The sequence below is a fragment of the Cryptomeria japonica genome, chromosome 1 (assembly GCF_030272615.1).
Source record: "Cryptomeria japonica chromosome 1, Sugi_1.0, whole genome shotgun sequence".
In the NCBI taxonomy this organism is placed as follows: Eukaryota; Viridiplantae; Streptophyta; class Pinopsida; order Cupressales; family Cupressaceae; genus Cryptomeria; species Cryptomeria japonica.
Window position 1 is genome coordinate 408,138,267 of NC_081405.1, and position 72,089 is coordinate 408,210,355.

The following is a 72,089-nucleotide window of genomic DNA, read 5'->3' on the forward strand; positions in this document are numbered from 1 at the left end:
CACTTAACCCTGGAGGAAATGGAAACGGGAGTAACCATGGAAGCCACAATGGAGGAACACCTGGAGGGTTAGTTTCAAGACCTTTGCATCCCGTTTTCCTACTGAAGGAAGTGCCTCAAGCTGAAATTGAGATACCAACAATGGATGAAATAAGGAATAGTTACATGGAGTATGCTTCTCTCCCTGCAGAGATCTGGAATACCCTCACCTTGGACCAGTTTATGAACCAAAAGAAGAAGAGAGGTGAAAGATTTGATAACCGCCCTTATGCTCCATGAGATTATCAGCAAGCCCTTGGAAAGGTTTCTCTAGCCCACTTTGACGGGAGTGATAAGTGTTCTGCTAGATCGTGGGTTTAGAAGTTGGACAACTATTTTTCCTTGAGACCAATGTCAGAAGAAGAAAAAACAGTAATTGAGGTTGTGCATGATGAATCTCTTAATGTTTCTTATGGAGCTACTGACAGTGTTGAATGCACTCATGTGCTTCTAGAGGAAGAGTAGATGGAAATTGAAGATGTTAAACAAGAGGAAAAAGATAGAAATTGAGATTACTTTTGGGATGTCTCCAATGAAGTTCATGTAACTTCATATGATGAGGAAACGGATACATCTAAGGATGCCTACATGGCAAATTTAGAAATGGACCAGGTTAACAGGTTGTTGAATGAAGATTCATGTTATGAAGCTGAAAATATTGCAGCTAATGAAGAAGTTCCTAATGGCCAAGAGGCTTTCCTATTTTGTGAGTTTAAAATATACCAAGATGATGACATTCAAGGGGCAGATTTAGAGGACCAATCAGAAATTGCATTTCAGAATAATGGTGTTGAGACTCATAGTTTGAAGAAGAGCTTGACCAAATTCTGAAAGTCTTTGGCTTGGAGCAGTGTCCTAAATTGGAATTTTCAGATTTAAGACAACATGATAGTTGGTCTAGGTTGGAAAAAGGAATTACTTTTCAAATTGTCGATAACCCTCTTTTTGTGATGAGTGTTGATGTGACCTTAGATAATCCACTCTTTCATTTGAATGATGAGATGGCTCTTAACCTTGATGACATGAATGAGATATGCAATCCAAGTGTGGTATGTAGTTATGAAGTAGAGTAGGTCGAGTTGTCTATTGGGCCATCCAAGTTTGTTGGTGTCTTACTCTCTATAGAGGACCATGATGGTGTGGATTGCCATGATTTGATGGTTGACCTTGGAAGCCTACAGTTTGACGAGGAGTATTGCATTGGTGATCAATCTACAAGCATCATTGAATGCATTTTCAGTGGGGGCCAAATGGGAATCTTAGGAGTGCAACAACAATATGACAGAGCCACTCTTGGGGTTGGTATCTATGCACCAAACCCTTTTCAAGGATTTTTGGTGACGAAAGATGATGGAAGAAGTATACTATGGAGTGTTATGAATTTGAAAGGTGATTTTAGTGCTGCTATTACCTCATATTCCTGTGACCAAATGAGCCCATTTGAGGTTTTGCAAATGGAATGGAAAGAGATTATGAGTAAAACTTGGTTTCCCACCAAGTTGGTGATTCTTGGGACATCACTTCTAGCACATGGTTTGAAAAGAAAATTGATTTTGGCTGAAGTTACTCAATATTGCAGCGATGGTTCTTTAATGCAAAGGTTATATATTGAAAAATCAGATTTTCTTAGTTGTAGATTTGAACAATTTTAGTCTGATCAGCTTATTGTCAGGATTAATTTTGGGCTTCAGATAGATAGGATCTCTGTTTGGGCTAACCCGTTTGGTTGAACATCCGAGCACCAAATTATTGTTATTGCTTACACTTAGCTTGTATTTGCATTTGGGACAACATATTTGATCTTAGAGACAGTTTCTATGACAGAGTGCAAGGAGTGGGGAAGAACATCATTGTGGCTGATGCTTTGTCAAGATGACCACATTTGAGTTCGTTGGTTGAGATTATTGCTAATTGGAAACAACAGATTATTGTAGAGTATGCCAAAAATCAGTTTGCTACTAGCCTAGTGGAGGGTACTTTGCATAATGGAAGGTATCCGATGGATGATGATTTGATACACTATAAAGGTAGAATCTTCCTAGTACCTGATTCCAAGTTCAAGAAGAAGATTCTTCAATCATTTCATGACATCCTCTTGGCTGGTCATCAAGGGTATTTCAAGACATATCGTCAGATCCAAGGAAGATTTTCTTGGAAAGGATTCAAGGATGAGGTCCTTCGTTACATTATAGAGTGTTTGATTTGCCAACAGAACAAAGATGCATACACTTTCCCAACTGGTTTGTTGCAGCCCTTACCTATTCCTGATCAAAAAGGGCCAAGCATTTCGATAGCTTTCATCACTGGGCTACCAAGGATGCAAGAGAAAGATTGCATATATGTTGTTGTGCACATATTGGCTAAGTTTGCACACTTCTTTGCCATTACCAGCTCATTTGCTGCAGCTCAGGTTGCTGATCTCTTCTTCAGAGAAGTGTTTAGATTGCATGGTTTGCCAAAAAACATTGTGAGTGATAGGAACAAGAAGTTCCTAAGCATCTTTTGGTAGGAGATCTTTGGATTGAGTGGCCTAGTATTCACTCCTAGCACTAGTCATAACCCTCTGACTGATAGACAAACTGAGGTTTTGAATAAGTGGTTAGAAGGTTATCTTAGAAAGTATGTGTCAGGGCAGCAGAAGGCTTGGGTGAGATGGCTTCATTTGGGAGAGTATTGTTACAACTCTTCCTATCGCATGTTGATTAGGATGTCTCCTTTCACAACCCTGTATGGATATGATGCACCTAGCTTTGCTAATTTGAATTTTGGAGATAGTAGAGCTCCTCAAGTGAGGGATATGTTGCAGCAAAGTCAAGACATTCTGAGATCTTTGAAGGACAACCTTCAGCTTGCATAGAATCAACAGAAGATGTATGCTGATTGGCAGCGAGTAGTGCGCTCTTTTGAGGTTGGAGATATGGTCTACTTGAGGCTTCAGCCTTACCAACAGTCCACTCTCAAGAAGAGTAGAGCAAAGAAGCTCAAGCCCCGTTTTTATGGACCATTCAGAGTCACTAGGATGGTTGGAGAAGTGCCTTATTAGTTGGAGTTACCTGAAAACAACAAGATACATAATGTTTTTCAGGAGTCACGCCTCAAGAGGGCACTTGGAAATAATGTGGTAGCTTCATCAGATCTACCTCCCTTGGATGAGGAGGGGCAGTTGGTGTTGATTCCAGAGGCCATTATTAATTCCACGAAACATTTGTTGAGAAGGACTCACAAGAAGTATTTGATTAAATGCTAGCTTGCCGGTTCGGGTTTGGGCATCGGTTCGGGTTCGAAGAATTGGTACGGCAAAATTTTGAAAAGGGGTTTGGGTTCGTTAGTACAAAAACATGTAAATTTTTTTTTTTTTTTATATATATATATATATTAATATTTGTGCAGCCTGTAAGCATGAATTAAGATTAGCATGTCACATAGCATCATATAAACAACAAAACAAACATAAACTTGTAATCATAGCATCATGATCATACCATAATAGCATCATCATATACATCAAGTTTAATATCAAAATGACAAAATATTCAAGTATCATTGTTTCAACTTTCAACAATATAAAGTTTAATCATCAAATGTATCAGCTAATTCATCCTCCTCCTCCTCCTCCTCATCATCATCATCATTGACATTGACATTAGATGAGCCAATGCCACTTGCACTTGCACTATAAGTTTGCTCGCCCTCCAAGTCATCAAGTGTCAATGCAAGAAGTTGAGAAGCGGGAGCATCCAAATCAGTATGCTCTGGCTCTATATCCCACATCTTCGTTTCCCCTTGTGTGTAGTCGTGTTGTTTGTGTGAAAGAAGACGTAGGTTGGAATGTACATATACTAAATTCCCCGCTCTTTTTGATAGCAACATATTGCTCTTTACTGAGTGGATGAAAGAGTATGTGCTCCAATTTCTTTCTGAAGCAGATGAACTAGAAACCTATGAAGACAAAGTAAACAATTAAAGTTATACATTAATAAAATTAAAATGCAAAATTACTAGCAACCTATGAAGACAAAGTAAACTATAAATAAACTTGTGATAATTTTAATTAATTAAACTTACTTGTGACAAAACTTTTACAGCGAGGGGTTGTAGGTGTTGGAAGCATGCACTATGGAAGTACCACCAGCTATGAGCATCCTTCTTGGATCTATGACAAAGTGCCTCAACACTTAGACCATTCCCATTTGCGAATTCCATGAACTCATTTGTAACAATATCTCGCAAATCATCATCAGGATATAGTCTAAGAAATGCTGCCTTGTACCCATCAAATACTTCTAGATCTCTCCATGGTGGAATCCTTCCTGGTTTATCAAGAAACTGATTGCTATAGTACTTTGGTGTCAATGCATAGGCAAGAAGATGCAAAGGAGTGGTCATCTTATTCCACCTTTCTACAATAGTTGCTTTCACTTCTTTGAAGAATTGCTCCTCGGGGTCATTCTCTTTTGCATTTATAGTGAACTTTATTTTTTCAAGCATTGAGTCAATGCCATCATAAATCTCACCAATGCAAGGCTATGCATGTCGGTATAGCGAATCATACTCATAATGGGCTCAGTGATACTTAGGAGATATGTAACAAGATCCCACCATTTCTCAGTCAATATTCTCTCCCTAATTTTTTCTGCCCTCTCACTGCTACTTTGCTTCCATACAGTCCAATTGTTGCTGATCACCATATTGCATAGTGCCACTCTAACTTTCACAAGTCGTCTTAAGACGATTGTGTTTGATGCAAAATGGGTCTCAACAACCTATAACACAAATTAATGCCAAAATGATTAAAAAATAAAACCAAACTTTAAAGAAGAATACACAATATAGCTTACACAATGATATTATGAACATTGAAATTAAAAAAATCAGAAAATGTAAAATTAAATTACTATTTCACTTACCTTCAATAGCTCCAAATTCGAAAAGGATCTAAAAATCCCTTGAGACATGTGGTTGTTTGTGATGAACATCTGGATGTCCTCAGCCTCTGCATACACATCTCTGATCCATTTTATTTTAGTCCCAATCTTTTGTAGCATAAGATTGAGTGAATGGACCGCACAAGGTGTCCAAAAGATGTGATCATAACGTTCCTCGACCAACAAACCAACAGCTCTACAATTTCTTGCATTGTCCGTTATGACTTGGACAACATTGCGGGGTCCCACTGACTCAATGGCGGAGATGAGAATTTCTGCAATAAATTGGCCATCTTTTACTTGGCCCTCACAATCCACAGCTTTCAAAAACATTGCCCCTTTAGGGGACACCGCTATGACATTGATCAAGGGCCGATTTTTAGCATCTTTCCACCCATCTGAAACAATTGTTACACCTGTCTCTGCCCATGAATCCCTTATGGGTTTCAATGCATCTTCAACCCTCTTCACCTCTTTGTCCAATAATGTTCCACGTACCTTCTCATAACTTGGGCCCTTATACCCTCTTGGAGCTTCATTAACACTTTTTATCATTTGCTTCCAATATGGGGAGTGAACTACATTGAAAGCCAACCCATTTGCACAAATGCACCTTTCTATATCTTTGTCAGCAATGTCTCTACTCTCATTTTGAAATGCGGTTTCTAAAGGCCCCTTTGTTCTTTTACGTGTCAAGGGTGGTTCATTTTCAGGTTCATTTGTGGAAAAGAAGGGGTGGTCTTGTACTATAACATCGGGATGAGATGGGGCTTGCATTCCCCTTGTTTTCTTTGCAGAGGTTTGAGTCAATCTACGGGCTTCTCTCTCTTTTGCCTCCTCATGCTCCTTAAAATATTTGATCACTGTCTCATTTGGTATAGGGTTACCATTTTTTCCAGGGCATTTTTTGATGCCTCTTCCTTTTATTCCACAAAAATGGCCTACTACCTGATAATATCAACTATTACGTTCAATACCACATCCTTGGCATCTCCAACGAAATCCCCCACCTCTTGGAAGTGGGTTTAAAATGTCAACATATTTCCATAAGGGAGAATTCGGATCATTTCTTTGTTTTGTAATTGTTTGTTCATTGCCAATGGAGGAAGAGGTAGATGCCATTCTAGTTCCTATGGAAAGAAATAACATAAACATATTCAAAAACAAAAACAAAATAATGAAAAACAATTAATGTTTCATGTTTGAAAATTTGGGAAACAAATATAGTTGGAAAAAAATGTTAAAAAATCTACCTTTTGTAGGCAATGGGAGCTTGCAAATGTATGGAAATGATGCTGCAGCATTTGTTGAAGCTTCAAAAATCAGTCTTCAACTGCTCCTATTTGATCTGGGAAGCCAAATTATGTTCACCCTTTCTTCAACCTGCTCTCATAAAACTTTTGTTTGCAACACAAATGAGGTGAAATGAGTGAATATAATGTTTTAGAAGTCACTTTTAGGGTATAAATTTCACTTTTTACATGGCGGATTTTAAAAAAAACTAAAATTTTGCATAAAAAAGTGCATTTTGGGCCGCCCAGCTGTCCGGGTTCGACCTGGGTCCACCCAAGTTCGACCTGGTTCGATCTTGGTCCACCCAGGTTTGAACCAGGTCGAACTCCCTCTGGGAAATTCGAACCTTGGTCGAACCAAGGTCGGACCGGACCCGAACCAGGGACCCGGACCGTACCGGACCCGAACCAGGGGTGTCTAGGGGCGAACCCGGTAAGCTAGATTAAATGGAAAAACCTACCAATTGAGGATGCAACTTGGGAGAATGAGCAGCTTTTGCAGCATCTAGCCTTGCTATTGCATGAGGACAAGCAATTTTGGGGAGGGCAGACTGTAATGCCCCCTTCTCAGTTCTAGATTGATGGATAGAGTCTTAGCCTATTTTGGAAACTCGTAGGCTAACCAAAGACTAAATTAGGGTTTCTATCTTCAGGAAGGTTTTCGGAGATGTGTTTGCAGGAGTTCTACAATTTGCTCTCTAGATTCTTTCTAGGTTTTTCGTGAGCTTCAGGATGGTATAACATGCATTCCAATCTAAGAAGATTTCTGAATTTACTATTTTTAGTAAATTGCATCGGGCTGACGACTGTTTGCTTTATAGGGGTTTTCTAGGTTTTGTGAGAGCTCCAGCGTGGTTTGACATGCAAATTCTTCGGAGATGATTTCCGGACTTACTATTTCTAGTAAGTCATGACTACTGCTTAGAATGTGATGAAAATGACTTTTGACACACTTACTATTTTTAGCAGTATGCTATTTATAGTAAGTACTATTTTTAGCAATGCTTTTTTTGGCAGTGGTTCTTTAGCTCAGCTTAGTGGCTATGTTTGACAGTGTAATTTTTGGCTGGATCCCGTGTTTGAACTCAGATGACTATTTTTTGCAATGCAGTTCAGTACCTTGGCCTCAACTGATTTTGGTAGCATTCCCTTTTCGGAAGCAATTTTTTTTTTTAATACTTTATTATCCCCAATGGCCTAGGTGTAATTTGTGTTGTGACTTCAAGGGGTCGCCATGGTGTTTTTAATTAAATTATAACTTAAGGCAAGTTGGACAATTTTCTAAGTAAGATTGCCTAAGTTATATTATTATTTATAAGTCATTGTTGAGCGCTCACTTTACACATTATTGGCAATTTTAATAAGGTGACTCTGCTATGATCTTGGACGACTTAGAGAAGGGAAATATTATTTTTATCCTAATTCTATTTGGTGAAATATTCCACCTTCATATTGAGACGCCAAAGTGCAATTTCATCAATATTATTTTATAAGCATTATATTTATCAAAGTGGCGATTAAGGGTGGATGTGACTTGGACGATTTGTTGAGGTATTGAAATGAAGTAAAATGAAATGCAAGTAAGAAAAAGATGAATTTGGGCGCCATGTGAATTTGAATTTGAGCCTTCAAAATCTATAAATAAGAGTGTTGAGCTCTCATTCGGGGTATGCTTGATGAATGATAATGTTATGCTGCCGGAATGGTGCCAAAATTGAGCTTCAAAGCTGAGAGCTTCCTAGCAACCATTAGTTTTGTGCTTGAAAGACAATACCTAGCTGATTATTTGTGACTATCTTTCATCCATAGAGATAGATTGTGTTGATAAAGAGATTGAGAGATTTTTCAGTTTTGGTGTGCTGGGTGTGTTTCCAGTTTGCTTTTTTTTTTTGGAGTGGTTGTAGGTGATTTTTAGTTATATCTTCCCGCTTGAGTGTCTGTTTGTTCTGGGTAATAGCTCATTGGAAGCCTCTTTGGTGGGTGATTGATCACCTGGAGGCTCGTGTCAAGTGGTTTGGTTTGCATTTTTCTTTGCTGATCGAACTTCCCTACAGGCCGTACATTTCCAGCCAACCATAGGGCAGTGTGGAGCATTTTTAGTGGTGATTTGATGGGTTTGTTGAGCTGGGGGTTTGATCGCCTATCCTCTAGCATTTATTTGCCGCCAATTTGGGGCTGTTTGGTGGAGTTTTGAGTGAGTTGTGTGCATTTCATTGTTGCTGGTTCGTTTTTGGTGTTGCTGTTAGTTTCTTTCTAGTTTTTGATTAAGTTTATATTTGGGTTGCAATTTCAGTGTTATCCATTGTAATCTCCAGTAGAACTTTCCTTTTATTAGAGTTGATAATTCTCTTGTTTTGACAGTAGTTGCAGATTTCATTATTGTAAGATTGTTTCAGTAGTATTGATCAATCATTTTGCTGCAATTTACTTGTATTTCGCACTGCATAAGTGGAAGAGGTTGGCCATGTTGCCTATCTCTGTTTGTAATGTTGTCCTCCTGCTGCATAAGCGGTTGAGATGATTGTAATGTTGTCCTCCCACTGAATAAGCAGTGGAGTTGATAGTAATTTTCATTTCTAGTTCTCTCTCTGCATGAGTGGTAGAGTGATTGTTGTTTTAGTTGTTTGGTTTGTTCCTTGCTCTTTTACCTCTAGGAAGTTTCAGAATTTCCATCACCCGCTGTATAAGCGGAAGGGGCTGGCTTGCCGCCCATGTTTGTAATAATTTTTCAGTATTTGCAACTAAGGATCCCCTCAACATTGTATGCTCTCACCTTCCCAGATTGGGCACTTGGTGATCAGAAAGTGGCAGGGTTGCAGTTTTCAGAATTATTGTATTTTCATTGCTAACCCTAACGGGTTCTTGTTGTTATGTAAACTACTAAATTTCAAAAAAAAATTGCGGGGATATTACAGGAAGATGCTCTATTTGTTTTATGTGCTTTGTTTTTGAACTTACTACTGTATCTTTCTTTCTCCTAGAATTTCCACTTCTTGGCTTCTCAATATCATGTGTCACTTCATCCTCTTTAGAAGAATAGGAATCCGAGTTTCTCATCAAATCATAGGTGAAGGGGATATTCTTCTCCCTCATCTTGTGAAATTGTTGATCCACCCACCACCTAGTGAATTTCATGACTGGTCTCATCAATGTATCCAAATCTAAAAGTATAGGTCCGAACCAAATTGTTGCAAGAAGTGGTTTATCTTTTTCTTCTTCATAGTGTGGTTGAGTGAAAATTTTATCATCTTCTAGCTGATTTGGTACGGGGAAAAGTTGAAGTGTTCTGATCATGCTAACTGGTATTCAATATCACATTCTTCTTCTTACTTCATTGTCATGTCCCCTCCTTGATCCTAAATGAAATAATTATTATTTTTAATTAATTACCAAAGAATGATTATTTGAAACCTATTTATTTATTAAATTAATATTTATTACTAATAAATATTAAAATAAAAATAAATTAATATTATATTATAAACATATTTTATATATTATAAACTATAAACATAATTTATATTTTCTTAATTGTAAACATAATTTATATATATTCAATAATAATACAATTAAAAATACAAAGGAGTAAACAATGACTAAAAGAATCATGTGATGAATAATTGTCATTGATGTCAAAGTAATTTGTGATGAACTTATTTAATGCTCCGAAGTATATTGCTTACATATATATCGTATTTTACAGTATAAGTATAGTTGTATAATGCTCAGAAGTATATATATATATATATATATCTATCGTATTTTACATATAAGTATATTATATACAGTATATATATACAGAAGTGAACCTACTGTTAAGTGAACCTACAATTGATGATCTATTTATCCTATATACAGTGTAATACTCAGAAAGTATACATCATAGTACACAAAGTATGATATACAAGAATCTTATATACATCATGATACGCAAAGGCAGTCCAAAGCCAGTCTACGCACAGTTTTCACTTCCGCCCAGAAATGTGTATTCAAAATAAAGCATGGGTTTATATGGCATTAAACATTCTAATACGACCATGAATCGACATTAATAATAGAATACTTTAGTAATTAATTCCATCCTATGAATCGTGGTCATAGAAACACGATTCTTCAATAAAGCAGATACGACGTTTTGAGGAGTCGTGATTCTTCACAAAAGGATACGTATACAAATATATATGGGGGATAGAAAAGGATTAGGAGGGGGGAAAACAAAAACACCCTTGTTCTCAGTGGTATGCACGAGGATGGCTTAATACGTATGCTTAACATATGAAGTCTAAAAATCTTTTGAATGCAGAATTTAATAGTAATGTATAATACTTAAATCCATAACAGTGGCAGACTAGATCTGCTTTACGTCAGATCTGTCTGCCCTTTACTACCCACTAAATATATTATTATTAATATCAATAAGGTATATTACAGTTCATTAAGCAAACATATCATTAATTGATTATATTATTTAAATAATTTATTTATTTATGTTTATATAATCAAGTCAGTATATATATATATATATATATATATATATATATATATGATGTAATATCAATAGGGTTGTAAACACATGCATTTATATATATACATAGTGTCTTAATCAAACAAATGATAATATTAGATTGTGATCAGTAAGAGTTCATAAAACAATAAAAAGAAGGAGAATATGTTTATCTTTGTTACTACTGCTAGTGTTTAAGAAGTTGGGAAAGGAGATGTTTCCATGTAGGGGACATTACAATTGGTTTGACACTTGCATTAAGAGTTATGATAGATGAACAATTTATTTGTTAATAGATAATTGATTGAGTAGTGGAATATCACTGTTTGGATTCATGTTAAGGTGGAGATGTCACCTAATATATTTAGCCTGAGTCATAAATATATTGAAATAGATTATTTATGGTTAAAACATGTCTAAACCTAGTAAGGGACATTACAAATGGTATCAGAGCTATGATCTTGCCATCCTGTAGGGTAAGATTGAATCAACGAATTATTCTAGTCAATAAACAGAGGCAAATACCATGACCGATAAGCAACGAGGGTTCCATCTCGTAAGATGAATTTAAAATATATTATTATCAGCCAAATAGATATTGAATGGGTATGACTTTAGAGTAATTCAAATTAGAATAGTGGATAACTAGGCATATCCATGTGGCATTTAAAATACTTAATATATATATATAATAATAATAATAATGACAAAAAATAAATAACAAATAAGCTGGCATTTAAATTGAGAATAAATTAATCATAAATTCCATATGGACCATTAGTGAGGAAATGGGGTAGAGCAATGAGGTCAGCAGATGTTAGGCCTCTTTCAGGTACATCACCCGCTATGGTGATTGTAGGTCTGCCATTAGTGAGGCCAAGGGGGAGTAAACCACTCTTGGACCTGATAGGCACTACGGGCGTCTCATTGCGTCTAAATCCTTTTGATCTCACTGAGGAAGTGAATACGGAGAAGGCTAATGCATACACAAATATTTATTGAAATTACAAGTCAGTATTGAATTGCATTATTAATGTGATTTTAAGATCACAAGGATTAGTCCCATAAAGAAACCATGGGTTAATTATTAAGTAATGATGAATGGATAAATTGCATACCCAAACCTAGTAAGATATAAGGGAATAGGGCCATGGGATGGCAGGAACTAGGCCTCTGTCAGGTAGGCAACCCACTGTGGATGACCGAAAATCTGCCACAAGTTGGGCCAAGGGGGAGTGTATTGCTCTTGGGCCTGATAAGCGCTACGGGCATCCTATTGCACCTACTTCTCCTTGGTCTCACTAGGGAATGAGTATGGAATTATCTCATTGATAACAGTATAATCTTAAAGAAATTGACTAATAATAGATGTATACTTCACATTCACCACTAGTGTGGGAGAGAGATAGAGCAATGAGGTCAGCAGAAACTAGGCCTCTGTCAGGTAGGCAACCCGCTGTGGATGACTGAAAGTCTGCCATCAGTTGGGCCAAGGGGGAGTGTGCCGCTCTTGGGCCTGATAAGCGCTACAGGCGTCTCATTGTGTCTAAATCTTTTCTCTTTCATTAATGGCGAATAGGGAGTTAAGCATAGTCCATTTAATTAATACTTGAGGCAAGTATCCAAACATTGTGCTATCTATCCTCTTTGTCGATATGGCTAATCAGACTCATTATAGTTACTCCATTTGAAATTCTTAAATACACTACCTGAGATCACAAACTAGATTGAGTGTTTATGTTTTTGCATCAAGCTGGTGTTGATTTGTGTTTCTACTCATAACAAGAAAGAAATTTCACAATGTGTGTATTCACATGTATACTCCGTGTTTGCATATATGTATGCTTCGTGTTTCCATGTGTATGCTCTGTGCCTTCCACGTGTATGCTTCGTGGTTCCCATGTATATGCTCTGTGTTGTTTAACTCATGTTGGTAGATGACTTAGTTGAGGAAAATAAACATTTGCTTGAGGACAAGCAAATTCGGGAAGGGCGGACTGTCATGCCCCCTCCTTGATCCTAAATGAAATAATAATTATTTTTAATTAATTACCAAAGAATGATTATTTGAAACCTATTTATTTATTAAATTAATATTTATTACTAATAAATATTCAAATAAAAATAAATTAATATTATATTATAAACATATTTTATATATTATAAACTATAAACATAATTTACATTTTCTTAATGTAAACATAATTTATATATATTCAATAATAATACAATTAAAAATACAAGGGAGTAAACAATGACTAAAAGAATCATGTGATGAATAATTGTCATTGATGTCAAAGTAATTTGTGATGAACTTATTTAATGCTCAGAAGTATACTGCTTACATATATATCGCATTTTACAGTATAAGTATAATTGTATAATTGTATATATATATATATATATATCGTATTTTACATATAAGTATATTATATACAGTATATATATATAGAAGTGAACCTACAGCTAAGTGAACCTACAATTGATGATCTATTTATCCTATATATAGTGTAATACTCAGAAAGTATACAATAGTACACAAAGTATGATATCTTATATACAGCATGATACGCAAAGGCAGTCCAAAGCTAGTCTACGCATAGTTTTCACTTCTGCCCAGAAATGTGTATTCGAAATAAAGCATGGGTTTATATGGCGTAAAACATTCTAATACGACCATGAATCGACATTAATAATAGAGTACTTTAGTAATTAATTCCATCCTATGAATCGTGGTCATAGAAACACGATTCTTCAATAAAGCAGATACGACGTTTTGAGGAGTCGTGATTCTTCACAAAAGGATACGCATACAAATGTATATGGGGGATGGAAAAGGATTAGGAGGGGGGAAAACAAAAACACCCTTGTTCTCAGTGGTATGCATGAGGATGGCTTAATATGTATGCTTAACATATGAAGTCTAAAAATCTTTTGAATGCAGAATTTAATAGTAATGTTAATATAGCCTGCTTAATTTCTTCTATAGTGGAAGACCAGAGTCAGATCTGTCTGCCCTTACACGCCACTAAATATAATTATTGGTTTTTAGGCATTGATCAAGGGGAGGAAACAAGAAGCATCTAGTAACATTATATATATATATATATATATATGATGTTGTATGTAGAATTTAATTGTAATATTAACATAGACTGTAGTTGGTATAATAATAATACTTAAATCCATAACAGTGGCAGACTAGATCTGCTTTACGTCAGATCTGTCTGCCCTTTACTACCCATTAAATATATTATTATTAATATCAATAAGGTATATTACAGGTCATTAAGCAAACGTATCAATAATTGATTATATTATTTAAATAATTAATTTATTTATGTTTATATAATCAAGTCAGTATATATATATATATATATATATATATGATGTAATATCAATAGGGTTGTAAACACATGCATTTATATATATACATAGTGTCTTAATCAGACAAATGATAATATTAGATTGTGATCAGTTTGAGTTCATAAAACAATAAAAGGAAGGAGAATATGTTTATCTTTGTTACTACTGCTAGTGTTTAAGACGCTGGGAAAGGAGATGTTTCCATGTAGGGGACATTACAATTGGTTTGACACTTGCATTAAGAGTTATGATAGATGAACAATTTATTTGTTAATAGATAATTGATTGAGTAGTGGAATATCACTGTTTGGATTCATGTTAAGGTGGAGATGTCACCAAATATATTTAGCTTGAGTCATAAGTATATTGAAATAGATTTTTTATGGTTAAAACATGTCTAAACCTAGTAAGGGACATTACATTCATATTCATTATCCGCATCGGCCCAAAAGTCCTCAAGATCAACCTTGTGTTTGTTTTTCCTTTCATTTACCATTCTAATATGGTGATGGCGATCAAAGTTAGACCTTGATCGGTAGAAGGAGAAAGGATACTGTTGCATCTCCACATTTGTCTTATCTGCTGGCTGTGCTAATGGACATGATTTTAACATCTTTCCAATGAAAAGGGGAAAGGAAACTCTTGCATTCTGCTTGGCTCTTTGGATTTTCCCAAATGTAGCCAGTTGCTTGATGACTTCCAGTAGTACCATTTTGTTTGTTGCATATCTTGGAAGATTGTATGGACATCTTGTGAATCCTTGGACTCTCAGGTATGTGAATCTAGGGAATTGAATATACCAAGACTCGAACTTGCTTATCAAATCCTTTGCTTCTTAAGTCAATCTTTGATGAGTGCATCCTTGAATTGTTCTGGTGATATACATAAGAAATGCATCATTAACTCTTTTGAAATGGGATTTTTCCTGCATATGCAATTGCGGATAGCAATCACATGCCTTGAATTGACCATCTTTGTTTCCCACAATTCCTTTGCAAATCAATTCCTTATATCTGTAAAACCATGCCAGTATGTAAATGACATAGGAACTCATGTAAAAAAACTTTATTTGTTCCAAGTTTCTTAGTTGCTCATCAATGTTGTTACTGATTATTCTTGCCCAATTTATTATTTTGACACCGATTTTGATTCCAACAATGAAGTGATACATCCAGGGCTCGAACAAAGAATCTTGAGGACTTCCCATTACATTGTTAAATAGTAGAATAAGGTCTCCATATTGCTCAATGAAATCAGTAAGGAAAAGTTGCTTAGGGGCTTTGGTGTAATGAGGTCTTGATTTAAGCAGCCATTGTTTGTTAATTACTTCAGTGCAAGAGATAGGATCAGTTTCAAAAATTGTGAAGGCTTCCTCCTTGGTTTTGTACATAGTAGAATGGTGATTCGAGATGCCAAATGTCTCTTTGATGGCCTCCTCTCCAAGGTAGGCCAAAACATTGCCTTCAGGGGCCACAATTTGTCTTTCCTGAGTGTTGTAATGCTTTGGACTATTAAATTTTATGATCAGATTAATAGCAATTAGGAAAATCAACACAATGAACAAAGAACACACCAAGATACCCTGGGAAAACCTTCCAACTTGAAGGTAAAAAAACCAGCAACAAAAGTCTCTGAATATGTTTATCAAATACAGATGTCTTTACAAATTGCTTCTCTGCTTGAAGCTATATGAATAGATCAATTCACCATATACGGCTGTATATGCAGTCCGAACTGCTCTCGGGTATCCAAACTGTCAAGGAATGATCTAAAACTCTTCAATCTGACTTGCATATGATGTGTAATCTGCTGATGAAATGATCTGGTCTGCTATAGGATGGATTCGCTATGCTGAAGGATGAATTCGCTCTGCTGAAGTGTGTTCGATCTGCATATTGTGTGTTATGATACGATGCCAATGAATGTAGATTCGATCTCCTTTAAATACACCGCAAGTGCCCCTTCACCAAGGGTCGGCACTCTCACAAGCAACACGTCTCAAGGCAAGTGGGGTGGGGGACTTCCAAGTCGGCCTCATAAGATAACCGATTATAATTAAAGCAAGACGGATATGCTAATCGACATATGTTAAATCCTTAATCACGCTTATCATAAATGTAAATAAATCGAACTTATAAATGTTTAAGGCTGATAGGACAATTAGACATTTATATTAGCTAGGTTGGCCTGAAGGAATCCGACCATAGCTATAATAACATTAACATGGACTCTCTACCATCAGCTCATAGCTCTGCATAGCTCGATGAAATCCAGCTACTTGAACAATTCCATTTTTCATCATTTTGCATGCAAGTGGTGAAGGAATGCAATCATCGAGCCCGTACATCCTTTTCTTGAAATCCTTGAGGTTCACATGGCTGAGGTCGGTATCACTAACTTTTTCCCACTTTGTTTGAATCTTGGAATCCAGCTTGGGTTCTTTGTTGTTGAACTTCATCTGCACTTTCCGAGAAATTCCTCCTTGAGTTGACATATACTACCTGAAAAATATGGAAAATTCCTAAGTTAGAACAAGGGAGTTTGATATTTATTTAAGGAATTTCGAAGGATAACTCTGATTTTTCTCATAAATTCTTAAAAGTAGACTGAAAATCAGACTTAATCAAGTCTAAAAAATGAAAATCTGAGTTAGTAAAACCTTGGGAATTATGAAATAAAGTCTGATTATGAATTTAGGAGTGAAAAATCAGACTTGAAAAAATTCTGGAAATTGTGAAATTAAGTCTGATTTATGAAATTTCTGACAAAAAGATTGAAAAAGCACAAAAAAGCAACATCGTTTTTATCTAAGTTCGAAGAATTTGAGGTGGAAATTCTATGTGCAAGTCTGAGAATCAGAATATTAGACTGAAAGAATGAATTTTGAAGTGCAAATGAGTCCAAAATTCTGAAAATCTGTCTTTAAAACCCTTATCAATAGGAGAATTTTGGATAAACTCCTCAAAGAATTGCTTCCAATTTGCTTTCAAATGCCTGAATTCTCCTTAGAAATTATTTTGCACCTGCAATTTCACTTTAAATCTGCCTAGAAAATTTTGAAAGAAATCCTTCCAAGAGCTTGAATTTCCAAGTATGAGAAGCAACTTGTGAATAATGAATTGCCAAAGCTTTGTTAATAGAGAGTTCGAACCTGTCCTACTTTGTTTTTTTTGTTTTAATGAGTTCTATTTGGAATGAATCAAGTCATGCTTTGGGCTTGAAATCGAACTTTCCCTTCTATTTTTTTTTGTTTTAATTCAATGACAATTTCTTTTCTTTGCTTTATTCTAGAAGCCTTCCCTTGAGCGAACTTTATAATTCGTTTTGCTTTATTCCTTCACTTAGCCAAATTTTTCAAAATTCTTCTTTCCATCACTTGGGCGAATTCTTTCTGATTTATCTTTTTTGTTTTAATTCTCTTTGATGCCACATTTGTTTTAATCCACCTCATTGTTCCTTCCAAAATTTGGGCGAATTCTTGATTTAATCACTTTGCCAAAGTTTTATAAACATCTTCTCTTTCACTTTGGTGACTTTTCTTCTTGTGTTTGACTTTTTCTTTATTCACCTTGTCGTCAACACTTAGGCAAATTTTTCTTTGCTTTCCACACTTGCTTTCATCTTTAGCCAAACTTCTCATTTATCCACCTAGGTGGACTTCATATGGGCTTAGGGAACTTTCTCACCAAGGGGGGCAGACTTTGCTAACACTTGAGGAACATTTCCTTCACCTTGGGTGGAGTTGATGTGTGGATAAGGAACTTCTTTATGTCCCAAGGCAGACTTCACACTAGGATAAGGAAAAATCCCACTTGATAGGGCGGGCTTGGTAGTAGGAAGGAATTTTACTTGCCTAGAGGGCGGACTTGGCACATCGTAAGGGACTTTCACATTTTCCAAGGGTGAACTTCATCTTGACTTAGGAATTCTTCCAATCTCCCTAGGCAAAATTCATCTTGGCTTTAGAATTTTTTCTCATCTCTCTATACTTAGCCAAAATTTTAACTTTTCCCTTTTCAAAGTGCCAACACTTAAACCATTTTTCTCACCCACTCCTATGGCCGACTTGGCATTAGGAAAGGGAAGTTTGTGCTGCTATCCTTGGGTGGACTTTGCATGTGGTTGAGGAACTTTTACCTAGCAAAGGGCAGACTTCATGCTAGAAAGGAAATTTCTTCACCAAGGGGGCAGACTTCATGCCATGATAGGGAACTTTTCTCACCTAGAGGGCAGACTTCACTTCCCCTTGGAAATTTTGATGCTTCCCAAGGCGGACTTTGTGTGTTGACAGGGAACTTTCCTCTTGCCTTGGGTGGACTTGGTGTCTAGCTAGGAATTGCTTTCATGGATAGGCTATCATAGTGATTTGAATAGGGAATTCCTCAATCCAAGCTCTAGACTTAGTCAATTTTTCTTGATGTTCAATTGGCTTTTTGGAAAACATCCTCTGGATTTGAAAGCTATTTCATGCTTGATTTGTTCAGGATGCATTCTCTTGACTTGATGACCACTCATGACCTCGAAAAAAAGCAAAAAGCAACTTTCTATTTTTAGAAGAAAAAAAGAAGACCAAAAAAGCAGGTTCCCAAATTGGCCCCCAAATGCCAAAAACAAAACTTTCTAAATTTAGGAAAAAACAAAAAGCAAAATTTCCTAAAATTAGGAAGTTGTTAGAATTGATCCTGGGAAATTGCGATTTTGCTCCTTCGACCTGTTTGAGCCCATATGGAGCATCAAAACACTCTTTTGACCATTCCTTCACTTCACTGATTTTGGGGACTCCTCCAAATTTAAAAAAACTTGAGTCATTTCCGAGACTAGAGATCGAAGACAAAACCCTAAGATGACAAAACCCTAACCTAAAAAGCAAAAACAAGGGTGTCCGCATTTGCAATGGGGTGATGTGTGATTACGTCACATTTGGCGACTCCACATGTGGAACGTTCCTGAATATTCCAAAAATAAAACCCATTCCAAGCTTGGAATCTTAGATTAATTTCAACTTACCTACCTGTTGGCTAAGAAGGGTACTCAAAAAAGGAAGAGGAATCCTAAACTATATCAAGACACTTCATCCTCCAATCACAAGTGTGTGCAAATACGTTCATTTCCATCTCATGAGAACATGGTGGCTCTTTGGTTCCACCGTGACAAGTTATGTGGTTTATCTTAACTTGAAAAGCATCCTGGATAGAGCCTCGCTACCGGCGATCATCCATAGCCCCAGTGAGGTTATCGCTGTAATTTCACAAGTATTGCTCCATTGCCAACCGGGCGTCCATAGCCCCGATGGAGTTACTTGCATGTAAAGCCAAATTTTAATATTTCTTTTCTTTTCAATTTCTCTTTGATTTCTTTCACTTTTTTTTTCCACATGTTTTTTTGATACTGCTTTTTTTTTTTTTTCTTTTTCACATATTTTCACACTTTGGCTCGCAAGCAATGAAGCTCACATGAGTTTGAGAATTATAGTGGCGCTGAAGTAAGATGTTAAATTTTAATTAGCCACGACTTCATCTAGAAAACCACAATGACTCGGAGAATTTTATTGTGTAAGATATAATGATCAAAGAATTCAGATATCAAGATACAATAGATGATTCCCTTCCTAGTCAAGTACTAATCTTAACTTTGAGAAAATTTAGAAATAATTAATCTAGGACTTGCAGGTTCTTCACAAATATTTATCAAAGCAATAACTTGGACATTGCTTAGTAGGGTATATGAGAGTGTGCGTGAAAGCAAAATCACTTTTCTCACAAATGGAGTCCCCTTTTTCAAAAATAAACTAAGGAACTAAACCTAAAGCAAACTAAACAAAACCAAAGCAAAACCAAACTAAAGAAAAGAAAACTAAAGCAAAGAAAACCTTGCAGAAAATAGACCTAACAAAACAAGACTGAAAACGAGAAAATAGACTAACTATGTACAGGTAAGTTCAAGGGAGAACTTACAGTTGAAAATAATGTTTCAAAAATTGCCCGTCTTCTCTTGTCAATGTTTTCAGCTTAAAGGCATTTTCCCCTAGTATGTCAGAAATTTGATAGGGACCTTTCCATAAGTTGTCGAATTTATCATGATCTCCTCTTCGGTCATGTGCTTTATCCCAATATAAGACCAAAACAGAAATTTTAAAGGTCTTTATTCTAGCTTGCGTGTCAAACCATTGTTTGACAACTCCCTGGTGTTTCACAAAGTTCTCAAAGCTTGGTCTCTCTTTTCTTCTAGCATTAGTATTTGTGTAAGGCATATCTAAACTCTCTCCTCAAGATTTAAATATTCTTGCATAAATTGCAGTGTTGGGATTCTTAGTTGGATTGGAAAGACGGGGTCTTGTCTGTAGACCAAGTGATATGGAGAGGTTCTTAAAGACTTTTTGGCTCGTGTTCTATCTGCCCAAAGAGAAAACTTAAGTTGGGAATGCCAATCTCTTGGGTTCTTGTCAAGCAATTTTTTGATGACACTAAGCAAGATTTTATTGGTTGACTTTGCTAAGCCATTGCCCTAGGAATAGTAGTTTGATGAAAATTTAAGTTGGGAATGCCAATCTCTCGGGTTCTTGTCAAGCAATCTTTTGATGACACTAAGCAAACTTTTATTGGTTGACTTTGCTAAGTCATTGCCCTAGGAATAGTAGTTTGATGAAAATTTAAAAGTTATCCCATAATCAAAAGCCCAGTTAGAAAATTTCAAAGAAGTAAACATAGAACCATTATCACAAACTAGAGCATTAGGACATCCAAACCTGGTGATAATGTTCTCTAAGAATTGGATTACCACATATGTAGTGGAGAGTTTTAGTGCTTGAGCTTCAAACCATCTTGTAAAATAATTAGTTGCGGTTAGAATATACTTTTGTTGCACAGAGGATGGTGGATTTATTGTACCAATGAAATCAAGTCCCCACATCGCGAATGGTCTCACTTCAGTAATAGTTTGGAGTGGCATAGCAGGATTCTTTTCTCGAACAACTACTTGGCAGGTATGGCAAGTCTTCACGTGCTCGTATGCGTCCTTGAAAATTGCGGGCCAATAATACCTTGCTCTCAAGATCTGGTGTGCTGTTACTAGACTCCCTTGATGACCGGTTCCAAACCTAGAATGGAAATGATCAATAATTTTCTTTGCTTCGTGCTCTTCTACACATCTGAGATAAATCCCCTCATGGTTTCTTTTGTATGAAATTGCTCCTTGAAGCATATACTTCTGACTCCTTGCTCTCAATGCTCATCTTTGTCCTGGATTTAGATGACTTGGGCATTTTTGATTGATTAGGAAGTAGACTATATCTTTGTACCATTCATCCGAGATTACTTCTTCTAACTCATAAGTTTGCTGCATTAATTCAGGCCCCATGGCGATTGCTTGTGTCAATGCTTGGCCTTGCACTAGTTTCATCGGCTGAATTTCAATGTCATATTCTTGTATGGTGGTGACCCGCTTTCCTCTCCTTTCTCCTAATTCACTTTGCATGAGGAGAGTTTTGACAACCACATCTGGCATTATGGCAAAGAGTTTGCTTCTGAGAATATAATGCCTAAATTTCTTTATTGCTTTTACTAAGGCATAGGCTTGTTTCTCAATGCTTGGACACTTCAGCTTTGCATTTTTAAGAGGAGAACTCATAAATGCTATAGGATGTTCATCCCTTTCTTCAGTGCGTTGAGTGAGTATTGCTGCACAGGAGTGTTCAGATGCGAAGGAATTTAGATAAAACGGCTTTGTATAGTTAGGACTAACTAATACAGGAGCGTTGATTAAATCTTGCTTGATTTCTTCAAATGCACTTTTGGAAGGAGGCATCCATTTAATCTTTGCACCTTTCTTCAACATTTCATTTCGGGGTCTAACTATCTCATCAAACCCTGTGATAAATTTTCTCACAAAATTAATTTTGCCAAAGAATGACCTTAATCCTTTTTGGCTGGTTGGTAGATTGATCTTTGAAATTGCCTCAATTCGATCAGAGTCTATCAAAATCCCTTTCTTTGTGATTATGTGGCCTAGCAATTTTCCTTCTATTACCCGAAAGATACATTTATTTGGATGGAGTGAGATCCGATATTTTCTATACCTGAGAAACACCTTTCATAAGTCTTCCATATGATCTCTTTCTTTAGAAAAGACGGTGAGATCATCCATATAGATAATGATACACTTTCCAACCAAGTCCCTAAAGGCGATATCCATGGCTCTTTGGAATGTGGCGCTGACATTAATCAAACCAAACAACATCCTCTTGTAAGCAAATGTACCCCACTTTGTTGTAAATGCAGTCTCCAGTCTGTCTTCCGGTTCAACTATCACCTGGTTGTAACCAGAATTTCCATCGAGGAAGGACATCATTTGCGACCCATTGACTATCCGCAAAACCTCATCAAGAGAAGGCAAAGGATAATTATCTTTCTCTAGGGCTTTGTTAAGGTTGCGAAAGTCTATGCACAATCTGTTTTCTCTATTCTTCTTTCTAACAGGCACGAGATTGGCGACCCACTTTGAGTGGCATATAGGAAAGATAATCCTTGCTAATAACAACTTTTTCACCTCTTGATGTATAAGCGGCTCCAATAAAGGGTTAATTGGCCTTTGACATTGCCTAAATGGTTTTCTATCTGGCTTGAGAGGAATGGTGTGAGTAATGATAGAAGTATCATATGTTTTCAAGTCCTCATATCCCCATGCTACAATATCTGGAAAATCCCTTAAAATTTTGACAATGTTAGCCTTTTCTTTTGGTGTACAAAATTTTCCAATGAAAACATTTTTAACTTGATTTTCTGTTCCTAAATTGACTACCTTGTGTTTACTTCCTTCAGAATTTTGATCTCTGACAACATGGATCTGATCTTGATAAAAATTCTCTCCAATTTTATCATACCTCTTAGAATTATATTAGTTTTCAAATTCAATATTCCATCTACGTCAAACTCAGCTTCTCCTTTGTCTTCCTCTTCATCAATGACTTGTGTTAGGAAGATTTCTGGATTCGTTAGAAACTCCAAGATATGCTTATCGTCTTCGAATACTTGGAAGTTTGTGATGTTGTCCGGAACTGATGGCATTGGAGTGAGCTCAACCATAAACCTTTTCATTCCTTCTATCGCAAGGGGTTCCGATGAGCTTGCTGCTTGCGCGAGGGCCATTTGCTACATTGTTTTGCGAATGAAAGACAAACTTGATGTTAAATGCATCAAAGCTTTCTAGCAGATCCCATACCTGGTTTGGTATCTTGCTAATCTTTTGTCATTACAGACATATTTCTTCCTTACCTGTTTCACAACTACTTCAAAGTTTCTAGTAACATGCGCGATCTTTTCTCCCTTTTGGATAGCGAGCAATAAGCCATGTATCAGTGCTTCATAGTCCGTCACATTGTTGGTGCAAGGGAACTATAATTTGAGCGCAACTAAATACACTTCTCTTGATGGACTAATTAACTCTTAGAAAGCTGTGAAACAAACAGATTTAATTCTTTTTGTCTTTGCAAAATTGGAATTAAAACAATAATAGATTTATTAAATTCTAAATGTAGATTCAACTATGTAAAAGATAATGTTAAAAAAAGTCAATAGATTTATAGTTTTACTTATCCGTGAATAAGCTGATTTTGTTTCAAGTGTTCAATCCTCTTCTGCTATGAAGACCAATGTGAAATTCATGACTCCCTATAGCCTGTAATTGTGTCAAAATCAAGTGAAATTACTTAGACTTGTTGTAGCCTGTAACATGTATAAATTGTTGGGGTCGGTTGCAAGTTTTATGTAGGAGAAATAGTGTGAAAATCACAGTTGAATTGTGTCAGTGAAAACATGTGTATTCTCTTGCGTTGCACCCACATCTTCTCCTTTCCGTATTTTGCTTGTGTTGGCAAGTTTTGGCGAGTTTACAACGAGTTCTCTATGATTATATGAGGAAAACTTAACAAGTATAACTGTTACCTATTTTTCGCTTATAGCTGAAAAATAGGTTAAGATATGCTAGTTTTTACAAAATGAAACAAGTGTGTACTACTTCTCTATTTTGGTGTTTCCAACTGCACTAAGGAATGAGCTAAAGATGGTATTTTTAAATACTTCTAGTCTGTAACAGCAAAAGAGAGAGACATCTCATCAAAAGGAGAAGTATTTTTATTAATATTCAAACATGCGTCCCACACAAAGAGCCGTGAGACTAGCTACATGCATCAGGTGCAGAAAAGAAATATACAGATATGTATACGTAAGTACAAAAAATGAAGAGGGCATGTTGAGAATGGAACCAGTCATTGCCTGAATGACTGGAATGGTTGGAGTAGACTCGATGTTGCCTTTGTCTTGCTGCTTCACCCTGGTCCGTATCTGCTTTCCTTCTGGTATCTGCAAAAGAGTTAAAATATGCAATGCGTTAGAACATTTTGTTCTAAGCAATGGCTGACTACATTCCTAACATGTGTACTAATGCACGCATATATATATATATATAATCCCTACATGCATCAGATGCATATAACTAGCATCACAGAGGGATCTCGAAAGGCAAATATCAGATCAAAGGAAAATCACCATACATATACATATTTTTGCTAACATGTTTGCTTCATGTGCAGGATTAGGAAAAAGGATAGCTTGCTTGTCATAAAATTCACAAAAATGAGTGGGGATGAATGAGGCTCCCACAAGGGTTGAGCCCAACTCATGTGAAACAATAGCAAGGTCTCATACAATTAAGTTATATCAGAGCTGGTGATAGAAAAAGAGTAACAAAACGCAAGTATGCGATCACATGATCAGCCAATAAGCATGATAAGACTGTCCTTTTTAAAGGACGTGGACAAGGTATTTATGCATGCTAATGAGATATGCAGTGCATACATAAAGCTGTCACTAAGTATAGAAAATGCAACATTCAGTTTTTCAGACTCAGTGGGCAGCGAATAGTAAGGAATACAATGCATTTTCAGAATCATAACGAAGACATTTTCTAACACAATGCAAGATACCATTAAACACAATTATGGAAGGGATGCGGTATTTATGCATGCTAATGAGATATGCAGTGCATACATAAAGCTGTACACCAAGTATAGAAAATGCAACATTCAGTTTTTCAGACTCAGTGGGTAGCGAATAGTAAGGAATACAATGCATTTTCAGAATCATAACGAAGACATTTTCTAACACAATGCAAGATACCATTAAACACAATTATGGAAGGGATGCATATAATCAAAGATACAATCACAGTGATCAATTCACAAAGGCATGCAATCATATTTCAGAAAATGATACAGACCAGAATCAAAGTCAGTATGGACAACAATCATTCACGCCACAGGTCACATGTTTTAGAAGATGTATGCAAGGATGTATTCGTGTCAGAGTAATCTCCATTATGCAGCAAATAGAGTAGAGTAGTGTAGCACAACATGATGATAATGATTTCACGCATAAGGAGTGTTGTCATGCCTTCAAAGGAATGAATATTTCAGTAAAACATAGTGGAGATTATACTGTCAGAAGTCTGGCAAATACTACAATGCGCAAGGTCAAATTTTCTTATAAACCACAAGTGCATAGTCACAGTCAATTTACAATCGTGAAAAGAATGATTTGCAATATAAGTAACAGAAAGGAACATCTCAGCCATCACATAACATTATGGCTATCATGAAAGCATGACAGGCATCACAAGGAAGTGTGCTTTTTTTATAACCTTATGTTAAAGACTTCAGGATGCAGAAGAACAGTAAATGATCAAGTTGCTGTTATATTCAAAGCAAAAGTAGCAGCAGCCATCAAAGTATCAAGCAGTAAGCTTTGTTTTTCCTATGCATCTATGCGTAAAAATGCGGAAATGAAGCGCATCACTTCCAGTTATGACAGTGAGCTGTTCATGTCACAAAAGGAAGTACATAATCTGCTAACAGCTAAGTGGATGTCACATGAAATCAATGAATTATTCAAAGTGCATCTCTATCTGATTATTTGCAACTACATATCTTCCATGACAGCAAGTGCACGGATCTTCAAACAACATTAATATGCTTTTTCCAAGGGGTATAAGAGAAGATGTATGCGAGGAGCATGAACAAGATGCGCAAATATTTACAAATGATCATTAAGAGGACATTTTATGCATTGAGCCTGAAAATTTTTATGATAAACTGGAAGAGGCATTATTGATCAGATATTTCAACAATTCCAAGACAGCTACATCCTTGCAAATGATATTCAGATTCAAGAGTATTTTGTAGAAATATGCAGCTACAGTTTTCAGAAAATACATATTTTATCGCACAGCATAATGGCAGATGATAGAAGGAGGTTTCAAAAAGTTAAGAGGTTTCCAACTTCATTTTCTAAGGTACAGATACAAGTTCGACTTTTCCAGAAGTTTTCTATGGTGCAGATTTTCCAGAAAAAAGAAAAAAATCGCATTTATTCTTATGAATGCCGCAGCTAATATAGATGCAAAGAATGCTCATAAACAAGTGCCTCATATGGTAACTCTAAAGAGGGATGTCATCATAGGTCGAATGGAGGTTCTGCGTTTCTGGCAGTTTGTCGAAGACAAGGTATCTGTGAGAATTGATTTTTGCAGATGAGAGTACAAGAGCTGTTGTGGTGGTGGGCTTTCCATTTCCAAGCAGGAAAGATATTCAAGTTAAATTGAAAAGCCATGCAATGATACAGTAAAATACAAATATTCCTTCCAGACTTAGTGAAAAATAGCGAACCTGTAAGCAGCTGAGATTAGAGGAAAAAAGCACCCAACTTCCAAAAGTTTGCATCGCAGCAACAGGAGGGAGTCTCAAATGCCAAAGGAATGCGAGAAATTCATAGATTTGGCACCCAATACGCACAGAAAGTCGTCAAATTGTACTTCGTTTTTGCAATTAATCGTTTTCCAGCAGAGCTCAAACCCTAGCTCATGGCGGCGCCCAGAGGTTTTCGGCAGCAGAGATAAAGTGTCGAATGCCAAGGAGGTGCGAAGAAATTCACAGTTTTAACTATCAGCGTCAACAAAATGTGCCCAGAATCAACAAATGCAAAGAAAGGAGATCAGGTTGCAAAAAGCCCCATAGGCCCAGCACTCAGAATTATGCCCAGCAACAGCAAATGACCAATTTTCGTCCTTTCATGCCCAGTTCAAACCCTAGCGGCGCCCAGCAGAGCTTCCAAGTGAAGTTTCTAAAAAATCGAATGCAAAATGAGGAGTGAAATGAGACGTTTAGGGTTTTCTTTCCCCTATATTGCCATTCGATATCTTGGCCTTGTTTCTTTTATTTTATTTTCTTCAAAGCCCCGTGAGTATTTGCTAGAGAGGTTGATTTTTATCCCTCGAAGATATTATGCAAGGCTATATTTATTAAGTGATTATATCTTATCACTTAATAAGTAATGTTAATATTTATTAATTGATACTATATAATCACTTAATAAATATAGAAAGATGGTAACTTTTTTTTTATATATAAATTAAATAATAAAATTATTTATTAAAATGTCATTTTATTAAAGCATTTTAATAAATATTTTTTTAATTTATTTTTATAATTGTTTTTAAATGTTGAGGAAATATAGGAAGAATGTCCAATAAAGTGATTTATAGCTTATCACTTTATCAAATATATTTCTTATCAAGAGTTTGATTTAAAGTGTAAAAATGAAATAATAGGAAATATTTAATAAAGTGATAAGTTATAAATCACTTTATGAGATATTTTCTTTTATTTTCATTTATTTAGAAAGTCAAAAGAGAGATATTTTTTGCATTTATGAAGGCTTGCAGGCCTGTCAGGGATATTTCAGAGTCATTTATGATGCATTTAAGGGCTTTTATGGTTGCAGAATGGGTAGCTTGACTTTTTGGCTCAAGTACTTTCCCTTTCAGACATGTTTGGGGCCAAAAAAGTGGGTTTTTTGAATCTGCTCGACCTAAGAAGAGGAGGTGGAGTCTTTTTGACTACCTTGGCAAAAACATATATACTAGAAGACTTCTTTTTTGTTAGGGTTCTTCTTCATTCATCTTTTTAGCAGACTGTAATTTTTGAGTTCTCTCTGTAGGAAGGAATGTTTTTGTAACACATTTTCAGGAATTATAAAGCTTGGTGATACCTTTTTGGCAGGGATAATAGCTTGCCTTACCTCTCTACTTCTCATCTTTTCTGTTGTTGTGTCTTTAGTGTTAGTCAGTTCTTTGTGGTTGGCTTTTTGCCCCCCTTAAAATTGCACTTTCTGTTGATGCCTTATACAGAAATACATATGTTCTTGCAGGTCATAAGCTGTGTTTTTTAGTAATTATCAGTCTTAGGTTGTGAAAGGAGTTTTTCCGCTTAGGACTGTGATTATCCAGCCTTCTTATGAAGTATTGATGCAAAGAGCATGGGTTGTTGGTTAGTGTAAAAGAGCTTTATTATCACTGTTATACTGTGTATCTTTTTGCTTAGTTGGATTTCAACATATCATCTGGTGCAATCACCTTAGATTTAGATTTCAGTTTTACATGTTCTCCTCCTTACTCTTTTCCCTGAAGAAACTGTTAGTTTAGGTGCAGAATTTGAAAAGAACCAGCTTACTCTGGAGGTTCACTCCAATTTTTAGGCAACCCGCAGGCCTAGGAGGGTTCCCATGTGTCACAAGCCTGCTGAGTTGATAGCTTAGCAAACAGGGGTGCAGGTTCAAGTGATAACAATAACCTTAGTGAGGACTCGCGAGTTAACCCACAAGTTACCTGTGCAGTTTAGAAACTCGTGAGTACTCACCAACTTGGCAAGTACTCACCAAGTTATCAAACCATGATCAAACGTATGCTTTTTCTCAATTCTTCATGCTTAAGAAATCTAGCACGTTAAATTTAAATACCTTGTTATTTGCACTTACGAAACAGTTTCATGGTTTGTTGAGTATGCGTTTTTGCAATGAGTGAGACAAATACACTTAGCCCACTCTTGTTTAATTTAATTTTTGTTTATTTTATTTTAAAGAGAAACATTATTAAAAATAAACACATTGCTCCTGCCTACTTGGATTACAAGAAGCCTTTCAAACTCAAATTAGATGGGGCAAATATGGATGACTAAATTCTAACAAAGACAATTAATCTTAGGTGCCTACACATGCAAAATATACGACAATAAAAATTAGTCATTTACATAGATTTGGTGGGAAGAAATTGAAGTAGGACAATTTTAACAATTGTAGCCTTTTTGTATTTACACTTGAGTGGAGACTTATGTTCTATGACTCAGACTTGGTGGGATATTTTGGAAGAAAATGGATTTTTTAAAGATAATCAATAGAAATTCTCTGCCTTTTATAACCATTTTTCACTTTTTCAAGATTACTTATTGTAATATTACACAAAGCATGCCTTGGAGGCAATTTTAGTTGATTGATCTTTAAGAATGCAATTTATAATTTTATTGATCCGCCTGAAAAATATTTTCAAATCCAAGAAGTATCTTATTATTCACTATTATATTGCATGCAATATCTTTAAGTGCCATATGATGGTTACAATCTTACAAGTAGTGGCTTGAGTGTTTTTTTGATTGCTTGAACTCTGGACTACAGTTTTTTTTTTGATTTTGGACATTTTGACACAAAATCAGAATATAGTTGATCAATAAATTAGATCATTATTCTGCATCCAAATCAAGACAACCCTAGAAAACCGATGCAAAACTGTGATGTGAAGTTGCTTTATGAGACTAAAGATTCATTTTTTGGCAATATTGACAGTTTGAACTTTATTAACCTGACAAGTAATAACCTTCAAAGAAAGTTGCACATGAACTTTTCCAAACTATTACACTAATGGGACTTGAAACATGATATGATACAACCTTTACACATTATATGTACTATGCTTGCTACTAGAATAAGCATCAACTAAACAAGACAGTTTGTGAAACAAGAGGTTTGATGGCAAAAATGATAACCTTGGGTGTGGAACCTTTACAAATATGGACTTTCAAAGTACTTAACTTGTTAGACCCTTTGTATTGTACGTCAAATTACAGAAAACTATGCTTTTAGGATAACGATTTCATCAATTGTTGTGTATTTGTAGTACGTTGAGAACTTGAGACTAACCTATCACTCAAACACAATGGTTTTTTTTATGTAATGTGATCTTATTAATCCAGGCTTTGTTGATGGGCTGTGATTAGAGTGTGTTGATGTAGAAGGCAACTCAAAAGAAATATTGTCTTTCCATTGAATTGCATATGGGAACAATACTCTCTCTTTCTTATACAGGCCTTAAAAATTTTGGAAGTAATTTTGATTCTTAACTTTTTTTCTATTACAGCTTTCATATAGTTTATCAATTTATGTTTTGAATTAATTTGTATTGTAGAGTTAGACACACCAAAATTGAAGTGCAGGAGCTTGGTTAGCCTATGTTTGGGAGTCCTTGGGCGTCATCTTGAGGATATAATAGAGGAACTAAGTGAAGTTTCTGAGATATTTCCACCTGAAATTAAGGTAAAGCCAATCTCCTTTTTGGACTTAATAGTCTAAAGTGACTAGATGCTTATCATTTTATGATTAAGAGGTGGTCTGTTCACATTATATTTTGAAGAATGTTCCTTGGCTTATTTTAATGGGCCGTGAATGTTAATATAATATGATATAATTTGCGTCAGCAATCAGGAATAAACAACAGTTATATGCACATCAACCTTACAGGTGTAGGTAGTGAATACACGTTGCATTTGTTATTATTGCATTAGTTGGTAAATGACATAATAAAATATTTGGCATTGTTCTTGCTGATGAAGCTAGTTGTTATGCAATGTACATGACTAAATTTTTTTGATTATTGTGTGAAGAGCTTTTGTATTGCTGCTGCAATGGACATACAGAATGGGCCTTTTCTTGTATGTTTTGTGAGGAAGATCTCTCATATTTCTTTCCATGTCAAATTTGAACTATACATTGCATGAGACCATCTTGAGAATAATGCCTTTTTCGAGTTTCTATGATTTTACCTTGCTTATGTGAATTGCAACAGTTGTGTTCAGTAAATATACTTGTTTTTACGATATCTAGGAATTGGATAGCTTCTTGTTGATACCTTCACTGCTGTGACAACTTGCCATTTATAAGTTATTTTGATGTTCATGCCTTTATATTTGGGCTGAAAGATTTCCTATTTTGTGGGAAATGCTTTTTTGATAAAGAGAAAAATATTTTCCATTATTATGAAGTGTTGTGCAAAATTATGGTAATCCTTTGAGTAAGAATAAGGGTGATATTGGAGGCTATTAATAGTAAAACTAAAATGTTAACAGTGTAATGAATCCTAATCTAAACTAGGAGAGTCAAATTCCATCTAAAGGGGAAGATGATTGTGTAATAGTGCTTGGCAAGTATATTTAGAAAATAAAGCATGGAAGGAGGACTTGCACCCACATTAAGCACATGTATGGGATCTTGGATTTGGGATTCAATGTATTGCAGACCTCTTCATTTTGTTTGGTGGAGTGGGTTCTTTTTCTTGTTTTTCTCTTTTGGGGTGCTATCGGACTGAAACATTATCACTATCAAGGCATTGAGATTGAGGAAGGGGCATCCACAACCACTAAGAAGAATCTAGAGGAGAGATGGTAGCAGTTGAATTAGCCACCTCTATTATTTATTAAATATGTGTGATTTGCCCAATGGATAGTGGCAAATTCTGTTGTTGCATGTGTGAGAATCACCACAAACAAGGTGATTTCCAATTATGTTTGAGAGGGCAGCTCCCTATATGATTGGGGGGTTTTGTATTTTTGTATATCTTTAACTTGAAAGCTGAAAGTACAAAAAAGAACAAGGGATGAAAAGGAAAGAAAAGGAGAAAATGTAATGTCCCCACAATTTTTTTTCAATTTATTTCTAGTTACAACACAACAAGAGCCCGTTAAGGTTAGGAAATCGAAATACAATAGTGCTGAAATTGTAACCCTTCCACTTTTTGATCACCAAGTGCCCAATATGGGAAGGTGAGAGCATACAGTGTCGAGGGGATCGTTAGCTTCAAATAACTGGAAATATTACAATGCTTGGGCGGCAAGCCAACCCCTTTCGCTTATACAACTGGTGACAAAAATACGGAAGAAATCACTTGGTGGTAAACCAGCCAAGGACAAGCCAAGAAACTGAAATAACAATCACTCAACCGCTTATCCAGTGGGAGGACTGGAAATGAAATTAACAATCAACTCTACCGCTTATGCAGCAGGAGGACAGTAATACAAAATAAAATATAGGCGGCAAGCCAGCCTCTTCCACTTGTTTAGTGGGGAATGAAGAGCAATTCCAAATATAACTTGCGGATAGTACTACTATTCAACATTACAATAATTATCATGTCTGCAACAAAGGTAAATCACTGAACACAGCTGCACATATTGCTCAATCAGCTCCACAAGGTACAAGGGACTCTCCACACAAGAAAATCACTCCAAACTCAGAAAACTCTAAATCTGATAAACTTCCAGCATGCTGAAAACACACAGACCAGCAACACCAAATCCCACTAAAACACTCACAACTCCCTCAAATCTTAACCGAATGACATGAGATTGAAAGCAAATGACTCCTAGGAGGTAAGTGATCAAGCCTAGAACAACAAACTACAACAAACTGACCCAAATACATTATGCACACATCCCAAAGCACTCAACCACATGGTATGACCAGTTAAGGGGGTGATTTGCAAAGATAAAATCTAAGACACCAAATTAATCTCTATAAACTCACAAAATGTATCACCTAAACCAAACAGAGAGATAGAGGAAATACCTAGAATGAGAAGAATAACACAGTGAAACTTACGAACAAAAACCTTCTTTAGCACACCACATGAACAACCTGGATACTAAACACTTCCAAAAATCAGAAAACAATACAGAAATCTGCTACATTTTCTTCAATCCACTCCTCTGAGATGAAGAGCAGGTTCTGGCTCGACTAGTTGATATATTGCAAGCAAGAAATCAAGCAATGGTTAGGAGGTAAGCGTTCCACGAAGCTTCACTTTGCATTTCGATAGCACTTCGTTATAATATTTGCTCAAAGATACCAAAACAAGAGCCTGACACTCTTATTTATAGCTTTTTTGTGTCTCTAAATTCAAATTCACATTCCCTCCAAATGGATGCCAAACCCAAATGCACATTCACTACATATTATTTTGAAATTTACATGTCATTTCTCCTTTTCCCCAAATCGAGCTTCACTAAGAGACAAATATACTTTATAGAAATATCAATAAAGCATAATGTGGCATCCAAAGGTGATAAAGTGCATTATATTATAAAATCAACTTATTCCTCCTTAGGCGTCCAATATGAATAAGTGAAATGTATTGCAAAATTAACTTATTTCTCCCTTAGGCGTCCATTATGCCTTAGCTAATATTTCACTTAATAAAACATTTTTCCTCAACAAGGAATCGCCCAACATAAGCACTTTTTTACACATTTTTAAAGATTAAAATCTTTAATAAAATATTTTTAAGATGGACTTCCTCAAAAAGCATAAATTACTTAAGTCATTTAATAAATAAATGACTAGGTCCATTTGATCATATAATCAAGCTGAAGAAGCTGAATCCAATTTGCTTGCCAAAAATAGAACTGAATCTCTAGATCATTATGCCAAGCTGGATTGCCATAAATAGTCTGTGCTGTGCTGCCTCAACCCAAAACCCTAAAAATAGTACTTACAAAAATTAATGTCTCCAATTTTCGATAGGGCACAAACTGGGAAGCAACTATCACTTACTAAAAATAGCATACTGCTAAAAATAGTAAGTGTATCCAAATGCAATTTAACCACATATTGAGCAGCTGTCACAACTTACTAAAAATAGTAAGTCTGAAAAAGTCTTCAGATTCGGTTGCATGTCACACCATCGCAAAGCTCTCTAAAAACCCAGAAGGAATCCAAAATCAGAACTGTAAAATTGCAACATGCAAACCACAAAAAATGCGAAAACATACTCCTAGAAAATAGAAAACCCTAATTCTGGCTCTAACTGACCAACGAGTCTCGAAATTGGCCAACAGTCCCCAAAACAGACTAGAGCAGAAAAGGGGACATTATAGAATAGAAGAAACAAGTCCATTTAATTAATTTCTTGTTGATGATATTGGTCTTTCTTTTAGCCAATAAGCAGCGTGTGTTGGTGTTATTCTGTAAATTTTTTGTTTAGACCCAAATACAGCATTTGTTTTAGCCATTAGAAAGTTGTGCGATTGCTAATCTTCCTTAAAGCTAAAAGGTTTGCTGCAAGCCTTGATTGTTGACAGTCTGGTGCTTGTATGAAGTGCAAAAACATAGTCATTCAGAAATCCACTTCTAATATAAAAGTCCTTGGAAATCTTATATAATGTGCAATGCTTGCATGAAATATTCTTTCCTAGGGGTTTAACGGATTTTGAGAGTTTATTTTGTTTGTGTGCTTTGAAGTTGACTTGAATCACGAAATTTATTATGCATGCATTGATAAAACTTGAAATGAAAGCCGCAATATTGAACTCACAAGGAATTATAATCTTTTCTAGCATGTTATTATTGAGATAAGAAAATCTGACAATTTTTCAATGTATATCTATTACTGCAAATAACCAGAGGTGTAGATGTTTCATATGCAACATGTACTTGCTTTATCAAGCCCAAACACTTCCTAACAGTGCTGGCCGTAGCCCATAGAATGAGTATTTCCAGATGACAATCAACACCCAGGTTCAGACCTGTGATATTTAAACACTTCCAACTCCTTTGTAAACTGAGGTAATGCTGCAATTTCAACAGTAGGAGGCACACCTTGTTGCATGACTGAAAAGCACTCTTCTGTAGCTGTTTGCCTTTAACACAGGTGGATTTTGGCTATGGAAATCATTCTGAAAAATATCTTGCCCTACGATTTCCTTTCATTGCTTCTAAATCACTGTATTAACTGAAGTATATCTCCTGGCGTTCTGTCCAGAAGAGGATTTTCTCCAGGGGTTTCGTCCAGAGAAAAGCTGCCTTGAAGCGACTTGCAGGAGAAGTAATCAATAATAAAAATAACCTAGATTGAATTCCTCAAAGAGCTCGATGCCTTATATGCTAGCTCCTCAATCCTCAAAAAGAAGTTCAATGCATCTAGACTCCATATTGCAGCAACTTGGGCAATATGATTAATGCTTGCATTAATTATTAAATTAGCCCCCCTAATGAATTCGCCTAGTAGAAATAACATTGACTTAAAAATGGCCCCATTATTATTCATAATGAATAATTGAATATATTTGCACCGAACTTTAGCTTTGTTGGTTGAAAATTTTGCACACTTTGGGAAATATACAAAATTGTGGCTTCAACCACAGTGTGTGAGTAAAACTCTCCTAATTAAGGGAAGGCTCCCCCTATCTATCTAATATTAAAACTAAAATATGATGGAACAACAATCTTTCTTCTTTTTTCAAGAAAGCCAATATCCTTTTCTCTTCACAGAAAAGTGATAGCAATTTAACATAAACCAACAGTAACAACTTTTTGAAATGAAATGAGAGAAAGGAAATGAAGTTTCTTGAAAGTTCAAAGACTTCCGTCACTCCCTTCAGGACGGAACAGCAATATCAAGTTCAAAGTCTTGACTATGTGAAGTCCTATCTACCCTTTTCCACTCTAATGATATCAAGAACAAATTATGACAGCAAAAAGTCTGAAATAACTTATTTCTTTCTACACAAGACAACAAGAACTAGTGTGAGCTCAAAGTTTCACAACTATTTTTTATTATAAAATCTACTTCTAATCTCTCTCAAAAACGAATGTAAGCACAAAGTCTTACAGTTTTTCTCAATAGAACTTTTATTTTAACTAAATTAATCTCCAATACTTGCAGCACAAAGTCTGCAAATCAAATTTGATTAAGCCCTTTAAGAAACACTTGCAAGAAAGGTAATGTTGAACATAAACTCAAGAATATAGCACAAAGTCTCAATACTTGAGTAATTTTCTTCTATTCCTTTCAATTCTTCAATTTACACATAAAAGCTCAAAGTCTTCTTTGCTGCAAATTTGGCAGAGTTTTTGCTTGCTTTCCAAAAGATAAAGATTACAATAGACCCCCTCAAGTATTTATAGGAGAGGAGTCTTGAGAAAAAGGTGGGAGAATCCTAACTAACTGGAGAAATTCTCTCAACCACCAAGACTTATTCAATAACTAACTATGACATTCAAAGTTACAAGTCCTATTCTAAATTGACTTGTTACTCGCCTACTTGTAATTACAAAAGTGCAAGTAATTACTTGACTTGAAATTTACAAAATGTTGTTACAAGTAAACTTGTCAAAAGAAAAACTACAACTAAGAGATTACAATTTTGAAAAATGAACTAAGTGTTGAAAAACACTTAAGTTGCAGCATGTGAAGACATCAATCCTTCAAACTTCTGGATGATCGTTCGTAGCTCAACAAGATTCGGCTCGTGGGTGTTCTTGGCAACAATCATGGTCTTCACAATGGTATCATGGCATTGAAGAAGCATAGAGTTGTTCTTCTCCAAAGTGGATTGGATTTCATGCAAGAAGATTTGATGTTTTATCAAAACTTGAATTGAGGCAGCTGAAAATTGTTCACTCCTCCACATTATAAATCTTCATCTGTAGATCTACGAGCACTTCTTCTTCTGGTATGAACTCCCCATTCTAACCCATGATATTGCAAGAGGCCTTCTCATAGTGAGAAACAACACCTTGGAATACTTCAACTCGCAATCTCATTGCATCATCAATCTCTTCAATGAGGGATTTGAGAACGAGGGCTTTGTTCTCTAGAAGCTCTTCAAATTCTATATACATGACCCTAAAGGAATAATGACATGCTTTTGAAGAACACTCAACTGTTGTCGAGGCATCTTGTGCCAAACCGTCAAGCTACCTTCAACCCTTTCCAAGTTCTGTTTGAAAGTCTTGGAGGTATGATTCAATTTTTCTTCAATGGTCTCCAACTTAACCATCATTTGGAATATGTCTTTTAGCATTTGCGCACACAGATCATGAATTTTAATAGAATATTAAAATTATGTTAATTTTAGTATTAATGCTCAATAGTGTATATTCTATTTTAGTCAGATCGTCTTCGATCTTCTCAGCAGTTTCTTATTAGAAACTTGCTATTCTTGTAAATATCCTTGTATTATTTATGAGCTTCTTGCTCATTCTGATATTCAATCAATTCTTTGAAATCCATTGCGTGTCTCGCATTGTTTTATGGTATCAGAGCAATAGGAGAAATTTTTTCGAAATTTTTTTAATCCTAATTTCCAATTAGTGGAAATTTTCGAAATTATTTTTTGAAAAAATTCATCAAAGTTTTTTTTTGCCTAGCTTCTAGGGTTGTATCGTCGCGTTTTTCCGCGACCTGTGTTCACGCGACCTGCAGGGTCGTCGCGTTTTTTTCCCGCGACCTGTGTTCTCAACTCGCAGGGTCGCGACCTGTGTTCGCAGGGTCGTCGCATTTTTTCGCGACCTGTGTTCGCGCGCCTGCAGGGTCGTCTGCAACCTCCTGCACTGTTCCGCGACCTGCACCCTTCCCTCGGCGTCGCGACCTCTACCCTCGGCGATCGCGGCTCTGTCTCCGGCGGTGTCCGCGGCTCTGTGCGTGCTCTGGGCTCGTTTCTGTGTTCCGCGTGAGGCCATCTCTACTGGTGGCGCGACCGTGTATTCCTCCCTGAGCCAAGTCTTCTCTGGCCTGCAGACTTTCTGTGAAATCCATGGCTCCCAAGACCTTCGAAATTTTTTTCGATTAAGGTGTTCACCTTCTGTTTTTCATTGAAAATAAATTTTTCTTGCAGAATCTTGCTGGGTTTTTCGAAACCTAATCTGGGTGGTTGTCCGTTTTTTCTGGGTGCCTCGATCTTCGTACCTCGATTTTCAAGCCCGCGGATTCAGATTCTGACAGTAGATTCCTTCTGGGTTTTTCGCACAAATTTGTGGGTTGTCTTTGGATTTTTTTGGGTCAGCCGGACATTTTTTTTGGGAAACGTGCAAATGGCTTCTCTCACCAATCTGATGTTAGAAGGCAGTCAACGCTTTAATGGTCACAATTACAACATCTGGAAACAGCGTATGTTGACCATTTTTGAATATAGGCGTCTTGACCAGCTTGTGTTGGGAAAAGAGCTCAGTCCTGGTACACCTGGTGCAGATCAAGATAAGTTTGATGAACGCAATCGGGAGGCAGTTATGCTTCTCAAACTCTCAGTGACCGATGATCAGTTACCGCAGATTCCTTCCGGCAAGACAGCTTCTGACATCTGGAAGCATCTGAAGGAATTGCATGAGACATCCGACAAGAGCCGAGCATTCTTTCTAAAGAATCAGCTGTTTTCCATTATGATGGACGAACGTATGTCCTTACAGGAACACCTCACGAGGATCAAGGACATTCGAGATCAACTCGAAGCTATTGGTCGGACTATGGAGGAAGAAGACATGGTAGTAATCACTCTGAAAAGTCTTCCAAAATCGTATGAACACTTCATTGAGACCCTCAATATTACTTCCACTAATGTTGATCTGAAGTTTTCAGAATTGTGCACCAAACTTCTACAGCAAGATCGCTGGAAACAACAGTTTGGTAGTGGTACTACATCAGCCTCCTCGGAAAATGCCTTCACAGCTCAATCCTTTCAGAAGGATAAAGGCAAATTTCAGTCCTCTCAGTCTTCTCAGCAGAAAGGCTCTTCTCAGACACAGGATGGAGCTAAGAAGAAGAATGTGCAGTGCAATTACTGTCACAAGTACGGCCATATGAAGAAAGATTGCCGTCAGAGGCTCGCTTCTGAACAAAAGAAGCAGGGAGGGTCACACCAGAAGGCGCATGTTGCTGAACATTCCGAGCAGAAGGAGTCTGCCTTTTATGCCTTTATGGCTAAGAGGTCTTCAGATCATGCCAGGTCTTCTGCTTGGTACATCGACTTTGGTGCATCACGTCACTTTTCTCATTGGCGTGACTGGTTTACAGACTTGTCCCCTTTCAGTGATTCCGTTGTATTTGGCGGAGGTGAGGAGTATACAGTTGTTGGCAGAGCCACTGTTCAGATAGAGTCTGGTGGCAGGACTCTCCTTTTTCTGAATGTGTACTATGTTCCTAGAATGGAACTTAATCTGCTCTCTGTCAGCCAGATTATGAGGAATTCTCCTCAACTAGATGTGGTGTTTAGTGCTCACAAGTGTTCCATCATTGATCGGGAGACTCGTCTTACTGTTGCTGTTGGTCTAGAGGATCATGGCCTATATAGGCTTCTTGACACTGGTGATTCTCCTGAAGTGGCTCTGGCAGCTCGTGTTTCTCCTCTTAGCACTTTGTGGCATCAGAGATATGGACATCTCAACATTCAGTATCTCTCTCAGCTATCTCGGGAGGGACTTGTTTCAGGGTTACCTGATATTCAGACTCAGCATCTTGGAGTCTGTGGCGCCTGTCAAGCTGGCAAACAACATCGGACTTCATTCACACATGGAAAGTCTTGGCGCGCATCTAAGGTACTTCAATTACTTCATGCTGATATTTGTGGTCCTATGAATACATCTTCTGTTACTGGTTGCAAATACTTTTTGCTTATTGTAGATGATTTTAGTAGAAAGATGTGGGTGTACTTTCTTAAACATAAATAAGATGTATTTAGTATCTTTCAGAAGTTTAAGTCCTTTGTTGAAAAAGAGTCTGGACATAGTATTATTACTCTTAGGACAGATAACGGGGGGGAATTTTGTTCTTCTGCATTCTCCAACTTCTGTGATACCCATGGCATCAAAAGCCAGTTGACTACACCCTACACTCCTTAGCAAAACAGTGTTGTTGAGCGTCGCAATCGTACGGCTGTTGAGATGGCTCGCTCTATGTTACAACACAGGAGTGTTCCGAACAAGTATTGGGCTGAAGCAGTGTTTACTGCTGTCTACCTTCTTAACCGTTCTCCTACTCAGGCTGTTAAGGGGAAGACTCCAGAAGAGGTTTGGTCTGGTCGGAAGCCTCAGATCAGCCACCTGAAGGTTTTTGACTCTGTTGCCTATGTTTGGATTCCAGATGCTAAGCGCTCCAAGTTGGATTCCAAAAGTCAGAAACTCATGATGACAGGATACAGTGATCACCATAAGGCCTACAGACTGATAGATATAGACACTGAACGTCTTATCTTCAGTCGTGATGTTGTATTTGATGAAGACAGAGGATTCTTTCAGTCCCCTTCTTCTGAGCAGAGTTCTGAGGATCAGCCTCACAGTGTTCTTATTCCATTAGGTTCGCCTGATGGGAGGGATGATGCAGAATCTATTTTCGATGATGCACTACCTGAGTTCCCTCCGGAGAATAATCCTCCTCTTGCTGCTCCTGTTCCTGATCCTGAGCCTCTTCCAGCTCCTCCAGATGTTCGCACTTCTACTCTCCGGCCTAAATGGTGGGCCAAGACCATTGGTGATCTCAGGGATACTGATCTCATTGAGGGTAGAACCTCCCGTAATAAGAGCAAACAGCAGCATACAGTCAATTTTGCTCTCATGGCTAACATACACAGTGTTTTTGAGCCTCAAACATATTCAGAGGCTAAAGGTATACCTGAGTGGGAACAGGCTATGGAAGCTGAGTTCCAAAGTCTTCAGAAGAATCATACTTGGGCCCTTTCTGATCTTCCTTCAGGGAAGAAGCCCATTAGCGGCAAATGGGTGTACAAAGTAAAATACAAAGCTGATGGAACCCTAGACAAGTATAAGGCTCGTCTTGTTGCTCGTGGGTTCTCACAGAAAGAAGGCATTGACTACGAGGAGACTTTTGCTCCTACAGCCAAAATGAGTACCATACGGCTCGTTCTTGCCTTGGCAGCCCAGTTTAGTTGGAAAGTCCATCAGATGGACGTCAAGAGTGCTTTTTTGAATGGTGACTTACAGGAAGAAGTCTACATGACGCAACCCCCAGGATTCAAGGTTGCTGGTCAAGAACAGAAGGTCTATAGACTAGTCAAAGCACTCTATGGTCTGAAACAAGCTCCTCGGGCTTGGTACATGAAAATTGATAAGTACCTGACAGATCATGGTTTTCAGCGGAGTCCATCTGATGCAAACTTGTATATCAAGCATTCTAGTAATGATATTCTGTTTGTAGTTGTCTATGTGGATGACTTAATCATTACTGGCAGTTCAGCACATTTGATCACTGGGATCAAACAGGATTTGTGCCGCACCTTTGATATGACAGATTTGGGACTTCTACATTACTGCTTAGGAGTTGAAGTCTGGCAGACTGAGCACAGTATCTTTCTCTCTCAGTCCAAGTATGCCAGAAGTCTTGTGGACAGGTTCAGAATGCAGGATTGCAAACCTGCCTCTACTCCTATGGAACCCGGGCTCAAACTTTCAGCTCAGTCATCCTCACCAGTTGTGGATGAATCTCTGTTCAGGCAACTAGTGGGCAGCCTCATCTATCTTACTGCCACTAGACTTGACATCAGTTTTGCAGTGAGCTACATTTCACGCTTCATGACAGCTCCCAAGGCTGATCATTGGATAGCAGCGAAGCGTGTGTTGCGTTATGTGAGTGGCACTCCTGATTATGGACTTCTGTACACTTGGAGTTCTGATCCTATACTCAGTGGTTACACAGATTCTGACTGGGTAGGTTCGGTTGATGACCGTAAGTCTACAACAGGGTATGTGTTTAGTTTGGGATCTGGTGCTGTCACATGGACTAGTAAGAAGCAGCAGGCAGTGGCTCTCTCCTCGACAGAAGCAGAGTATCGGGGAACAGTTAAGGCATCTTGTGAGGCGGTTTGGCTTCGAGGAATGCTTGCGGATATGCATGTCTCCCAGGCAGGTCCTACTCCCTTGTTCTGTGATAATCAGGGAGTGCTCAAACTCGCCAAGAATCCAGTCTTCCATGAAAGAACCAAGCATGTGGAAATGCATTGTCACTATATTCGACAGCTGGTTGAAGACGGATCCATCCAGTTGCTGTATGTTCCTACCTCGGAGCAGCCAGCAGACATCTTCACCAAGCCCCTTGGTCCTGATAAATTTGTAAAATTCAGGGGGTCTATAGGTGTAGTTAATAGATTGAGCATTAAGGGAGGGTAATAGAATATTAAAATTATGTTAATTTTAGTATTAATGCTCAATAGTGTATATTCTATTTTAGTCAGATCGTCTTCGATCTTCTCAGCAGTTTCTTATTAGAAACTTGCTATTCTTGTAAATATCCTTGTATTATTTATGAGCGTCTTGCTCATTCTGATATTCAATCAATTCTTTGAAATCCATTGCGTGTCTCGCATTGTTTTAAAGTTGATCCACCCAAGAGTCCAACGCTTGTACCTTCTGAGCAGCTCTTTCAACTCCCTGAATTGATTCTTGTGATCCAGAAGAACTTGAAGGATTACTCCCTTCACCAACAGGTTTTGTGATTTTATGAACAGCTGCAACAAGTTGCCTATTCTCCTCTTCTAGCTTGTCTTTCTTCGCTTGAAGTTCATCATACTGCTGTACTAGTGAAGCTACGGATTGCTGGACATCATGCTTGACCACTTCATGTGTTTGTTTACCCAATTCTATCCTTGTGACCCTGTAATCAATAGCTTGCATTTCCATGTGTGGCTTATCTACAAGGGGCTCAACAATTTCTGCCACTTTCATCTTGTTGCTATCAATTGTTATCCTTGAGATTGTCTTGGCTCTCTTAGCAACCTTGGGCCTAGATTGCTTGAGCTACTGATAATCAAAGACATCAGGAGAAATTTCCTGCTTCTTCCTCTTAGGAGTGAAAGAACTAAGCCATGGAGGTAAAATGACTAGTTCTCCTCCAGTAGCTACTGAAGGCAAAGGAGAAGCAGTTTCTGTTTGAACAACTGTGGTCACACTGGGAGAAGTATCTGTCTGGATGGCAACCATGGTTTGCTCGGCAACCAAAGGGCATGAAGATTGTCTCATAAACTCTTCAAAGCCGAAAGTAGAGGTATCAATCTTTGACAAATGAATGCATGCAGGAGTATCCTTGAAGATTTTCAGCAAACTCTCTTGTTGATGATCAAGAGGTGGCTCAAGTGCTGAAATGGGAATGACATTTTGAGGAGACTCATCCACTACTGTGTCAGGAGGAGATAGAGGCAGCTCCATGGAAACTGAGGAGGGAATCTCATGAGGTGACTCCGAAGCAAGTGACTTAGGAGCATCATCTGATTGTTGTCCTTCCTCCGGATCATCAGGATCAATCACATGAATGGGAATTTGGGACTTTTCTTTCCCACGAACTGTCACCTCCTCAGGAGGAAGCACCATTGCCCGACTAACCTGCAATTTGATCCTTGTGCCTGAAGATGAAACACCTTCCTTGTTGTCAATTTGAATCTCAGACTTATGTGCAAGAGGCCCCATAGAGTCATCTTCTTTTCCAACTTTGATCTTGATGAGCTTAACACCGTTACCTTTGAGCCAAGTATTGGTGTTAGCTAAGATGGGCTGAAATCTTTCAAGAATGGAAGTGCATTCTTTGTGTGACCACTAGATTAAAGGAAGTGTGGCTTCATCAACCGTCCATGAGACGTACTTTGGATCAAGCACATTTCCATCATCAATCATCCCTTGCGGAATATCCACCAGGTCCAAATCAATAACCTGCTCAAGGGTGAGCCTGCAGTAGTCCATCTTGAGAACCTCCTTTTCTGTACGGAGATCCACCCAGATATCCTCAATGCGATGCAAATGTATGAAAGACTTTTTGATCTTTTCCTTCATACCTCGGTAGTCAAAATCTGCCCTTGACTTAAACCTTTTGAGTTTAATCTCCTGCATCTCGGTCTCCATAGCTTTGGTTTTGGTGGATGTGATAAGGGAGTACCGACCAATCTTCAATGGTTTGGTTGTAGAAATCCCCATCCCAACCTTATGTTTGACAGATTGATGTGCATGAATAGCCATGATCTCTCTTTCCAATTCTATAAAAATAATCTTATCAGTCGAGTATCTAGGAAGCATGTATGGCTGCCCACTGTAGCACCCGACTCTTATATGAGTGAAAGTCGGGAATTGAAGGAACAAGCAACCATACTCATTCACTCTTTTCCATGCTTCATTTGACACCCTTCTGTTCTTTAGAGTCTTGTCAAACTGACACATGAAGTAACCAAAGAATGCTTATTGAACCCTCCTGAAATGTAATTTGCTGGGTCTCAAGGGTAGCTAATCATAGCATTTCCACACAGGTATAAGCGAGCGATCACCCTTGGTAGAAAGACCAGGGAAATGTCTTAGTGATGCTGCCAAATATATTAAGTATGAGTTCATGTAGAATGTCATGGTAGTAGGGACTGCTACAAGTTGTTCACACAAAGCGTCACTGATAATCTCTCCCCATGATATATGATGGGATTGCCTTATGAACATGATAAATTTATACATCCAGGGCTCAAAAACATTAGAGTGCTCAAGACCCATCATCCTGCTGAGGAGAGTAATGGTGTCTCCAATTTCCCACTTGAAGTCACAATGGTACAACTTAGCCCACCTTGTGAAAGTGGCTCGTGGCTCATGAATCCATCTGTTAATGTGGCGTTTGTAGTCCTTTTCCCTCTTGACATAGTACTCAACTGCACTATCCTTTGAAATCTCCATATACACAGGTGCTGATGGTATTTTGAAGACTTTCTCAATAGTATCTGTATCAAGACGGATTATTGCCTCACCATCATCATTTCTAATGGTTCTCGTCTCCTTGTCGAAGTGGTGAGCGCAAGCGAGAACAAATTTAGGTTCTAAGGCAGCCACTGGAAAAGAAGATGCATGATGAATGTGGCTGTCCAACAACTGCTGCATATTGCTATCCTGCGGATCCTCCACCCCTTTAATGAATTCTTACATGTCTTAATGCCCTATTTCCGTATCCTTGATATGATCCCAAGGAGAGGAAACTTGTGAAGGGGAAACTTCATTTTGGTACTTGTCATATTTATACTTCATCTTCTTTGGAATGGAAGATGATGGTAAATTTGACATTGAAGAACAACTTGGTATGTTGCGATGAAGACTTAAAAGTGTTAAAGCAACATCAAGATCAGCTGCAACTAACATTTTTTCTTCTTCAAATGGGAAGAACTCTAACCCTTGCACTTCACAACTTTGTGAGAGAAAGATGGGAAATAAATGGGAATTTTTGAAACTTGACTTTGACCAATTTCGGATCTTGGGGAATGTTTTACAAGTATACAAGTGGGGAAGGACAAACATGCAATCGGATTTTTGAAACCCGAATGCAAGTATACTAGTAAAACGGAAAATGGAGAAATGAGTGAAAAATGAGATTTTGACATGTGGAAAATGGTGTGAATGGAATGTACGGATAAAGGCAATGAGTATGAACCAAAATGGAAGGATTTTGGGAAGATCACTTTCAAGAAAATGGGAAGAACTTTTCAACATGTAATCCGGTTTTAAAAACCCGATTTTGAAAGAATGGGTATTTTCCAACTTAGAAATTTGGAATTTCACCAAAAAATGGTTAAAATGTTCTAACCACAGGGGAAGATCAATTATTTTCATCAAATCTCTCTCACAAAACCGTTTTAGGCAAGAACTATCAAAATAAACATGATTAAGCAAGGAAATAAAAACAACAAGACAAGAAATAAAAACAAAATGAAAAGAAATCATACCTTGCTTCAATCCAAATGCTCTTCCAAGGAAATGCAACAATCCTTGTGATGAAGACTTAAAACCTTCAAATAAGCAACAAATCGAACTCCCAAAACCTTAGCCACGTTTTTCAAAAACGTCTTATGCAGCAAAAATGCCTAACAAAATGGCATAAGAAGAGGTCAAAACCTCATCAAACCCCAATGCCTAGGCAAGAGAGGGCAAAACGACTTAGGAGATGAAAGATTCATGGCATTTTGGAGGAGCAAATCGCGGCATTTGAAGAACATGTGTTGCTGTTATAACGCCTTCAAACCATCAAATAAATCCACCAAATGGCATGGAAAGAGTTTCAAGATGCATGAAAATAGCTAAGAATTCAAAATGCCTTCTTCCTCCTAGAAGATCTCCACAAAAATTGATTGAAACTTTCAACGAATTTGCTCAAAAGCTGGTCGGGTTCTTGAGGGAGAACAACAAGTTCGAATTTTGCCAATAACATGAAAATCAGGTTTCTTTCTTCATATTACAAGTTTAAAAATGACTTTATCTCCATTCTAGAGCAAATCGGGTTTTAGGAACACATTTACAAGTTTAAAATGTTCTTTTTCATGCACAAGGCAAAATCGGGTTTTTGAGAGAGATTTACAAGTCACAATAACTTGTAAGGGGAAAATAAGATCCCCTTAACAAGTTTTAATAACTTAACTTTTAAAAAGAACTTGTAATGGGGAAATAAAATTCCCTTTACAAGTGACTTGAAAATAAAATATGTAATAGAGGAATAAAATCCCTATCACAAGTAAAATCACTTAAATAGGAACTTTATAAAAGAATTACAAGTGACTTTTAAATTTATAATTTTATTAAAATTAACTTGTAACTTATCCAAAAAGTTCCTATTATGACATAAAAAGCCAAAAAGCATCAAGGGGGAAATTAAAAGTAAGTTACAAGTTCCAATTTCATAAAGTGCACTTGTAATTAACTTAAAATTTCCCTACAAAAGGCTAAAACAAAGGAAAACATTAAAACTTGCAACTTAAGGAAAATTTCCCATCTGCAGTCAGGGAGAAAAAACCCGAAATTGAAGGAAAAACATAGCAAACGAAACCAGAATGCGATGAAATTTGAAACGTGGTTTGCGGATGGACTGAGGATTAGTCCAGTCTAAGGGTGAGGCGAAATTATGCCTCGGGAAGCGTGCCATAGAATAAAATTTTCATTTTTTTGACAAAATTTTTATGTAAAGGTCCATCATTTTTGAAAACAAAAATGAGGACAATAAGCTTTTTTTCCTTTTATTAAACTAAACACTTAATCCCCTTTATTAACTTAATGATTTACCCTATGGGGAGGATATATAATAGGCTAGCATTACTATTTATTTATTTAATTGACTTTCTATGCGAGAAGGGACATTACATTGCAAATTTTATTTATAGTCTTTGGATTTAGGTCTTAGAGAGCTTACCCCTATAATTAAAAAATTGGTTCTATGGTATGTGCTGTTCCGTGTTGTGTTGTTTTGAAAAGGACAAATTAAAACATTAACAACGGTCAGCTGAGATCTCGTAGAAATACAGATTTTACCAGATCTGACTATGTAGCAGATACAAAAGTTTATTATTCAAACCCTTGAATCACAAAGAATGGAAGAGGGAGAAGACGACACATGTAGTTGAAGTTATTTTAATGATTATAAAGTCATTTATTAAGCCTTTATGGGGGTGCGAACTATATTAAATGATTAATTGAGATGAAATGAAATAATAAAAGTGTATTTCATTTCCTCCAAGTTGTGGGTTTTTGAGAAGGTTATAAAAGGGCTCTTGAGAGCTCATTAATTCATTCCTGTTTTGCAAGTATATGAAAGAGGAGTTGGGAAGGGTTCGCTGGTTGTGCTGAGAGCAATGGCTTTTTGAGGACTCAATCCCTCAAGAGGAACGGTATTTGCAGGTGTGAAAGATCACCCAAGAATACCCGGTTGATAACTCCATTTCAGGGGTTGTGCTTGCGCTTCATAGGAATTTAGTCTGATAAGTTTTGATCAGTCATACAAGAGGAAAATAGAGGGCAATTGCAAGAGGACGAATTGCAGATTAGTGGTGTTGAGTATTCAGCTTGCTGGCCATACCTATTCAAGGGCTGGTCGATTCATCTCAAGGACCCAGTGTAGGGTTTCTAGGTTAAAATCAGAGCAGATTTGGATCAGAATTCGCAGCAGAACCAAGGGCAACAAAATTGCAGATTTTGGTTTAAACCCTAGGCTGTGGAGATTTTCTGTCAGTGCTGAATCGCTGATTATTCGCTGAAGTTAAAATAATTTTGAACAGTGCTATTCCTTGCTGATCCATTGTACTAGACAGAGCACACAAACTGGGTATGTAACCATTCCAGATTTAAGCAAGTATTTAATTCTGATTTGTGGGGTGATTATTTATGAAAAAGTTTAGAATTTGTAATATTAATATTTTCATGATTATTTCCTATATTTCCATTACATGCAAAAAAAACAAACAAACCAGAAATTGTAAAAACAAAAAAATCAGAAATTAAATGTCAGACCAGGGTGGGATATTTTAATGTCATTGATGTTCTTGGAGAAGGATTCAAGAGGACTTGGATTTGCAACAAGGGTTTGGGGAATAAATTCGTGAACAATAGAGGATTTTGAAAGGAAGATTTGGTCCTTAAGGAAGGACCTAAGGGATGAAGGAAAAAGATTGGAATCTAATGGTGAATGAATAGGGGAAATCACAAGAGAAGCATCAATAATGGGGATTCACAAGTTTTAAGTATGGGGAATGGGTGTAAGAGGTCTGAAAATGGATGCTTGTAGAGGAAAAATGTAGTATGAGAAGAGTAGAAAAAATGAGAACTGCCAATTTTTTATGTGTGGATTAATTCAAATTGATTATTTGAGAGAGTAGTAGGGCAACCCTAGGTTAGGGCTTTTGGGACTCGAAAGTTGGAATCAATTGGAGATGATTTGGACTTCTGTGTCTTGGTGTGTTTGGTCCTCTCTAGTGCATTGATGCATTTTTATTTCAATATTGAATTTTGATATGATTGTTTCAGAGTTGATTCTAGGCGTGTAATTAGCTCCAGGGGTAGCATAAAACATAAACTGACAATTTTACTCCAACAAAAATGCAAAATGAGTCATAAAACATGTATATGGGATGGGCACTAAAATGAGTGTAGAAATGTAAGGTGGATCTTGGATAGGAGGTAATTCTTGACCTTATAGTAACCTCATAAGCATCATTCTCTTTTCTTAAGTATTTATAATGATTTAGGCCTACCCCCTTCCACCAAATTGCTTTCTAATAGAGTATCTTCCAGCTAGACAAGGGAGGACTAATGCTCTTGTTTAGGCGATGAATGGTTATCTTTACATTGGAGTTGTTGCTTAGGTAAGAAGAAGACTAATTGGGAGATCTAGTCTGTTTGTTGATATTGACTAGAGGGTTCAAACTACCTCTTGGAGAAACTTTAATAAAAAAGAGAGTAGTTTATTCCATTACATTTTTTTTTCTCTTTGATGTTTGTTTTTAGAAAGTATTTGTATTGCAATAGATATGTTTAACCTTGGAGAGATGATACTATTTAATTAAGTTTAGCTCTATGAGCCAACAAAAGAAAAACTATTGTACCGAGGACGTAGAATAATCTGAGTCCAAAATAATGTACTTAAGCATCTTGGACACATTTGTTTTTCGCTAGGTAAAGATCAAACGTTGATATAGGAAACACTTTTCATTTGTAGGTTAGGTTGTTAAGTAGAGAAAACACTGAGGGTTTTTGAAGAATACTTCTATGACTCACATCTAAGGTAGATGTTGCAAGATAGCTCAATTTTTTTCTATTTGTGCTAGAGCCAAACCTGTCAGCTAGAAGCAAGGAAATGTATGCTTTTTTCACTTTGGGGGTATCATATCTTAGGAACCAATTCAGGGAACTTACTTTCAGGTTTTCCTACTACCAAGAGTGGCCATGAATGTGTTTGGGTGGTAGTGGATAGTTTTTACATGATGGTTATTCTTGTGCCTTGCTAGGAATTAATTTTACCACCGGACAAACTGTTGGAAATTAGTGTTCACATTAGTATTTAGATTAGATATAAAGTTGTATTATTGTTGGACTATTATGTTGTTAGTATGGTTTGTTGTACGAGAGATTATAGGGAAGTGAGTTGTTAGAACAATTTGTATAATTAGGGAGAGGTTTCCTATAATGTAGGAAGTAAAAATCCTGTATATATGTATGTAATTTGTATTGAACGTATGAAGAAGCACTATTATTTGTGTGTAAAATCTTCTCATCAGATCTCTGCCCATATTTCTTAATACAAACAAATTGTTCTTTCAGTATTCTTAGGTTCACATTGGTTTGAAAGCAATTGTAACATGTATCAGTGACACAAGAATATTGAACACCTAATGCAAAATTCTACGAGAATATTGAACACCCGATGCAAAATTCTTTGGTCCATAAAGATACAAGGCTCACTAATCAACAAATTTTCATCCTTATGGCAACAAACAAACAAAAGTGGCAAACGCATTGATTATGCATCTTTTAAGGACGTAGAATTCATAGTGCCACCACACATGATGCTCATTTAACACGGCTAGAACAAAGCTCTCCACAACTTTATATGTTACTATTCTTTTTTGCGTTTTCAGAATTTGAAACCTACTTGTCAAGCTTATCTAGTGTCATCAACAACCAATGTAGTAATCCCACACTGAACTTTTTTATTTATTAATATAGAAAATGCAAACACAAGTCCCCACAATCTTTGATCATCAAGTTCCCAGTGTTGGCAAGGTGAGAGCATACAATGTTTGTGTAATGTCCCCTATTAGGTTTAGGACTGTTTTAACCATAGTTAATTCATCTCAACATACTTATGACTTAAACTAAATTGATTAGGAGACAAAAACTATCTTAACATGAGTCCAATCAATGATAATAGAGAAACATAAACTTCTTTCTGACATTAACTTAAGGATTCTATCTGATTTCTGTTCTAATATCTATTATTAATATACATATATCTTTATATATATTTATATACGTTATTTATTCTCAGATATTATCATTATATATTACTGCAGATGCAGTTCTTATAAAACATTATAATAATTATAATTATATTATTATTATTATCTGAATGTATCTCATTATTAAATTCTGCATAAGAATGTTATCGGGCTTCATATATTAAGCATACATATTAAGCACATCCCAATGCATACCACCAAGAACACAGATGTTACTGCCTGTAACTCAATAACAGTTCTGTTCTAATCTGATCAATGGTCCATTCGATGGTTGTAGATTTTAATTTTGATTCTTTATATAATTATATTAGATTATGTACTCTACATTCTCTGTGCAACTGATTATATGCCCACGGTGATTGTTCTTTTAGAGCCATCCAAACTGGATGCAGGGATCCGATATAAACTCCTTCCCCTCATGGAATAGTTTTCGAACTCCCTTTGTATCTTGCAATACTGAAGAGATTGCACCTCTTGAGTATTGAAGAGACATATCCTTTACAGATCGTGCCTCTTTAAGGCATACCAAATTGGTATTGTCTCTCTAATTAATGATTATACTAATCACTTTGGATTTGCTTATAACTGACTTATCCGATTACTTGTCTAATTGCTGTTATCAATTGATTATCTCTAGATATGCTTGATAATAATTATGGGATGATTAACTATTAGATGATGTATATGAGACTGCGGTACCTTAATGAAGGCCAGTATTAACATCAAATATTACAGAGGTAAATATGTCTTCAATTATCCCAAAAGCGTCTAATAGATAAGTAATGGTACAAGCAAGGAAGTAGACTGAACCAATCATGACATCAGATCCCATACTATCGCTGAGGAGACCTATGAAGATTGCTCACTTACACAGGCTTAAAGGAATCAATTAATGGCATGAAAGAAGTGTCAATCGATTTTTTTAAAAGATATTAAGACGTCATCTCAAATGTTACCGATTTAGCAAGTAATGGTTGAATTGATAAGAATCATTAAGATAATTAACATCGTATACTATATAATGAACTAACCTCCCACGTGTTGTGATCTAATGTAAATTATGTCTATAATTTATATAATTTTTATAATATAATGTCAATTTATTTTTATTTGAATATTTCCAGAATATTATTAGTAATTAATTTTAATAAATATTAAATAATAATTTTAATAAATAAATGTTTAATAATTTTTAAACAATTATTCGTTGATTATATTAATTAATAATTGTTTCATTTATAGTATATATAATGATTAAGGAGGGGACATGACATTTTGAACAACACACTCTATTTAGATGAATGCATTGTTGAAATGTAAAGATGACAAGATGAGCAAAGCTTGTAGGTTACAAAGCCAATCCAAATATTAATTAACACCTCTTTGTTGTCGGGTAATTAAGCAATAAGACATTTAATGTAATTAGAGTTAATGACGGCAGTTAACCCGTCGGTTGTCGACAGTTGACACCGGGTAACTGACCGGTCACCTTTATATATTAGCGAGTCCTTGGTCATGGAGACATAGTTAGTATGGTCATTGTCATTGTACTGACATTATTATGAATCAATGAAGATCTGAGTTTCTTTATATTCTGTCATGTTGTATCCTGTCATGTCTATTATTTCTGCAATGCATTGAATTACACTTTATTGGCAAAACATTTGGCGCCGTTGTCGGGGAACGAACTCGGGTCACCCGCGTGACAGGCGGGAATACTCACCACTATACTACAACGACAGAATATAAAGAAACTCAGATCTCCATTGATTCATAATAATGTCAGTACAATGACAGTGACCATACTAACTTTGTCTCCATGACCAAGGACTCGCTAATATATAAAGGTGACCGGTCAGTTACCTGGTGTCAACTATCGACAACCGACGGGTTAACTGCCGTCATTAACTCTAATTACATTAAATGTCTTATTGCTTAATTACCCGACAACATCATCCCCACGCAGGCAGGCACCACCCACACCTTCCTACCCTTGTATTCCTTCACCTGCAGGGGTTATCGACTTGGACAGTGGCACTAGAAAGCAGGGCGATAGAAAGACACCGCTGGTGGAGAAGGGGGCGGTATCACCGCAGCAGTAGCAGGTTGGACGGATTGGAGAGGGGAGACCTACTACCATGGTGCAGTTCTTAGCCAGGATGGAGGAGGAGGTTCAGTTACTGGTTGCCTCGACAGTAGAGTCGTCTGTCGGACAACTCACTTTGCGGAGACTCCTTGCGTTTGCTACATCTGGAGTAGCAGTGGCATTTCAGCAGTGTTTTGAGCAGCATGGATGGCCGACGCTTGATCTTCTAGAGATGCAAGCAAAGTGGCAGAGCCAGGAGGTTGCCAGAGGGAGTCAGACACAGTCTGTGGTCAGACGGATTGAGCAGGCTGTACGAGATAGATATCTCAAGCTTCGAGAGACTCAGCTCAGGGCGGATAGGGCTCAGGAGGAGTTGGCCACTCGCATCCCTACATTGGAGACAGAGTTAGAGCAGTAGCGCACCCATGCTAGGAGTACAGATGAGATCCTTGCCACCATGAGAGGAGAATTGAGTGCCGTGAACGCAGAGTTGGCAGTGCAGTCAAATGAGAGAGCCTCAGCAGAAAAGAGAGTTGCTACCCTGGCAGCCGAGTTGGAGGCGAAGCATCATGAATTGATGGAGGCAGTGTTTCGAGTGAGGAGTTCCCGGGAGCGGCAGTTGCAGGCTGAGCAGGACCTCCGATACCGGACCGACCAGGTGGTACAGCTTCGGGAGCAGTTGGCAATAGCAGCCTGTTGTGACCATTTCACACATCGCCCCATTGCAAATGGGGACCCCTGCTTTTCGCTTTCTAGGGTTTGTTTTCTAGGTCTTTTAGGGTTTTGTCTGTTAGCCTTTGCGTTTGGAGTGTCGCCAAGGGGATCACCTGGATAGCAGGTTCTGCTTGAGTTAGGTTAGTTTGGCCAAGTCTGAAAGTCCTGATATTGAAATTTGGCTAAGTCTGGAATGTCCTGATCCTGAAATTTGACTAAGTCTGGAAACTGAAAAACCTCCAAAAACTAGATTTTGCAATATAACTCCTGGAGGTCTGAAACCACTCTCAAACATCCTGAAAGTATTTATGGAATATAACTTAAAGTATAATACTTATACTTAAATGTTATATTCCATAAATTATCCTGACGGAGAGTTCAAAAAGTCAAATTTTGCTCTTGTCCCTTCCTGAGGGTCCAAAGCGAATTTCGCTCCTGACCCTCTCAAGAGGTCCAAAGCGAATCCCGCCCCTGACCCTTCCAGAGGGTCCAAGGCGAAAATCAACCTAGGACTCATTTCTTGCCTTATTTGACCAAATTTTGACTTGCAAGGCATTTTGAATGGAAAGTTGGAAATGTTTGAAAACCTTGAAGAAAATGATGAATTTTGGCCAAGATTAGGAATTTCGCTCCTGACCCTTGCTAAGGGTCTAGAGCGAAATTCACTGTAAACTTCATTTTCCACCTTGTTTGAGCTTGAAACCTTGTTCCTGGCCTTGAAAACGATCTTACCTTGTCCTGCGAAGTGATTTGAAACTTGAAGATTGAGTAGTTTAGCCTAGATTGTGAATTTCGCTCCCGACCCTTGCTGAGGGTCCAGAGCGAAAATTTTATTTGAGCCTATTTGTCACTAATTTTGGCTAAATTTTTATGTGCAGGGTCTCCTAGAAGGAAGGTTGAACATCATTCAAAGGTTTGGACGCTTGAAAATTGATGAATTTTGGGCAACAAAAGCAAATTCGCTCCTGACCCTTGCTGAGGGCCCAGGGCGAAATTTTGAATAGCTCTCATCTTGCAATGAAAAAGGTCAAGTTTTAGGCGTGGGTGAAACAAGAACAACTTCCTTTTGCCTCCTGAGGAAGTTTTAACTTTGAAAAGTGAAGGATTTTGCCTAAAATTGAAAAGTCGCTCCTGACCCTTGCTGAGGGTCGAGGGCGAAAATTCTTATTGGAGTCATTGCTAGCCTTATTTGGTCGATTTTAGATTTCAAAGGCATGGTGGAGGATGAAGTGAGCATGATAAAGCCCTCAAACTCGTTTGAAGATCAAGAGATGAAGGATTTTTGCCTAGGAAGGACAAAATCGCTCCTGACCCTCTCTGAGGGTCCAGGGCGAATTTCTTGTGGACACACTATTTTACCCCTTGTTGGACATAAAAACCTATTCATAACACAAAACAAGGTGAAGTCTTCCCTAGCAAAGAAGTTTCAAAGAGAAGGGTGGAGAATTTCGATCTAAATGGCAAAAATCGCTCCTAACCCTCTCTGAGCGTCCAGGGCGAAAAAACCCTAAATACACTTTCCTCCTAAAGATCAAATGAAATCAAATTCAAAACTCCAATGAGAGATGCCATTTAAATGCCTAGATGAAGTTTTGGACAAGAAAAATGAGGTATGGAAGGCCTAAATTGAAAGTTCGCTCCTGACCCTTGCCAAGGGTCCAGGGCGAAGTTAGTGGCACTCTTTATTTTTACCATATTTGAGCATTGATATTCCTCAAAATTCCTCAAAATTGCTCATTTCGAAGCCTTTGGAAAGGCTAAATCAAATTCGCATTAAATTAAAGGCATTTTAATTTTATAAATTTTTAGGCCTTGAAATAATAAAAAATCCACCATAATTAATTTTCAAATTTTAAATAAAGGTGGGCGCTCAAATACATTTATTTGCTTTTACAAGCAAGTTGGCCTTCTTTTGAGGGGGATTTTATTTCATTTTCATTTCTTTTTGTCAAGTCGGCCTCAACAGGAATCAAGGTGAGCGCTCTATATATGGGTGATGCTTTGTTCAAGTTTAATCATTCATTCATCCTTTCCTAAGTGCGAAATTGGAGAGCTATTTGAGGAGCGAAATCCAGAGGTTGAAGTGCAATTTGGAGGAGCGAAATCTAGCTAGAGTGGAGTGAATTTCTACTAAGTGTTGAAGATCAAAGAGAGTGGAGTCTATTCTTTTTGAAGCTAGAGGAGGCGCAATTTGTTCAAGAGAAGGCTTTGATCTACACTTTGCCTAGCAAAATTCATCTTTTTTTTACATCATTTCTTAGAGTTTAATACTCAAGAGGAGGTATGGCAAAATCATCTTGACACCCTTGTTTAAGGTTTGATTTTTGGACATTTGTTTTGGAAAATCTAAGTATTGCATGGTTAATTAGGAAATGATAACTCAAGATTTATCATGAAGTTTCCTAATTAAAATCTTAAATCTTCCTTTTAAGTTTAATTTCTACACTTCAAGATATATTACTAATTTTGAGATGCTGTGTAGGTATCAAGATGGCGACTCCAAAGCCCGAAGGATCTACAAGTCGGCAGGTTCTCATCAAAGACGATCAAGCAAGGATAAGGGCGACCTCTTCCAATCCAGCATTCCAAGGCGAGGTACATCATCATCCTGCACATCAAAGACAAGAGAAGTCAGAGCAAGGGTTTGTTGAAGAAGCAGATAGTTTCAGAAGAGTTAATTAAACATAGCTTCTCAGCATCATCAAATTGGATGTCTACCAAGTTGCAAGTGTCAGACGAGGTGGCATCCCAGTCATCACTTCTCCAGTCAGTGTGGTCCACCTCAGCATGTCCAGATTCAATGTACCTAACTCATGGAAGGTGGCACAAACTTCTATGTACCTACCCCAGCTATCCATTGGTCGAATTTTCCAGAGAAGACATGTGTCCTAAAGATGCAATTTTATCATTGGTCAAGCATTAAATGTTATGTAATGGTTGTAACAAACCCTAATTAGGGTTTTCATTATTAAATCTTGGCCATTGATCTCAAATTGATCTTAGCCATCGAATTGTATTGTGGGCACTATATAAGCCCCGACTCTTCATTTTGCAAATAGAGTTAGAGAGGAGTTAGTGAATAGAGGATAGTTAGAAGGTGAATAGTCAGTTGATAGAGTAGCAATTAGAGTAGAATAGGAGGACAAGGCAAGAAATTGTTGCCATTGATTGTAAACAAACTCCATTTTCATTGAAGTAATGGTGAAGTGTGTCGTTTCTTGCAATATGCATGGTTTCTTGTTGAATCTTCAATTCTAGATGGTAGATGATTAGATCGAATGAAGGAAATTGTTGAATGCACCTGTGTGGAATCCGTTTAATCCATACCACTAGCCTCTTACTGATTGTAAGTGCGCCTTGCGTGGTCAACTGGAATGAAATGAGCTTAATCTTAAGTCGTTACACGTCCATTGTTCATGCATTATCTTGAATGGTGATCATTGTCGGATGGTGTACGATTTGAACATATTGGAAGCATCCCTTAGAAGATCGCATTGAGTTGGTGTTGAATTGATCAAGCCTGATGGTGAGACCCAGCCCAGTAGGAATCCACCTAGTCATTCATCCATCTTCTCGCATTCTAGGTAGTAGAGTAGACTTCCTGAACCTTGTATCTTTTGCCTTTTGTTTATCTTCCAGTTAGTTAGTAGGATTTGTGATTCCAGCAAATCAGACATTCAATCATCAAGTGTAAGTCCCCTTGTGATTCCAGCAAATCACATCATACCACAGAGAGCTTATCCACATGTAGAGATCCTACATACAAGAACCTTGAAGTCATCCCGATTGATCCTTTTCGCGATATCTTCAGCATTTGGAGACTTTATTCAAGAGAGGATAAGGTACCCTTTAGGTATTTTATTCTGTGTTTTATAGTGTACAAAATACACGTCAACACAGCCCCATCCCCTCCACCATCAGGGACGCCTTCCTTACCCCCTCAGTAGTCCGTGTGTAGTTGTTATTTTGTGGGGTTCATAGTTGTTCTCTGTTGTAGGCATATCATTCCCATTTTGTTGTCTGTCGTTCGGAGACGACATTTCTTTTTGGGGGGGATGATGTTGTCGGGTAATTAAGCAATAAGACATTTAATGTAATTAGAGTTAATGATGGCAGTTAACCCGTCGGTTGTTGACAGTTGACACCGGGTAACTGACCGGTCACCTTTATATATTAGCGAGTCCTTGGTCATGGAGACAGAGTTAGTATGGTCATTGTCATTGTACTGACATTATTATGAATCAATGAAGATCTCAGTTTCTTTATGTTCTGTCATGTTGTATTCTGTCATGTCTATTATTTCTGCAATGCATTGAATTACACTTTATTGGCAAAACACTCATTGATTGACAAGCATGCATAGAAAATGCAGAGCCATTGGCAGATTATAACAGAAACCGATCAAACCAAAAAATGGATGATTGCATGCTGGTCCGATCAATGCCAAAATGGGCCTGAAGTGCAAAGGGGTCTAATGGTCAACTGACCAAGAACTTCAATGATAAATGCATTAACTGTCGGTATACTATCCGGTTTTACAATATCTTGAACATGAAATGCACAATTCTTGGATGGTACTACCATCTAGAGTTACAACAATATACGCATGAAATAGACTAAGTAAAACCAAGAATGATATTGATAAGAGAAACTAGCTGCACACACTAATAATTTTATTCAAAATAACGAACATGTAATTTGCTGCCCCATTTGCTACCCAATCTTTTTTGCACTTCTTTCACCCACTCAGCTATGAAGTTATTTTGTCAAATAGTTGGTAACTTTACTGATTTGCATTCTTTACCATCTCATTTTAACAAACAATTTGCTTGATGGTTTTAATGTTTTGTTTCAGACTTAAGTATTGCTCAGAATTGGAGAATTAAACATGCAACTCAAAATAAAGACTACCAAAGTAAATATTCTTTCAACAATCACAGGAATACAAAGACCTGATCTGATTTACAAATAACACCATATTTTGCCATTAAAGAACTCAGAGATTACAAACATATTAGCTGTTCAGAAATAAACATAATAAGCATCTTCAGTAGGTTCTTCCACTATAGAATGCCATGTGCAGTAAGAAAACTCATTCTCCAATGTATTAACAACATATGAACAACCAGCAGTGAACTCTGAGTTTGCAGCAGTCCAACAAACACTAAACTAATGTGCTCAGTTCAAGGACAAGTCTTAGAATTTAATCAACAAGTAGACAAAGGAAACCACGATGCAGACTTTTTGGAAAAACTCCACTATAATGTCCCCACTTTGAAATAGAATTAATAATAAATAATAATAATAGTAAAATACAAAAGAATAAAAATAAAATTTAAATTAAAATATAAAATAATATAATTAAATATAATTAAAATTTAATTAAGTTAATCAATGGTCAAAAGACATGAAAGGAAAAGTTGTGACTCCCTCAAACATGGGATATAAAAGGGAGAAGAGAACTTCATCCAAGAAGGGGATAAGTGGAATCAGAAGTGCAGATCTGATTTAAATAAGAAGTGCAGGGCTGATCGTTGAAAGGTTGTGTCCCTTTCAAAGGGCAGATATAATGAAGAGTTGCACTCTTTCAAAGGGTGCTAATGGTGGAAAGGGCATGTCACTTGCCAAAGGGTATACATGACGAAGAGGTGTGACCTCTCCCTCACATTGAGAGATATAAAGGAAAGGAATCAAAAGCATCCAGTGACATCACCATGGATCAGATCAGATCAAAACTGTTATTAAGTTACAGAAAGTAACATCTTTGTTCTTGGTGGTATGCATGGGGATGAGCTGAATATGTATGCTTAACATTTGAAGCCTGACAATGTTCTTAGAATCTTATGCAGAATTTAATAGTAATATTAATATAGATTGCAATATGTATGACAGTTTAATAATGCCTTTCTATCACTAACTGTTCATATGATGATTAAGTAAATTATATGATGGAGTTTGTAATACCTTTCAATCTCACCATCCAATTATGGAGGGAGAATACAAGGAAGCAAGAGCACCGGGCACCAGCAGGTATGCCAACCCCAAGTTTGGGCCAAGAGGCCAAGTTGGGGAGGTCCTTGGTGCTCTTGGGCTTGTTGCAGAGGGATAGACTTGAGGCGCCTTGTATGATTCTCCTTGAGCTCCATAATGGAGATAGGTGCTATTGTATTTACTATGCACTAAAATTGTGATTCTAGGTCAGAATATAAGAGGTTCCCATTAGGGGGCATTACATCCATGTCCGAGGCACAAATCTGCCAACATTGAAGATAGAAACCTAGTGCTTAGGGCACAAGGTTGTCATGCCATTCCACACCATTAATCCACAATTAAATATATACTTCAATCTCCAAATCAACCAATATAAATAAATCATTCAAAACTTCAAAACACTAGAAAACTCCAAATAAAACTCCAAGGAAGGCATCCAACACCAAGAGTTTGCAATCTAATTGGAATACCTGCAAATTTGTCTCGAAAGAGACATGATTAAATTTGTTGAATTCAACTGTGACATACTTGTAAGATATCTCCAACAACTACTAGGCAAAGCAAATCTTTCACTATCATAGCCAGTATTCTTCAAGAGGGTTTTTGTCATAAGGAAGGCTGAGATGGACTAAGTCCAAATCTCCAAAACAATGCAAGGTTTTCTTAGAGAATATCATAAACTCAACATATCAAATGAACTCTCCATCCCCTTTTTCATAAGCTTTTTAGGGAACTTTCTAGAAACTCCCTTTTAAAATCACACTATTAATTTATCATGCCTTTTAATCCCAAAAGTGATTTAATTTACTTTTAGAACATTTTTGTCGCTTAAAGTCACTTAAGCGTCTCAACATTTAAAACTTTTTGTTCTCTTTCCAACAAGTTATAACACTAAGTTGCCTGATAAATTATTTTAATTAAAATGGCAACCTTAGTAAAATTAATTAAATATAGCTCAATAGTAATACCCAATTAGTGACAATGGTGGAATGCATTTGAACTGAAATCTGATTGAGTAAGAGTGATCTCGATGATGAAAGATATTAAATGGACCAAACTAGGTGACTTACTAAAAATAGACGCTTCCTCCAAGAATCTTGGAGCTAAACTAGAAGCTGGAAATAACATCTGAAAATATCATACGAATCCTCTAAACCATTTGAGCTCGTTTGTAACATCAAATTACCCCTTTGAACAAGCGGACACAAGCCCAGAAAGTTAGTGACAATTGCACTACTAGAAGACCTAAAAACGCAAACATTACAATTTGCCCTTCCCAAAGATTGCTTTTCCTCAAGCAATGCCAATACAACCCCATAATCATCAGACTGATCCAGACTGAAACCAAGAATGATCCCAGGGTCCCAAGTAAGCCTAGATTTGTAGCACCATCCTCTCAAAGCATTGTCCAACATGGTGCCAACAAAAGAGACCTTTTGATAACCATCAGTAAGAAGACCAATCAAAAATTGCATAAACTCAGTCAACTCCTCAAAGAATTGCTCTTTGAGAGAGTCAAATTGATGCACCGTAAGAGTAAACTTCAAAAAGTCAATTCCAACTCCCTCATCCTGAATTGCGAACCAACGTGATCCCAAGGTTCCAAGTCAGTCTCTGAAAAGAGCCACCAAGTTGATGGTGCAACACTCTAACCATAATTGTCAAACCATTGTGCCCAAACTGCACTCCCCTATCCCAGAACCCCCAAAAGTAAACATCATCAAAACCCAATCTTAAATCCTTGAAAGGGTTGAATCTATACCATGAAGCAGCTTCTGCCAAGACATCTAAGTGAAGTCCAAAACAACAACCCAACTGCCAAACTCAATCCTGGGTCGAGAAAGAAAATTTGCTCATCCATAAAGAATAAAATACAGCATATCCCCTCATGACATCCCAATATTGAATTAGCCCAATCACAGTGACAACTTTGAAATTTGCCAAGCAGGGAATGTCTCTACTGTCACCAACTGAAATCATATCATCGACACTTAACCTCCAAGTGTCAAAAGAATGGTTGGGAACACACCAACACACCCAACCCACTGCAAACAACAAGGCATCATTTAAAGATATGGATACCATCTCCATGAAGTATCTGTAGTGACTATGACTCACCAGAGTGGAAGCAATACATAAATTAATTGTATTCAGAAAAACACTCACAACCAGCTGCCCTAAAGGTTGCCAAGGCTCAAAATCAATCTCCTCATTAAAAGATGTCACCATAACCAATGTGGAAATATAGGGACATTGGTAATCAATCTGAAATCCCACTGAAAATATATGAGACATGAGTATGGAAGTAATTGAAGAGTCGTCTCCTATGATCGAATCATCTATACCAACCAGCCACAACCATAAAGTACTCAATTACTGGTCTGCAGAAGTCATCCAACTCATTTGTGGGTCAAGAACTAAAGTCATGTATAGGCTGATCAGAAAGTGGACAGCAGTACTAACACTCAGATTTTGCCTACAACTGCAATCCTCAGTATATCTTCTCAAGATTTGTGATGTCCCCATCCTATCCATGAGACCAATCAATCATACTCATATTGATCGTGATCACAACTGAGAGCAGAACTTTGTGTAACATAGTGAAATAGTAAAGGTTAATAGCAAAGTAAGATCAGCGACCAAGTAAAGACAATAATCTTACTTATTTGTAAAAGTTGCAACATTACATATGCAGCATTGTTTATTCCATAGTGCAGCGATCTGCTTCAGGGCATCATAATAAAAGGGCATGATTCATTGAGGAGTTAATACCATTAATAAACAAGGCTGCACTCTTGACTATTACAAGATAATGATTAAAAAGAAGACTTGTTTATCACTTGATTAACATCGACCACCATTAAAAGAGCAGCAACTTACACGAAATGGAGCTCTTTAATGAGTATGCTATGCAAGTCATCGATCATGCAACAAGACAGCAATTATGTCTTAAACAACAATCCCATAAACCATCATAAATCAGTGTTTAAGGTGCAAGACTAATTCTTTGTGAAGGTGCGATTTGGTTAGTAATTATTTTCAAAAGTTTTATTAACCAAAGGGTGTGGCTCTTCATTGGTGAATAGATATGTCTTATTAATAAGAAGGTATAAGAAGATGATAATGGGACGAGAAGAAGGATAGGTGAAGATTTGTTCTAATTATCTTATCATACTAGGCACTCAGATTGAGCCATAGTTTTTATAGTCATAGATGCACATTTCTAAGAGATTGTTTAAACAGAAACAGCACCACAATAATATCGTAGAAGCAATGAGAATTAATCAGAGACAGCGATCCAATATTGCATAAGCATTGAACCATACATCTGAAACAGCGATAGCTTAATATCAGTTCAGATCAATTAGCAGAAGTATAATTTGCATTTATTATAAGGAAGATATCAGGAACAGCGTATTCTCTCAGAAGAGTAACAAATATTCCTTGCATATACACCAAGTGATATCAGGAACAGCAGTTGGTATATATATACATATATATTTCAGATCAGAATATCGCACTCATATTAAAAGATATCATTTGCATAGACATCAAGTAGATATCAGAAAGTAACTTGATCGATATATTTGTATCAATCTAATTCTTTGATCTTGTATAATACAAGTTCATAGAGATAGAATCAGTCATGCTATCTATATCTTATTCAGATCCATCTTCTACATCAGCAATTCATTGCAATACATATCAGATCCGCCCTTTTTGATCAGTTTGCATTAAGTGATCGAATTTACAATTATCATAAGCAATTTAAATCTTGCATATTATCAAGATAATTAACATTGCATTATTCAACCTCTCCATTAGAAGATATTGCCACTCTTCAAATTCATTTTGAATAGAAGTTTTAATAGAAAGAAGTCCCTTGCAATTGAAATATAAGAAATTAATCCTTAACTCTAAAGAATTGTATTAGGGGACATTACAAGATGTCACACAGTCATAACTGCAAATGCAAACTCCTGCAATGGAGTGTCCCACCCTATTTGCCACTTAAATTTTTTGCAACTTTCTCTGTAATTCAGTACACAGGCATTATTACAAACAATTGACATAAGTATTCATATGGAAGGTTTCTATTATAGTTTTGAATATTGTTCTGATTGCAATTACTTCTTTAAACATCCATATAAGCAAGTTATTATCATGCTGATTTCTAGGAAATTCACCTATCATTCATGGCACATAATTTTGCTGCTCTAACATTCAATAACAACCTGCCCTCAAGCATTTAACACAAAGCCATAAACAATTACTCTAGCTGATTCCCTAATTGCAGAACTAGAACCATTTTTTTTTCATTTAAATTCCCATGAAAGTGCACACCAAAAATTAAATGATTATTAAGCAGCTGTTGATGCAAGAAGAATACAGGGACATTTAATGACAGCACAAAGAACAAATAGTTTGTGCTGACTTTTCATGGGTGCTGTATTCCAAACAACACCAAAGATTCACAATCATTCACCACAAGTTGGGCAATAGACTATGAAAGAATATAACAAACCATATTTAATTCATGCACAATACTGAATATGGGTGATTGAAAGCACTCCTACAACTGTCCACTAGCTGCTACTCACGTCCTTCCTCACTTTGCTTCCTTCAAACTGTCCCAAGAATCTCCTTTGACCTTCTTGTAAGTGCTGTATCTCTTTTGTCTTTTGCACTTTGTTATTTATGTGGTGTCCAACTTGTGGGCCATCCAAAATACTCAGAATGTTGTCGTCTCCAACATTAATAGTTTCCAGCACTTAGGTGAGAGCATAGTCACAAGACTCGGAATAGGCGCCCAGACTCAGCCAAGACTCGGCGAATTGAAGAACTCAAGAAATTCAATTTTTTTGAGGATTTAAAACCTGTTTTATGCATCCTCTAATAAATAAACATTAAAGACACAATAATCTCATCAAATAGAAGCACATACACAAGTTTACATTGATCACATAAGTATAAATGCAAATCAACAACATGGACTGTGGAAATTTGATGAATCTAATTCATAAAATCTTCCCGATATTTGTGGAACACCTGCAAACACTTAATAAACTCTGTATTGAATTCCTCAATGTGATTCTAATTGAACTTCATCTTTGTCTGACAACTGCAACTCTTAACCTGATAGGCTGGCAGGGTCAAATCTTTGATACCACTGTGATATACCCTTACTGATTTCACTACAAGTCCTTGTAATATATTCCAAACAATTATAACAAACATTTACAAATTGTCTAATGCTCGGAAAATAATATTTGTAGAGCAGATTTGGTTTTTGACCAGCTTGACATTTTATAAGAACTCAGAGTATTACAACATGCACCTTATCAGCTATGTCTTCCAACATATTTGCATTCAATCTTATTCAACTAAACAAAGATATTTGCACACTGAATAGCAACTAAATCATAATAAATGAATAGCTATTACTGGACAATTTTGTAGAAATAAATCTAATAGAGAAATTCATAAATTTGAGTTTGATATAAATATTGACCAATGTTGTTATATGGAGCCTGATCAAACTCGAAGGTTAAATTTTACCCACTTTTATCGGTGCAATTTCCCCCCAAATTATTCAACGAGGGTTTGGGGGCAACGCCCCCGAAAGTTCAAACGACTTTTATTATTTTATAAAGGCATCGGGATTTAATTTTTCTATTGGCTGATATCTAATTCTTAGAAAATAATATTTGTAGAAAATCCATCAAAGTCCAAGTTTTGCTTTGGCTTTATTACTCCTCACGTCCTTAAAATTTGTCTGTAATGGAGACTACACTAACTTTTTAATTTTTTTTGGCCCTTTTTTTATGTATTGGGAGGTAGAGTCTGGGGCTCAAGACTCGGCGAGTCTGTCGAGTCTGACAGACTCGCGAGTCTGCGTAGACCCGACCAGACTTGGTTGAGTCCGATTCCAAGGTCCTCTGGCCTTGACAGATGTGACCCGCCTTGGGACTTGCCGAGTCAAGGCCAGACTCTGTGAGTCTTGTAACTCTAGGTGAGAGTCATGTCCAGCTTATAATATGTTCTTGTCACACCATATGAAGCTCACACATTATACTAAGAAGGAGAATGACAAGACAAAGTGATGAAAGTCCACACCAAGGGATAGAAGTCTCACGTCCCAGGCACAAAGGTTCACATGCCTAGCTAAGGCTTTCACACCATCTATAGATATAATCATTGTAATACTCCAAACCAATGGCCAAGAAAATAATCCCAAAGCCATGTATTCACTTAATGCAATGAATCAGCTAGGGAAAAGTATTGATCGTGTTCAATGTTCACAATCTGAGGTGGCACTAAAGACAAACTTGGCCAAAAATCCCAAAATGAACTTAAGTTTGCTTTAAACTTGGTATGGTAGAAATACAGTATTTGAGTCCCTTGAATAACTCTACGCCTCAACAATATCCCACAATTGTTTTGTCTTCTAGTGCCTCACATCCCTCCAATATGTGCATTGTCACTTGCCTTCAACTTTTGAATATATGATGATCTAACCACTTTCATTTCCCTTTGTCTACTAGTGCTCAACTTTGATATGTGATTTCATTCTTTGTCTTGTCTTTTTTTTGTTTATTGTGTAGCACTTACTTGGGCAAAGTTCTGAAGGCCATGCTGGCATATGAGACAAAGCTTCAAATATTTGCCCTCAACCTCACACCAAAGAAAAGATGATCAAGTTGACTCCAAGATTAATATAAAAGGCCCACCGATTGCTAATAAGGCATTTCACAATTAAAAACTTTGCCCTTCCAAGAAAACTTCAGCGGTCAAGCATCACAATACCAAAATGATAATATTCATGTCTCACTAAAATAATTCGAACCAACAACATAAATCAAACCTGGTGACTAAACAAGACCAAGCTCTCCAAATTTTGAATCTAACAAACTTCAATCGAACCAATGATATATTTGCACCAACTAAGATCCTGAAGGAATCCCACTGCATCAACCAGGGTGGATATCTCGCCACCATAGCCGATCTTCTTTAGAAAGGTTTCCATCCTCTGGAAGGATGAAACAAACAATCCTCAAAACTGTAATGTTTTCTAAAGAAAAATTATCATAATCATCAACATACCAATTGATCTTTGAAATGCTTTTTACTAATCTCCTCTAAGCCCAACGCCCTAATTAGGGTTTGCACTTTTAATATAATTCTAAATTCACCTTGTCTCCCTAAGTTCGTATCCACCTCCAAAAAGTACTTTATTTGATTATTTAGAACCATAGAAATGAGACTCGGACTCGATGTGGACTTGACATGGGTGACTCGACCCGGGATTCAGGTCTCGGCAAAAAAAACTCGGTGCAGACTCGACAAAGTGAAAAACCCAAGAAATTTAGAGATTTTTAAGGATTTAAAACTTGTTTCATGCACCCTTTATTAAATAAACCTTATAGACACAAGAACAACATCAAATAGTAGCTAATTTGATCACATACACAAGTATACATCAATTCACATAAGTATAAATGCAAATTTTAATTGAAGGAAATAGCAAACTTAGATATATGAATATTGTCAAATGTATACAAAACTCATGGAATATGGAATCCATGACATCAAATGTTCCAAACAAATATCAAACCAATAAGTACAAGTCTATGGCTCAGAGGAGCTTACATCCTTCCTACGACGGTGTCTAAGGTAGGTCCCACTAACTAGTGGGGGTTTGGGAGTGGAGGCACTAATGGGTTTGAGGGGTAGCAATGATAAGCTGCACAAGGTGTTGGATGTGAGAAAAACCCAATGATAGAAGGGGTGTGCCCCGCGGGTCGAAAGTCCGGGTTCGAGGGCTACGCCCCCAATTTTTTTTTATAGAGAAAAACGTCAATAAATGTTTGATTTTGTCAGTTTTTGAGATTTAAAAAAGAATAATTTAAACTCTGGCCAAGTCCAGGCATCGAGCCTCGCCAGGACCGGGCCGAGCCTGAGTACCAGGACTCGCCAATACTCACCCAAGACTTGGACGAGCCCAAGTTGAGTCCTTGGGACTCGCCTAGGGTCACCTAGCTTGGGAATTGCCAAGTCCTGGCGAGTCCCAGAACTCTGCTTAGAACCTTAGGTGTCCAAAAAAGTCACTTTATTAAATTAAATAACGTAAAGTTAAATATTTAATGCAAGTTTAATATTTTAAAGTTTTTTAAAGTAATATCTCAAAACACCTTATGTTGCCAAGATATCATCAATTTAGGCAATCATTGACTATGCACAAACAATAACTCTGCAAACAAACGAAAATAATATTTAGACTAACACAGTATAAATAGTAAGTACAAACATTGTTCAAAATCCCTCCAGAAAGTGTTAGACAACTCCAATAAATCCTCTGAGCTCACTAAGAACATCGAGAAAAGTTATCTGATCAAGCTAACACAAACCCATAAAGTTAGCTCTTATTGCATCACTAGAGAACCTAAAAAAGGGGACATTACATCCAATCTTCTTGCTAAAACTAAAGCAATCCTTTGCAAGAATCCATCAAACTCACCAACACCACATGTATCTAACATGTCTCCTTAGTACTAACCTTATACAATCATGAAGACTTTTAAAAACTCGCTGTTCCAACTTTGAGGGTCTTTGAAAATTGAACCATAGCACATGGAGGTTTGCTCTCTTGAATGTACTTTAGGAGTAATCTATCATAGTTTACTTCACAACCCTCATAAGATGAACACTTTGAGTTTGGAAGGTCTCAAGAAGACAATAATCAATGTTGTCCAAACTAAAGTGCTCTAGACAAGGAACAACAACAATACCAATGGAATTCTCAGGTATTAATAGGCATGATAATCATAGCGTTGCACTGAAACAACTCAAAAGTGACTGGGAACATTTCCAAGCAATCTCCAACTAAAAACCTTTAATTGACAAAAAATCATGTGCAAAATCTCTTGAAGGAGAGAAAACCATATTATAAATTGACTGACCTGCAACCTATCAACTAGCTCAATGTAATGTCCCCTTTCTAGGCGACAAGAGATGAGCAGAGGGTTGACCTATCACTCGAGTTCCCGTAGATCAACCAGATGGTTAGGGGACCCTTTTTGAGGGGCATAGAGCTTTGTAGGGGCTCTGTGAGCCATTTTGAGCGTTTACACGACAATTCCTACTTTTTAGGGAAGAACTGGTAGTTGACTGGATGACCACCCGGGGACCACAGAGTAGAGCAAGAGCTTTTTGATTAGCTTCTAGAGTTTGGAGTGAGGTTCCTAATTCTTAGGGCGAGTTCCTATTTCTTAGGACGAATTGCCAGTTAGCTTGCAAGACTCAGGTGGCATCGGTGACCATGGTGCTTCAGACAGAATTCAAATCTGAGTCCCGGATTGCATTTTATGAGTAAATAAAGAAATATTAAATTTTAATATTTCCAAAGTTATGGATTTAAATGAATTATATTAAAGTGATATTATAATTACTTTATAATAAAATAACTTATAATAAGTTGGCCTCTTATTCCTAGGCATTTGAGGCATAAAATGTTGTAATAAAAAGGGGAAAACATTAGAATAATAAAATATTGATGCAGGAGCATCCCCGGTCAATGAGCAATCTTGCATCAACCAAAAATATATTTGTTTTCAGTTTTGTTCTCGTTCTGTGTTTCTTCTGGTAGTTGTTCCTTTTTCATTGCAGATCAGATTTTTGGCTACCAGACTGGTTCTTGTTCCTTATTCCAGATTCCCAGCTCATTTGGATTCTTTTCTGGCAAGTTATCGCTTCCGGATTGTCTATTTCTTGATTCCTAGAGCAGTTTTGAGCTTAATGGCTAGTTGGAGATTTCTTCTTGTGCGGAGTGATTTCTTGGCTTGTGGATCTGTTTGGTACCATGTTCGATGTCCTTGGCCGTTGGCCAACCTTCCTTGGTGGTCCGCACTTCATTTACGCTCTTGGCGGAGGGGATCTTCACGCTTTGGGTCCGACCTATTTTACACATTTCATTTTCCTGTCATTGGGGAATGTAATCTTTTGTGGCTGACCCGGATGTGTTCCGGATGCTATATATGTTGTTGTATTCGATCCTTAGGAGGACAAGTGAAGATAGATGATGTTTTAGATTGATGATTTGTAATTTGAACTCATTTGGGGTTCCGAATGATTGTAATTGGTCCTGCAAGAATGTTTTGATGTCCGGATGTTTCCGGATGATTTGTGATGAATATATGAGTTTGTGGATGTCTGATTTCACATTTTCTCTTTGTGTTGTTAATTCCGTTGTGTTACTCTTGCTACATGATCCAGAGTATTCTCTTTGAGGGTCCTCCAGAACATGGTTGCGTCAGATGATATCAGAGTTGGTTATGAACCTTGAGGCATTCCTTTGGGTGAATAAATCGCCGATTTGAGGAAGGCTGCAAGTGTGTTCAATAGATCGCTGACGGAGAGGCAATTGAAACCTTGTAGTTAGATCGTAAAGTTGAGGCAGTTGCACTGGAGCAAAGGGAGGAGCTGTCGTTGAGGAGGATGAACCCTAGGAGGGTAAAGCGGATGATGGAGGATTTCAAGAATGAGATGAGGAACGAGATCCGAAATGTGTTGGGTGGTTTGCAAAGGAATCTAGAATCAGTGGATGAATATGAAGATGCAGGCGAAGAGCTTGAGGCCAAAGAAGCTGAAGGACCGACATACGAGGGAGAAGAGAGATTTCTCAGAGCGATGGCACAAGTAAGCAGAGTTCATAAAGTTGAGGTTTCTAACTTTTTGAGTTCGTTGAATTTGGAATACCTGATAGACTGGATTGGAGAGTTGGAGGACGACTTTGAGTTTGAAGATGTTAAGGACCCGTAGAGAGTCCGCTTTGCACAAACTAAGTTGAAAGGGCATGCTGCTTTATGGTGGAAAGAGTTGCAGAGAGATAGAGTGGAGAACGGTGAGATGAAAAACATCCTGTGGAGGCAAATGGTCACGAGATTGAAGGCTAAATTCATTCCAGAAGACTATGAGTTGGAGTTGTTCAAAAGGTTGTAGAACTTGAAGCAAAAGGACATGAGTTTGAAGGAGTATACTGAAGAATTCTACAAGGTAATGATCAGATCCAATCATTGAGAGATGGATAGGGAAAAGGTGGCTAGATACATAAATGGACTTTGATTTAACATCCAGGATGAGATGAGTATGCTGAAGATTTCTACAGTTGAGGAGGCTTATCAATATGCATTGAAGGCAGAAGATAAAATGAAGAGGAGACAACAAAATAACCCTAAGGGAAGAGAGAGACATGCAACAGATAGAGGGCAGATGAGTGGCAGTATGGAGAAGCAGATTGCTGAGGAGCAAAAATCTAAATGGAGTAAAGAAGCGGAGCAAAATATACAAAGGAAAGGAGGTAGTAATAAGGAGTTCTTGGGTACATGTTTCAAATGTGGGGAAACCGGACATAGAGCTTATGAATGTCCTTAGGGTAACAAAGGAAAAACAAGGAATTTCTTAGCATGTGAAGATTCGGAAATTGGAGTTGCAGTTGAGAACTTTATTGAACCGAAGCAAGGATAATCCCTTATGTTCAGAAGAGTCTTGATGGAGCAGAGCAGTGAGGATACCGGACCTACTTAGAGAAATAATCTTTTCCGGACTGTTTGCAAATCAGGAGATAAGTGTTGTAAGGTTATTGTGGATAGTGGAAGTATTGATAATTTGATATCAGAAGAGATGGTGAAGAAACTTGGTTTGAAGAGGCTTGAACATCCGTGTCCTTACAAGATGGGATGGTTGAAAGATGATCATGTGGTAGAGATGAAAGAACAATGCTTGGTGAACTTTAGTATTGTTTCTTTTAGAGATGAAGTCTTGTGTAATATCTTGCCTATGAGTGCTTGTCATGTTTTGTTGGGTAGACCTTGGCAATTTGATAGAGGAGTTATATATGATTTTAGGAAGAACCTGATCACAATTGAGAAGGATGGGCAAAAGTTCACTTTGGTTTCTTTGAAGGAGAAAGAGAAAGAAGTGAAGAACTTTAGTTTTGTGAAGAGTTGCAGTTCTGAGAAGCAAGTTGCAGAGGTTATATCGGATGTTGGCATGCATTTGAGAGATCTAGTTGATAACAAGCTGGTACTGGATGACAACAAGGTTAGAATTATGGTGGCAGGTAAGATGGATTCCGGTGGAAAGAACAGATCGGATTTATTGAAGAAAGGGAATAGTGGTAAGAGACAAAGTAGGTATGAAACTAGCAAAGAGAGGAGAAGAGGATAAGAGATTGGAAGATCTTATTGAAGTTCCGGAAATGGCAAGAGGGAAGAAGTTTGTAGACAAGGAAGACATTTGGATAAGAAGTGAGCATGGGGTCTATATCCTGAATCCTTTTCGATGTTCATGAGTTGCCTCTCATGGAAGATCTTTTTATACCTGGGGTGTCTGATGTAGGAGCATCCCTGGTCGATGAGCAATCTTGCATCAACCAAAAATATATTTGTTTTCAGTTTTGC